Here is a 72,089-nt window from a genome sequence, read left to right as displayed (position 1 = left end):
TCATAGAACACAGGGTTCCATTCATAGGACACAGGGTTCTATTAATAGAACACAAGGTTTTATTCATAGAACACATGGTTATATTTATAGATCACGGGTGGTTTCCATTCAGAGAACACATAATTTCAATCATAAAACACAGGGCTCTATTCATAGAACACAAGGTTTTATTCATAGAAAAGATGGTTATATTTATAGATCACGGGTGGTTTCCATTCAGAGAACACATGGTTTCATTCATAAAACACAGGGTTCTATTCATAGAACACAGGGTTCCATTCATAGGACACAGGGTTCTATGAATAGAACACAAGGTTTTATTCATAGAACACATGGTTATATTTATAGATCACGGGTGGTTTCCATTCAGAGAACACATAATTTCATTAATAAAACACAGGGTTCTATTCATAAAACACAGGGTTCCATTTATAGAACACAGGGTTCTATTCATAGAACACAAGGTTTTATTCATAGAACAGATGGTTATATTTATAGATCACGGGTGGTTTCCATTCAGAGAACACATGGTTTCATTCATAAAACACAGGGTTCTATTCATAGAACACAGGGTTCCATTCATAGAACACAGGGTTCTATAAATAGAACACAAGGTTTTATTCATAGAAAACATGGTTATATTTATAGATCACGGGTGGTTTCCATTCAGATAACACATAATTTCATTCATAAAACACAGAGTTCTATTCATAGAACACAGGGTTCCATTTATAGAACACAGGGTTCTATTCATAGAACACAGGGTTCCATTTATAGAACACAGGGTTCTATTCATAGAACACAAGGTTTTTTCATAGAACAGATGGTTATATTTATAGATCAAGGGTGGTTTCCATTCAGAGAACACATGGTTTCATTCATAAAACACAGGGTTCTATTCATAGAACACAGGGTTCCATTCATAGGACACAGGGTTCTATTAATAGAACACAAGGTTTTATTCAAAGAACACATGGTTATATTTATAGATCACGGGTGGTTTCCATTCAGAGAACACATGGTTTCATTCATACTGTAAAACACAGGGTTCTATTCATAGAACACAGGGTTCCATTCATAGGACACAGGGTTCTATTAATAGAACAAAAGGTTTTATTCATAGAACACATGGTTATATTTATAGATCACGGGTGGTTTCCATTCAGAGAACACATAATTTCAATCATAAAACACAGGGTTCTATTCATAGAACACAGGGTTCCATTTATAGAACATAGTTTTCTATTCATAGAACACAAGGTTTTATTCATAGAAAAAATGGTTATATTAATAGATCACGGGTGGTTTCCATTCAGAGAACACATGGTTTCATTCATAAAACACAGGGTTCTATTCATAGAACACAGGGTTCCATTCATAGAACACAGGGTTCTATAAATAGAACACAAGGTTTTATTCATAGAACACATGGTTATATTTATAGATCACGGGTGGTTTCCATTCAGAGAACACATAATTTCATTCATAAAACACATGGTTCTGTTCATAGAACACAGGGTTCCATTCATAGGACACAGGGTTCTATTAATAGAACACAAGGTTTTATTCATAGAACACATGGTTATATTTATAGATCACGGGTGGTTTCCATTCAGAGAACACATAATTTCAATCATAAAACACAGGGTTCTATTCATAGAACACAAGGTTTTATTCATAGAAAAGATGGTTATATTTATAGATCACGGGTGGTTTCCATTCAGAGAACACATGGTTTCATTCATAAAACACAGGGTTCTATTCATAGAACACAGGGTTCCATTCATAGGACACAGGGTTCTATGAATAGAACACAAGGTTTTATTCATAGAACACATGGTTATATTTATAGATCACGGGTGGTTTCCATTCAGAGAACACATAATTTCATTAATAAAACACATGGTTCTATTCATAAAACACAGGGTTCCATTTATAGAACACAGGGTTCTATTCATAGAACACAAGGTTTTATTCATAGAACAGATGGTTATATTTATAGATCACGGGTGGTTTCCATTCAGAGAACACATGGTTTCATTCATAAAACACAGGGTTCTATTCATAGAACACAGGGTTCCATTCATAGAACACAGGGTTCTATAAATAGAACACAAGGTTTTATTCATAGAAAACATGGTTATATTTATAGATCACGGGTGGTTTCCATTCAGAGAACACATAATTTCATTAATAAAACACAGGGTTCTATTCATAAAACACAGGGTTCCATTTATAGAACACAGGGTTCTATTCATAGAACACAAGGTTTTATTCATAGAACAGATGGTTATATTTATAGATCACGGGTGGTTTCCATTCAGAGAACACATGGTTTCATTCATAAAACACAGGGTTCTATTCATAGAACACAGGGTTCCATTCATAGGACACAGGGTTCTATTAATAGAACACAAGGTTTTATTCATAGAACACATGGTTATATTTATAGATCACGGGTGGTTTCCATTCAGAGAACACATAATTTCATTAATAAAACACAGGGTTCTATTCATAAAACACAGGGTTCCATTTATAGAACACAGGGTTCTATTCATAGAACACAAGGTTTTATTCATAGAACAGATGGTTATATTTATAGATCATGGGTGGTTTCCATTCAGAGAACACATGGTTTCATTCATAAAACACAGGGTTCTATTCATAGAACACAGGGTTCCATTCATAGAACACAGGGTTCTATTAATAGAACACAAGGTTTTATTAATAGAACACATGGTTATATTTATAGATCACGGGTGGTTTTCATTCAGAGAACACATAATTTCATTTATAAAACACAGGGTTCTATTCATAGAACACAGGGTTCCATTCATAGAACACAGGGTTCTATTCATAGAACACAAGGTTTTATTCATAAAACACATGGTTATATTTATAGATCACGGGTGGTTTCCATTCAGAGAACACATAATTTCATTCATAAAACACAGGGTTCTATTCATAGAACACAGGGTTCCATTTATAGAACATAGGGTTCTATTCATAGAACACAAGGTTTTATTCATAGAACAGATGGTTATATTTATAGATCACGGGTGGTTTCCATTCAGAGAACACATGGTTTCATTCATAAAACACAGGGTTCTATTCATAGAACACAGGAATCCATTCATAGGACACAGGGTTCTATTAATAGAACACAAGATTTTATTTATAAAACACATGGTTATATTTATAGATCACGGGTGGTTTCCATTCAGAGAACACATGGTTTCATTCATAAAACACAGGGTTCTATTCATAGAACACAGGGTTCCATTCATAGAACACAGGGTTCTATAAATAGAACACAAGGTTTTATTCTTAGAACACATGGTTATATTTATAGATCACGGGTGGTTTCCATTCAGAAAACACATAATTTCAATCATAAAACACAGGGTTCTATTCATAGAACACAGGGTTCCATTTATAGAACACAGGGTTCTATTCATAGAACACAAGGTTTTATTCATAGAACAGATGGTTATATTTATAGATCAAGGGTGGTTTCCATTCAGAGAACACATGGTTTCATTCATAAAACACAGGGTTCTATTCATAGAACACAGGGTTCCATTCATAGGACACAGGGTTCTATTAATAGAACACAAGGTTTTATTCATAGAACACATGGTTATATTTATAGATCACGGGTGGTTTCCATTCAGAGAACACATAATTTCATTCATAAAACACAGGGTTCTATTCATAGAACACAGGGTTCCATTTATAGAACACAGGGTTCTATTCATAGAACACAAGGTTTTATTCATAGAACAGATGGTAATATTTATAGATCACGGGTGGTTTCCATTCAGAGAACACATGGTTTCATTCATAAAACACAGGGTTCTATTCATAGAACACAGGGTTCCATTCATAGGACACAGGGTTCTATTAATAGAACACAAGGTTTTATTCATAGAACACATGGTTATATTTATAGATCACGGGTGGTTTCCATTCAGAGAACACATAATTTCATTAATAAAACACAGGGTTCTATTCATAAAACACAGGGTTCCATTTATAGAACACAGGGTTCTATTCATAGAACACAAGGTTTTATTTATAGAACAGATGGTTATATTTATAGATCACGGGTGGTTTCCATTCAGAGAACACATGGTTTCATTCATAAAACACAGGGTTCTATTCATAGAACACAGGGTTCCATTCATAGAACACAGGGTTCTATTAATAGAACACAAGGTTTTATTCATAGAACACATGGTTATATTTATAGATCATGGGTGGTTTTCATTCAGAGAACACATAATTTCATTCATAAAACACAGGGTTCTATTCATAGAACACAGGGTTCCATTCATAGAACACATGGTTCTATTCATAGAACACAAGGTTTTATTCATAGAACACATGGTTATATTTATAGATCACGGGTGGATTCCATTCAGAGAACACATAATTTCAATCATAAAACACAGGGTTTTATTCATAGAACACAGGGTTCCATTTATAGAACATAGGGTTCTATTCATAGAACACAAGGTTTTATTCATAGAAAAAATGGTTATATTAATAGATCACGGGTGGTTTCCATTCAGAGAACACATGGTTTCATATATAAAACACAGGGTTCTATTCATAGAACACAGGGTTCCATTCATAGAACACAGGGTTCTATAAATAGAACACAAGGTTTTATTCATAGAACACATGGTTATATTTATAGATCACGGGTGGTTTCCATTCAGAGAACACATAATTTCATTCATAAAACACAGGGTTCTGTTCATAGAACACAGGGTTCCATTCATAGGACACAGGGTTCTATTAATAGAACACAAGGTTTTATTCATAGAACACATGGTTATATTTATAGATCACGGGTGGTTTCCATTCAGAGAACACATAATTTCAATCATAAAACACAGGGCTCTATTCATAGAACACAAGGTTTTATTCATAGAAAAGATGGTTATATTTATAGATCACGGGTGGTTTCCATTCAGAGAACACATGGTTTCATTCATAAAACACAGGGTTCTATTCATAGAACACAGGGTTCCATTCATAGGACACAGGGTTCTATGAATAGAACACAAGGTTTTATTCATAGAACACATGGTTATATTTATAGATCACGGGTGGTTTCCATTCAGAGAACACATAATTTCATTAATAAAACACAGGGTTCTATTCATAAAACACAGGGTTCCATTTATAGAACACAGGGTTCTATTCATAGAACACAAGGTTTTATTCATAGAACAGATGGTTATATTTATAGATCACGGGTGGTTTCCATTCAGAGAACACATGGTTTCATTCATAAAACACAGGGTTCTATTCATAGAACACAGGGTTCCATTCATAGAACACAGGGTTCTATAAATAGAACACAAGGTTTTATTCATAGAAAACATGGTTATATTTATAGATCACGGGTGGTTTCCATTCAGATAACACATAATTTCATTCATAAAACACAGAGTTCTATTCATAGAACACAGGGTTCCATTTATAGAACACAGGGTTCTATTCATAGAACACAGGGTTCCATTTATAGAACACAGGGTTCTATTCATAGAACACAAGGTTTTTTCATAGAACAGATGGTTATATTTATAGATCAAGGGTGGTTTCCATTCAGAGAACACATGGTTTCATTCATAAAACACAGGGTTCTATTCATAGAACACAGGGTTCCATTCATAGGACACAGGGTTCTATTAATAGAACACAAGGTTTTATTCAAAGAACACATGGTTATATTTATAGATCACGGGTGGTTTCCATTCAGAGAACACATGGTTTCATTCATACTGTAAAACACAGGGTTCTATTCATAGAACACAGGGTTCCATTCATAGGACACAGGGTTCTATTAATAGAACAAAAGGTTTTATTCATAGAACACATGGTTATATTTATAGATCACGGGTGGTTTCCATTCAGAGAACACATAATTTCAATCATAAAACACAGGGTTCTATTCATAGAACACAGGGTTCCATTTATAGAACATAGTTTTCTATTCATAGAACACAAGGTTTTATTCATAGAAAAAATGGTTATATTAATAGATCACGGGTGGTTTCCATTCAGAGAACACATGGTTTCATTCATAAAACACAGGGTTCTATTCATAGAACACAGGGTTCCATTCATAGAACACAGGGTTCTATAAATAGAACACAAGGTTTTATTCATAGAACACATGGTTATATTTATAGATCACGGGTGGTTTCCATTCAGAGAACACATAATTTCATTCATAAAACACATGGTTCTGTTCATAGAACACAGGGTTCCATTCATAGGACACAGGGTTCTATTAATAGAACACAAGGTTTTATTCATAGAACACATGGTTATATTTATAGATCACGGGTGGTTTCCATTCAGAGAACACATAATTTCAATCATAAAACACAGGGTTCTATTCATAGAACACAAGGTTTTATTCATAGAAAAGATGGTTATATTTATAGATCACGGGTGGTTTCCATTCAGAGAACACATGGTTTCATTCATAAAACACAGGGTTCTATTCATAGAACACAGGGTTCCATTCATAGGACACAGGGTTCTATGAATAGAACACAAGGTTTTATTCATAGAACACATGGTTATATTTATAGATCACGGGTGGTTTCCATTCAGAGAACACATAATTTCATTAATAAAACACATGGTTCTATTCATAAAACACAGGGTTCCATTTATAGAACACAGGGTTCTATTCATAGAACACAAGGTTTTATTCATAGAACAGATGGTTATATTTATAGATCACGGGTGGTTTCCATTCAGAGAACACATGGTTTCATTCATAAAACACAGGGTTCTATTCATAGAACACAGGGTTCCATTCATAGGACACAGGGTTCTATAAATAGAACACAATGTTTTATTCATAGAACACATGGTTATATTTATAGTACACGGTTGGTTTCCATTCAGAGAACACTTAATTTCATTCATAAAACACAGGGTTCTATTCATAGAACACAGGGTTCCATTTATAGAACACAGGGTTCTATTCATAGAACACAAGGTTTTATTCATAGAAAAGATGGTTATATTTATAGATCACGGGTGGTTTCCATTCAGTGAACACATGGTTTCATTCATAAAACACAGGGTTCTATTCATAGAACACAGGGATCCATTCATAGGACACAGGGTTCTATTAATAGAACACAAGGTTTTATTCATAGAACACATGGTTATATTTATAGATCACGGGTTGTTTCCATTCAGAGAACACATAATTTCAATCATAAAACACAGGGTTCTATTCATAGAACACAGGGTTCCATTTATAGAACATAGGGTTCTATTCATAGAACACAAGGTTTTATTCATAGAAAAAATGGTTATATTTATAGATCACGGGTGGTTTCCATTCAGAGAACACATGGTTTCATTCATAAAACACAGGGTTCTATTCATAGAACACAGGGTTCCATTCATAGAACACAGGGTTCTATAAATAGAACACAAGGTTTTATTCATAGAAAACATGGTTATATTTATAGATCACGGGTGGTTTCCATTCAGAGAACACATAATTTCATTTATAAAACACAGGGTTCTATTCATAGAACACAGGGTTCCATTTATAGAACACAGGGTTCTATTCATAGAACACAAGGTTTTATTCATAGAACAGATGGTTATATTTATAGATCAAGGGTGGTTTCCATTCAGAGAACACATGGTTTCATTCATAAAACACAGGGTTCTATTCATAGAACACAGGGTTCCATTCATAGGACACAGGGTTCTATTAATAGAACACAAGGTTTTATTCATAGAACACATGGTTATATTTATAGATCACGGGTGGTTTCCATTCAGAGAACACATAATTTCATTAATAAAACACAGGGTTCTATTCATAAAACACAGGGTTCCATTTATAGAACACAGGGTTCTATTCATAGAACACAAGGTTTTATTCATAGAACAGATGGTTATATTTATAGACCACGGGTGGTTTCCATTCAGAGAACACATGGTTTCATTCATAAAACACAGGGTTCTATTCATAGAACACAGGGTTCCATTCATAGAACACAGGGTTCTATTAATAGAACACAAGGTTTTATTAATAGAACACATGGTTATATTTATAGATCACGGGTGGTTTTCATTCAGAGAACACATAATTTCATTTATAAAACACAGGGTTCTATTCATAGAACACAGGGTTCCATTCATAGAACACAGGGTTCTATTCATAGAACACAAGGTTTTATTCATAGAACACATGGTTATATTTATAGATCACGGGTGGTTTCCATTCAGAGAACACATAATTTCATTCATAAAACACAGGGTTCTATTCATAGAACACAGGGTTCCATTTATAGAACATAGGGTTCTATTCATAGAACACAAGGTTTTATTCATAGAACAGATGGTTATATTTATAGATCACGGGTGGTTTCCATTCAGAGAACACATGGTTTCATTCATAAAACACAGGGTTCTATTCATAGAACACAGGGTTCCATTCATAGGACACAGGGTTCTATTAATAGAACACAAGATTTTATTTATAAAACACATGGTTATATTTATAGATCACGGGTGGTTTCCATTCAGAGAACACATAATTTCAATCATAAAACACAGGGTTCTATTCATAGAACACAGGGTTCCATTTATATAACATAGGGTTCTATTCATAGAACACAAGGTTTTATTCATAGAACACATGGTTATATTTATAGATCACGGGTGGTTTCCATTCAGAGAACACATAATTTCAATCATAAAACACAGGGTTCTATTCATAGAACACAGGGTTCCATTTATAGAACATAGGGTTCTATTCATAGAACACAAGGTTTTATTCATAGAAAAATGGTTATATTAATAGATCACGGGTGGTTTCCATTCAGAGAACACATGGTTTCATTCATAAAACACAGGGTTCTATTCATAGAACACAGGGTTCCATTCATAGAACACAGGGTTCTATAAATAGAACACAAGGTTTTATTCATAGAACACATGGTTATATTTATAGATCACGGGTGGTTTCCATTCAGAGAACACATAATTTCATTCATAAAACACAGGGTTCTGTTCATAGAACACAGGGTTCCATTCATAGGACACAGGGTTCTATTAATAGAACACAAGGTTTTATTCATAGAACACATGGTTATATTTATAGATCACGGGTGGTTTCCATTCAGAGAACACATAATTTCAATCATAAAACACAGGGTTCTATTCATAGAACACAAGGTTTTATTCATAGAAAAGATGGTTATATTTATAGATCACGGGTGGTTTCCATTCAGAGAACACATGGTTTCATTCATAAAACACAGGGTTCTATTCATAGAACACAGGGTTCCATTCATAGGACACAGGGTTCTATGAATAGAACACAAGGTTTTATTCATAGAACACATGGTTATATTTATAGATCACGGGTGGTTTCCATTCAGAGAACACATAATTTCATTAATAAAACACAGGGTTCTATTCATAAAACACAGGGTTCCATTTATAGAACACAGGGTTCTATTCATAGAACACAAGGTTTTATTCATAGAACAGATGGTTATATTTATAGATCACGGGTGGTTTCCATTCAGAGAACACATGGTTTCATTCATAAAACACAGGGTTCTATTCATAGAACACATGGTTCCATTCATAGGACACAGGGTTCTATTAATAGAACACAAGGTTTTATTCATAGAACACATGGTTATATTTATAGATCACGGGTGGTTTCCATTCAGAGAACACATAATTTCAATCATAAAACACAGGGTTCTATTCATAGAACACAGGGTTCCATTTATAGAACATAGGGTTCTATTCATAGAACACAAGGTTTTATTCATAGAAAAAAAAGGTTATATTTATAGATCACGGGTGGTTTCCATTCAGAGAACACATGGTTTCATTCATAAAACACAGGGTTCTATTCATAGAACACAGGGTTCCATTAATAGAACACAGGGTTCTATAAATAGAACACAAGGTTTTATTCATAGAACACATGGTTATATTTATAGTACACGGTTTGTTTCCATTCAGAGAACTCTTAATTTCATTCATAAAACACAGGGTTCTATTCATAGAACACAGGGTTCCATTTATAGAACACAGGGTTCTATTCATAGAACACAAGGTTTTATTCATAGAAAAGATGGTTATATTTATAGATCACGGGTGGTTTCCATTCAGAGAACTCATGGTTTCATTCATAAAACACAGGGTTCTATTCATAGAACACAGGGTTCCATTCATAGAACACAGGGTTCTATAAATAGAACACAAGGTTTTATTCATAGAAAACATGGTTATATTTATAGATCACGGGTGGTTTCCATTCAGAGAACACATAATTTCATTCATAAAACACAGGGTTCTATTCATAGAACACAGGGTTCCATTTATAGAACACAGGGTTCTATTCATAGAACACAAGGTTTTATTCATAGAACAGATGGTTATATTTATAGATCAAGGGTGGTTTCCATTCAGAGAACACATGGTTTCATTCATAAAACACAGGGTTCTATTCATAGAACACAGGGTTCCATTCATAGGACACAGGGTTCTATTAATAGAACACAAGGTTTTATTCAAAGAACACATGGTTATATTTATAGATCACGGGTGGTTTCCATTCAGAGAACACATGGTTTCATTCATACTGTAAAACACAGGGTTCTATTCATAGAACACAGGGTTCCATTCATAGGACACAGGGTTCTATTAATAGAACAAAAGGTTTTATTCATAGAACACATGGTTATATTTATAGATCACGGGTGGTTTCCATTCAGAGAACACATAATTTCAATCATAAAACACAGGGTTCTATTCATAGAACACAGGGTTCCATTTATAGAACATAGTTTTCTATTCATAGAACACAAGGTTTTATTCATAGAAAAAATGGTTATATTAATAGATCACGGGTGGTTTCCATTCAGAGAACACATGGTTTCATTCATAAAACACAGGGTTCTATTCATAGAACACAGGGTTCCATTCATAGAACACAGGGTTCTATAAATAGAACACAAGGTTTTATTCATAGAAAACATGGTTATATTTATAGATCACGGGTGGTTTCCATTCAGAGAACATATAATTTCATTCATAAAACACAGGGTTCTATTCATAGAACACAGGGTTCCATTTATAGAACACAGGGTTCTATTCATAGAACACAAGGTTTTATTCATAGAACAGATGGTTATATTTATAGATCAAGGGTGGTTTCCATTCAGAGAACACATGGTTTCATTCATAAAACACAGGGTTCTATTCATAGAACACAGGGTTCCATTCATAGGACACAGGGTTCTATTAATAGAACACAAGGTTTTATTCATAGAACACATGGTTATATTTATAGATCACGGGTGGTTTCCATTCAGAGAACACATAATTTCATTAATAAAACACAGGGTTCTATTCATAAAACACAGGGTTCCATTTATAGAACACAGGGTTCTATTCATAGAACACAAGGTTTTATTCATAGAACAGATGGTTATATTTATAGATCACGGGTGGTTTCCATTCAGAGAACACATGGTTTCATTCATAAAACACAGGGTTCTATTCATAGAACACAGGGTTCCGTTCATAGGACACAGGGTTCTATGAATAGAACACAAGGTTTTATTCATAGAACAGATGGTTATATTTATAGATCACGGGTGGTGTCCATTCAGAGAACACATGGTTTCATTCATAAAACACAGGGTTCTATTCATAGAACACAGGGTTCCATTTATAGAACATAGGGTTCTATTCATAGAACACAAGGTTTTATTCATAGAACAGATGGTTATATTTATAGATCACGGGTGGTTTCAATTCAGAGAACACATGGTTTCATTCATACTGTAAAACACAGGGTTCTATTCATAGAACACAGGGTTCCATTCATAGGACACAGGGTTCTATTAATAGAACACAAGGTTTTATTCATAGAACTCATGGTTATATTTATAAATCACGGGTGGTTTCCATTCAGAGAACACATAATTTCAATCATAAAACACAGGGTTCTATTCATAGAACACAGGGTTCCATTTATAGAACATAGGGTTCTATTCATAGAACACAAGGTTTTATTCATAGAAAAAATGGTTATATTAATAGATCACGGGTGGTTTCCACTCAGAGAACACATGGTTTCATTCATAAAACACAGGGTTCTATTCATAGAACACAGGGTTCCATTCATAGAACACAGGGTTCTATAAATAGAACACAAGGTTTTATTCATAGAAAACATGGTTATATTTATAGATCACGGGTGGTTTCCATTCAGAGAACACATAATTTCATTTATAAAACACAGGGTTCTATTCATAGAACACAGGGTTCCATTTATAGAACACAGGGTTCTATTCATAGAACACAAGGTTTTATTCATAGAACAGATGGTTATATTTATAGATCAAGGGTGGTTTCCATTCAGAGAACACATGGTTTCATTCATAAAACACAGGGTTCTATTCATAGAACACAGGGTTCCATTCATAGGACACAGGGTTCTATTAATAGAACACAAGGTTTTATTCATAGAACACATGGTTATATTTATAGATCACGGGTGGTTTCCATTCAGAGAACACATAATTTCATTAATAAAACACAGGGTTCTATTCATAAAACACAGGGTTCCATTTATAGAACACAGGGTTCTATTCATAGAACACAAGGTTTTATTCATAGAACAGATGGTTATATTTATAGATCACAGGTGGTTTCCATTCAGAGAACACATGGTTTCATTCATAAAACACAGGGTTCTATTCATAGAACACAGGGTTCCATTCATAGAACACAGGGTTCTATTAATAGAACACAAGGTTTTATTAATAGAACACATGGTTATATTCATAGATCACGGGTGGTTTTCATTCAGAGAACACATAATTTCATTTATAAAACACAGGGTTCTATTCATAGAACACAGGGTTCCATTCATAGAACACAGGGTTCTATTCATAGAACACAAGGTTTTATTCATAGAACACATGGTAATATTTATAGATCACGGGTGGTTTCCATTCAGAGAACACATAATTTCATTCATAAAACACAGGGTTCTATTCATAGAACACAGGGTTTCATTTATAGAACATAGGGTTCTATTCATAGAACACAAGGTTTTATTCATAGAACAGATGGTTATATTTATAGATCACGGGTGGTTTCCATTCAGAGAACACATGGTTTCATTCATAAAACACAGGGTTCTATTCATAGAACACAGGGTTCCATTCATAGGACACAGGGTTCTATTAATAGAACACAAGATTTTATTTATAAAACACATGGTTATATTTATAGATCACGGGTGGTTTCCATTCAGAGAACACATAATTTCAATCATAAAACACAGGGTTCTATTCATAGAACACAGGGTTCCATTTATATAACATAGGGTTCTATTCATAGAACACAAGGTTTTATTCATAGAAAAGATGGTTATATTTATAGATCACGGGTGGTTTCCATTCAGAGAACACATGGTTTCATTCATAAAACACAGGGTTCTATTCATAGAACACAGGGTTCCATTCATAGAACACAGGGTTCTATAAATAGAACACAAGGTTTTATTCTTAGAACACATGGTTATATTTATAGATCACGGGTGGTTTCCATTCAGAAAACACATAATTTCAATCATAAAACACAGGGTTCTATTCATAGAACACAGGGTTCCATTTATAGAACATAGGGTTCTATTCATAGAACACAAGGTTTTATTCATAGAAAAAATGGTTATATTTATAGATCACGGGTGGTTTCCATTCAGAGAACACATGGTTTCATTTATAAAACACAGGGTTCTATTCATAGAACACAGGGTTCCATTCATAGAACACAGGGTTCTATAAATAGAACACAAGGTTTTATCCATAGAAAACATGGTTATATTTATAGATCACGGGTGGTTTCCATTCAGAGAACACATAATTTCATTCATAAAACACAGGGTTCTATTCATAGAACACAGGGTTCCATTTATAGAACACAGGGTTCTATTCATAGAACACAAGGTTTTATTCATAGAACAGATGGTTATATTTATAGATCAAGGGTGGTTTCCATTCAGAGAACACATGGTTTCATTCATAAAACACAGGGTTCTATTCATAGAACACAGGGTTCCATTCATAGGACACAGGGTTCTATTAATAGAACACAAGGTTTTAATCATAGAACACATGGTTATATTTATAGATCACGGGTGGTTTCCATTCAGAGAACACATAATTTCATTCATAAAACACAGGGTTCTATTCATAGAACACAGGGTTCCATTCATAGAACACAGGGTTCTATTAATAGAACACAAGGTTTTATTAATAGAACACATGGTTATATTTATAGATCACTGGTGGTTTTCATTCAGAGAACACATAATTTCATTTATAAAACACAGGGTTCTATTCATAGAACACAGGGTTCCATTCATAGAACACAGGGTTCTAATAATAGAACACAAGGTTTTATTCATAGAACACATGGTTATATTTTAGATCACGGGTGGTTTCCATTCAGAGAACACATAATTTCATTCATAAAACACAGGGTTCTATTCATAGAACACAGGGTTCCATTTATAGAACATAGGGTTCTATTCATAGAACACAAGGTTTTATTCATAGAACAGATGGTTATATTTATAGATCACGGGTGGTTTCCATTCAGAGAACACATGGTTTCATTCATAAAACACAGGGTTCTATTCATAGAACACAGGGTTCCATTCATAGGACACAGGGTTCTATGAATAGAACACAAGGTTTTATTCATAGAACAGATGGTTATATTTATAGATCACAGGTGGTGTCCATTCAGAGAACACATGGTTTCATTCATAAAACACAGGGTTCTATTCATAGAACACAGGGTTCCATTTATAGAACATAGGGTTCTATTCATAGAACACAAGGTTTTATTCATAGAACAGATGGTTATATTTATAGATCACGGGTGGTTTCAATTCAGAGAACACATGGTTTCATTCATACTGTAAAACACAGGGTTCTATTCATAGAACACAGGGTTCCATTTATAGAACATAGAGTTCTATTCATAGAACACAAGGTTTTATTCATAGAACACATGGTTATATTTATAGATCACGGGTGGTTTCCATTCAGAGAACACATAATTTCAATCATAAAACACAGGGTTCTATTCATAGAACACAGGGTTCCATTTATAGAACATAGGGTTCTATTCATAGAACACAAGGTTTTATTCATAGAAAATATGGTTATATTAATAGATCACGGGTGGTTTCCATTCAGAGAACACATGGTTTCATTCATAAAACACAGGGTTCTATTCATAGAACACAGGGTTCCATTTATAGAACATAGGGTTCTATTCATAGAACACAAGGTTTTATTCATAGAACAGATGGTTATATTTATAGATCACGGGTGGTTTCAATTCAGAGAACACATGGTTTCATTCATACTGTAAAACACAGGGTTCTATTCATAGAACACAGGGTTCCATTTATAGAACATAGGGTTCTATTCATAGAACACAAGGTTTTATTCATAGAACACATGGTTATATTTATAGATCACGGGTGGTTTCCATTCAGAGAACACATAATTTCAATCATAAAACACAGGGTTCTATTCATAGAACACAGGGTTCCATTTATAGAACATAGGGTTCTATTCATAGAACACAAGGTTTTATTCATAGAAAAAATGGTTATATTAATAGATCACGGGTGGTTTCCATTCAGAGAACACATGGTTTCATTCATAAAACACAGGGTTCTATTCATAGAACACAGGGTTCCATTCATAGAACACAGGGTTCTATAAATAGAACACAAGGTTTTATTCATAGAACACATGGTTATATTTATAGATCACGGGTGGTTTCCATTCAGAGAACACATAATTTCATTCATAAAACACAGGGTTCTGTTCATAGAACACAGGGTTCCATTCATAGGACACAGGGTTCTATTAATAGAACACAAGGTTTTATTCATAGAACACATGGTTATATTTTTAGATCACGGGTGGTTTCCATTCAGAGAACACATAATTTCAATCATAAAACACAGGGTTCTATTCATAGAACACAAGGTTTTATTCATAGAAAAGATGGTTATATTTATAGATCACGGGTGGTTTCCATTCAGAGAACACATGGTTTCATTCATAAAACACAGGGTTCTATTCATAGAACACAGGGTTCCATTCATAGGACACAGGGTTCTATGAATAGAACACAAGGTTTTATTCATAGAACACATGGTTATATTTATAGATCACGGGTGGTTTCCATTCAGAGAACACATAATTTCATTAATAAAACACAGGGTTCTATTCATAAAACACAGGGTTCCATTTATAGAACACAGGGTTCTATTCATAGAACACAAGGTTTTATTCATAGAACAGATGGTTATATTTATAGATCACGGGTGGTTTCCATTCAGAGAACACATGGTTTCATTCATAAAACACAGGGTTCTATTCATAGAACACAGGGTTCCATTCATAGGACACAGGGATCTATTAATAGAACACAAGGTTTTATTCATAGAACACATGGTTATATTTATAGATCACGGGTGGTTTCCATTCAGAGAACACATAATTTCAATCATAAAATACAGGGTTCTATTCATAGAACACAGGGTTCCATTTATAGAACATAGGGTTCTATTCATAGAACACAAGGTTTTATTCATAGAAAAAAAATGGTTATATTTATAGATCACGGGTGGTTTCCATTCAGAGAACACATGGTTTCATTCATAAAACACAGGGTTCTATTCATAGAACACAGGGTTCCATTAATAGAACACAGGGTTCTATAAATAGAACACAAGGTTTTATTCATAGAACACATGGTTATATTTATAGTACACGGTTGGTTTCCATTCAGACAACACATAATTTCATTCATAAAACACAGGGTTCTATTCATAGAACACAGGGTTCCATTTATAGAACACAGGGTTCTATTCATAGAACACAAGGTTTTATTCATAGAAAAGATGGTTATATTTATAGATCACGGGTGGTTTCCATTCAGAGAACACATGGTTTCATTCATAAAACACAGGGTTCTATTCATAGAACACAGGGTTCCATTCATAGGACACAGGGTTCTATTAATAGAACACAAGGTTTTATTCATAGAACACATGGTTATATTTATAGATCACGGGTGGTTTCCATTCAGAGAACATATAATTTCAATCATAAAACACAGGGTTCTATTCATAGAACACAGGGTTCCATTTATAGAACATAGGGTTCTATTCATAGAACACAGGGTTTTATTCATAGAAAAAATGGTTATATTTATAGATCACGGGTGGTTTCCATTCAGAGAACACATGGTTTCATTCATAAAACACAGGGTTCTATTCATAGAACACAGGGTTCCATTCATAGAACACAGGGTTCTATAAATAGAACACAAGGTTTTATTCATAGAAAACATGGTTATATTTATAGATCACGGGTGGTTTCCATTCAGAGAACACATAATTTCATTCATAAAACACAGGGTTCTATTCATAGAACACAGGGTTCCATTTATAGAACACAGGGTTCTATTCATAGAACACAAGGTTTTATTCATAGAACAGATGGTTATATTTATAGATCAAGGGTGGTTTCCATTTAGAGAACACATGGTTTCATTCATAAAACACAGGGTTCTATTCATAGAACACAGGGTTCTATTAATAGAACACAAGGTTTTATTCATAGAACACATGGTTATATTTATAGATCACGGGTGGTTTCCATTCAGAGAACACATAATTTCATTAATAAAACACAGGGTTCTATTCATAAAACACAGCGTTCCATTTATAGAACACAGGGTTCTATTCATAGAACACAAGGTTTTATTCATAGAACAGATGGTTATATTTATAGATCACGGGTGGTTTCCATTCAGAGAACACATGGTTTCATTCATAAAACACAGGGTTCTATTCATAGAACACAGGGTTCCATTCATAGTACACAGGGTTCTATTAATAGAACACAAGGTTTTATTAATAGAACACATGGTTATATTTATAGATCACGGGTGGTTTTCATTCAGAGAACACATAATTTCATTTATAAAACACAGGGTTCTATTCATACAACACAGGGTTCCATTCATAGAACACAGGGTTCTATTAATAGAACACAAGGTTTTATTTATAAAACACATGGTTATATTTATAGATCACGGGTGGTTTCCATTCAGAGAACACATAATTTCAATCATAAAACACAGGGTTCTATTCATAGAACACAGGGTTCCATTTATATAACATAGGGTTCTATTCATAGAACACAAGGTTTTATTCATAAAAAAGATGGTTATATTTATAGATCACGGGTGGTTTCCATTCAGAGAACACATGGTTTCATTCATACTGTGAAACACAGGGTTCTATTCATAGAACACAGGGTTCCATTCATAGGACACAGGGTTCTATTAATAGAACACAAGATTTTATTCATAGAACACATGGTTATATTTATAGATCACGGGTGGTTTCCATTCAAAGAACACATAATTTCAATCATAAAACACAGGGTTCTATTCATAGAACACAGGGTTCCATTCATAGAACACAGGGTTCTATAAATAGAACACAAGGTTTTATTCATAGAACACATGGTTATATTTATAGATCACGGGTTGTTTCCATTCAGAGAACACATAATTTCATTCATAAAACACAGGGTTCTGTTCATAGAACACAAGGTTTTATTCATAGAAAAGATGGTTATATTTATAGATCACGGGTGGTTTCCATTCAGAGAACACATGGTTTCATTCATAAAACACAGGGTTCTATTCATAGAACACAGGGTTCCATTTATAGAACACAGGGTTCTATTCATAGAACACAAGGTTTTATTCATAGAACAGATGGTTATATTTATAGATCAAGGGTGGTTTCCATTCAGAGAACACATGGTTTCATTCATAAAACACAGGGTTCTATTCATAGAACACAGGGTTCCATTCATAGGACACAGGGTTCTATTAATAGAACACAAGGTTTTATTCATAGAACACATGGTTATATTTATAGATCACGGGTGGTTTCCATTCAGAGAACACATAATTTCATTAATAAAACACAGGGTTCTATTCATAAAACAAAGGGTTCCATTTATAGAACACAGGGTTCTATTCATAGAACACAAGGTTTTATTCATAGAACAGATGGTTATATTTATAGATCACGGGTGGTTTCCATTCAGAGAACACATGGTTTCATTCATAAAACACAGGGTTCTATTCATAGAACACAGGGTTCCATTTATAGAACACAGGGTTCTATTCATAGAACACAAGGTTTTATTCATAGAACAGATGGTTATATTAATAGATCACGGGTGGTTTCCATTCAGAGAACACATGGTTTCATTCATAAAACACAGGGTTCTATTCATAGAACACAGGGTTCCATTCATAGAACACAGGGTTCTATAAATAGAACACAAGGTTTTATTCATAGAACACATGGTTATATTTATAGATCACGGGTGGTTTCCATTCAGAGAACACATAATTTCATTCATAAAACACAGGGTTCTATTCATAAAACACAGGGTTCCATTTATAGAACATAGGGTTCTATTCATAGAACACAAGGTTTTATTCATAGAACAGATGGTTATATTTATAGATTACGGGTGGTTTCCATTCAGAGAACACATGGTTTCATTCATAAAACACAGGGTTCTATTCATAGAACACAGGGTTCCATTCATAGGACACAGGGTTCTATTAATAGAACACAAGATTTTATTTATAAAACACATGGTTATATTTATAGATCACGGGTGGTTTCCATTCAGAGAACACATAATTTCAATCATAAAACACAGGGTTCTATTCATAGAACACAGGGTTCCATTTATATAACATAGGGTTCTATTCATAGAACACAAGGTTTTATTCATAGAAAAGATGGTTATATTTATAGATCACGGGTGGTTTCCATTCAGAGAACACATGGTTTCATTCATAAAACACAGGGTTCTATTCATAGAACACAGGGTTCCATTCATAGAACACAGGGTTCTATAAATAGAACACAAGGTTTTATTCTTAGAACACATGGTTATATTTATAGATCACGGGTGGTTTCCATTCAGAAAACACATAATTTCAATCATAAAACACAGGGTTCTATTCATAGAACACAGGGTTCCATTTATAGAACATAGGGTTCTATTCATAGAACACAAGGTTTTATTCATAGAAAAAATGGTTATATTTATAGATCACGGGTGGTTTCCATTCAGAGAACACATGGTTTCATTTATAAAACACAGGGTTCTATTCATAGAACACAGGGTTCCATTCATAGAACACAGGGTTCTATAAATAGAACACAAGGTTTTATTCATAGAAAACATGGTTATATTTATAGATCACGGGTGGTTTCCATTCAGAGAACACATAATTTCATTCATAAAACACAGGGTTCTATTCATAGAACACAGGGTTCCATTTATAGAACACAGTGTTCTATTCATAGAACACAAGGTTTTATTCATAGAACAGATGGTTATATTTATAGATCACGGGTGGTTTTCATTCAGAGAACACATAATTTCATTTATAAAACATAGGGTTCTATTCATAGAACACAGGGTTCCATTCATAGAACACAGGGTTCTATTAATAGAACACAAGGTTTTATTCATAGAACACATGGTTATATTTATAGATCACGGGTGGTTTCCATTCAGAGAACACATAATTTCATTCATAAAACACAGGGTTCTATTCATAGAACACAGGGTTCCATTTATAGAACATAGGGTTCTATTCATAGAACACAAGGTTTTATTCATAGAACAGATGGTTATATTTATAGATCACGGGTGGTTTCCATTCAGAGAACACATGGTTTCATTCATAAAACACAGGGTTCTATTCATAGAACACAGGGTTCCATTCATAGGACACAGGGTTCTATGAATAGAACACAAGGTTTTATTCATAGAACAGATGGTTATATTTATAGATCACGGGTGGTGTCCATTCAGAGAACACATGGTTTCATTCATAAAACACAGGGTTCTATTCATAGAACACAGGGTTCCATTTATAGAACATAGGGTTCTATTCATAGAACACAAGGTTTTATTCATAGAACAGATGGTTATATTTATAGATCACGGGTGGTTTCAATTCAGAGAACACATGGTTTCATTCATACTGTAAAACACAGGGTTCTATTCATAGAACACAGGGTTCCATTTATAGAACATACGGTTCTATTCATAGAACACAAGGTTTTATTCATAGAACACATGGTTATATTTATAGATCACGGGTGGTTTCCATTCAGAGAACACATAATTTCAATCATAAAACACAGGGTTCTATTCATAGAACACAGGGTTCCATTTATAGAACATAGGGTTCTATTCATAGAACACAAGGTTTTATTCATAGAAAAAATGGTTATATTAATTGATCACGGGTGGTTTCCATTCAGAGAACACATGGTTTCATTCATAAAACACAGGGTTCTATTCATAGAACACAGGGTTCCATTTATAGAACATAGGGTTTTATTCATAGAACACAAGGTTTTATTCATAGAACAGATGGTTATATTTATAGATCATGGGTGGTTTCAATTCAGAGAACACATGGTTTCATTCATACTGTAAAACACAGGGTTCTATTCATAGAACACAGGGTTCCATTTATAGAACATAGGGTTCTATTCATAGAACACAAGGTTTTATTCATAGAACACATGGTTATATTTATAGATCACGGGTGGTTTCCATTCAGAGAACACATAATTTCAATCATAAAACACAGGGTTCTATTCATAGAACACAGGGTTCCATTTATAGAACATAGGGTTCTATTCATAGAACACAAGGTTTTATTCATAGAAAAAATGGTTATATTAATAGATCACGGGTGGTTTCCATTCAGAGAACACATGGTTTCATTCATAAAAAACAGGGTTCTATTCATAGAACACAGGGTTCCATTCATAGAACACAGGGTTCCATTCATAGAACACAGGGTTCTATAAATAGAACACAAGGTTTTATTTATAGAACACATAGTTATATTTATAGATCACGGGTGGTTTCCATTCAGAGAACACATAATTTCATTCATAAAACACAGGGTTCTGTTCATAGAACACAGGGTTCCATTCATAGGACACAGGGTTCTATTAATAGAACACAAGGTTTTATTCATAGAACACATGGTTATATTTTTAGATCACGGGTGGTTTCCATTCAGAGAACACATAATTTCAATCATAAAACACAGGGTTCTATTCATAGAACACAAGGTTTTATTCATAGAAAAGATGGTTATATTTATAGATCACGGGTGGTTTCCATTCAGAGAACACATGGTTTCATTCATAAAACACAGGGTTCTATTCATAGAACACAGGGTTCCATTCATAGGACACAGGGTTCTATGAATAGAACACAAGGTTTTATTCATAGAACACATGGTTATATTTATAGATCACGGGTGGTTTCCATTCAGAGAACACATAATTTCATTAATAAAACACAGGGTTCTATTCATAAAACACAGGGTTCCATTTATAGAACACAGGGTTCTATTCATAGAACACAAGGTTTTATTCATAGAACAGATGGTTATATTTATAGATCACGGGTGGTTTCCATTCAGAGAACACATGGTTTCATTCATAAAACACAGGGTTCTATTCATAGAACACAGGGTTCCATTCATAGGACACAGGGATCTATTAATAGAACACAAGGTTTTATTCATAGAACACATGGTTATATTTATAGATCACGGGTGGTTTCCATTCAGAGAACACATAATTTAAATCATAAAATACAGGGTTCTATTCATAGAACACAGGGTTCCATTTATAGAACATAGGGTTCTATTCATAGAACACAAGGTTTTATTCATAGAAAAAAATGGTTATATTTATAGATCACGGGTGGTTTCCATTCAGAGAACACATGGTTTCATTCATAAAACACAGGGTTCTATTCATAGAACACAGGGTTCCATTAATAGAACACAGGGTTCTATAAATAGAACACAAGGTTTTATTCATAGAACACATGGTTATATTTATAGTACACGGTTGGTTTCCATTCAGACAACACATAATTTCATTCATAAAACACAGGGTTCTATTCATAGAACACAGGGTTCCATTTATAGAACACAGGGTTCTATTCATAGAACACAAGGTTTTATTCATAGAAAAGATGGTTATATTTATAGATCACGGGTGGTTTCCATTCAGAGAACACATGGTTTTATTCATTAAACACAGGGTTCTATTCATAGAACACAGGGATCCATTCATAGGACACAGGGTTCTATTAATAGAACACAAGGTTTTATTCATAGAACACATGGTTATATTTATAGATCACGGGTGGTTTCCATTCAGAGAACATATAATTTCAATCATAAAACACAGGGTTCTATTCATAGAACACAGGGTTCCATTTATAGAACATAGGGTTCTATTCATAGAACACAAGGTTTTATTCATAGAAAAAATGGTTATATTTATAGATCACGGGTGGTTTCCATTCAGAGAACACATGGTTTCATTCATAAAACACAGGGTTCTATTCATAGAACACAGGGTTCCATTCATAGAACACAGGGTTCTATAAATAGAACACAAGGTTTTATTCATAGAAAACATGGTTATATTTATAGATCACGGGTGGTTTCCATTCAGAGAACACATAATTTCATTCATAAAACACAGGGTTCTATTCATAGAACACAGGGTTCCATTTATAGAACACAGGGTTCTATTCATAGAACACAAGGTTTTATTCATAGAACAGATGGTTATATTTATAGATCAAGGGTGGTTTCCATTTAGAGAACACATGGTTTCATTCATAAAACACAGGGTTCTATTCATAGAACACAGGGTTCTATTAATAGAACACAAGGTTTTATTCATAGAACACATGGTTATATTTATAGATCACGGGTGGTTTCCATTCAGAGAACACATAATTTCATTAATAAAACACAGGGTTCTATTCATAAAACACAGCGTTCCATTTATAGAACACAGGGTTCTATTCATAGAACACAAGGTTTTATTCATAGAACAGATGGTTATATTTATAGATCACGGGTGGTTTCCATTCAGAGAACACATGGTTTCATTCATAAAACACAGGGTTCTATTCATAGAACACAGGGTTCCATTCATAGTACACAGGGTTCTATTAATAGAACACAAGGTTTTATTAATAGAACACATGGTTATATTTATAGATCACGGGTGGTTTTCATTCAGAGAACACATAATTTCATTTATAAAACACAGGGTTCTATTCATAGAACACAGGGTTCCATTCATAGAACACAGGGTTCTATTAATAGAACACAAGGTTTTATTTATAAAACACATGGTTATATTTATAGATCACGGGTGGTTTCCATTCAGAGAACACATAATTTCAATCATAAAACACAGGGTTCTATTCATAGAACACAGGGTTCCATTTATATAACATAGGGTTCTATTCATAGAACACAAGGTTTTATTCATAAAAAAGATGGTTATATTTATAGATCACGGGTGGTTTCCATTCAGAGAAAACATGGTTTCATTCATACTGTGAAACACAGGGTTCTATTCATAGAACACAGGGTTCCATTCATAGGACACAGGGTTCTATTAATAGAACACAAGATTTTATTCATAGAACACATGGTTATATTTATAGATCACGGGTGGTTTCCATTCAGAGAACACATAATTTCAATCATAAAACACAGGGTTCTATTCATAGAACACAGGGTTCCATTTATAGAACATAGGGTTCTATTCATAGAACACAAGGTTTTATTCATAGAAAAAAATGGTTATATTAATAGATCACGGGTGTTTCCATTCAGAGAACACATGGTTTCATTCATAAAACACAGGGTTCTATTCATAGAACACAGGGTTCCATTCATAGAACACAGGGTTCTATAAATAGAACACAAGGTTTTATTCATAGAACACATGGTTATATTTATAGATCACGGGTTGTTTCCATTCAGAGAACACATAATTTCATTCATAAAACACAGGGTTCTGTTCATAGAACACAAGGTTTTATTCATAGAAAAGATGGTTATATTTATAGATCACGGGTGGTTTCCATTCAGAGAACACATGGTTTCATTCATAAAACACAGGGTTCTATTCATAGAACACAGGGTTCCATTCATAGGACACAGGGTTCTATGAATAGAACACAAGGTTTTATTCATAGAACACATGGTTATATTTATAGATCACGGGTGGTTTCCATTCAGAGAACACATAATTTCATTAATAAAACACAGGGTTCTATTCATAAAACACAGGGTTCCATTTAGAGAACACAGGGTTCTATTCATAGAACACAAGGTTTTATTCATAGAACAGATGGTTATATTTATAGATCACGGGTGGTTTCCATTCAGAGAACACATGGTTTCATTCATAAAACACAGGGTTCTATTCATAGAACACAGGGTTCCATTCATAGGACACAGGGTTCTATTAATAGAACACAAGGTTTTATTCATAGAACACATGGTTATATTTATAGATCACGGGTGGTTTCCATTCAGAGAACACATAATTTCAATCATAAAACACAGGGTTCTATTCATAGAACACAGGGTTCTATTCATAGAACACAGGGTTCTATTCATAGAACACAAGGTTTTATTCATAGAACAGATGGTTATATTTATAGATCACGGGTGGTTTCCATTCAGAGAACACATGGTTTCATTCATAAAACACAGGGTTCTATTCATAGAACACAGGGTTCCATTCATAGTACACAGGGTTCTATTAATAGAACACAAGGTTTTATTAATAGAACACATGGTTATATTTATAGATCACGGGTGGTTTTCATTCAGAGAACACATAATTTCATTTATAAAACACAGGGTTCTATTCATAGAACACAGGGTTCCATTCATAGAACACAGGGTTCTATTAATAGAACACAAGGTTTTATTTATAAAACACATGGTTATATTTATAGATCACGGGTGGTTTCCATTCAGAGAACACATAATTTCAATCATAAAACACAGGGTTCTATTCATAGAACACAGGGTTCCATTTATAAAACATAGGGTTCTATTCATAGAACACAAGGTTTTATTCATAAAAAAGATGGTTATATTAATAGATCACGGGTGGTTTCCATTCAGAGAACACATGGTTTCATTCATACTGTGAAACACAGGGTTCTATTCATAGAACACAGGGTTCCATTCATAGGACACAGGGTTCTATTAATAGAACACAAGATTTTATTCATAGAACACATGGTTATATTTATAGATCACGGGTGGTTTCCATTCAGAGAACACATAATTTCAATCATAAAACACAGGGTTCTATTCATAGAACACAGGGTTCCATTTATAGAACATAGGGTTCTATTCATAGAACACAAGGTTTTATTCATAGAAAAAAATGGTTATATTAATAGATCACGGGTGTTTCCATTCAGAGAACACATGGTTTCATTCATAAAACACAGGGTTCTATTCATAGAACACAGGGTTCCATTCATAGAACACAGGGTTCTATAAATAGAACACAAGGTTTTATTCATAGAACACATGGTTATATTTATAGATCACGGGTTGTTTCCATTCAGAGAACACATAATTTCATTCATAAAACACAGGGTTCTGTTCATAGAACACAAGGTTTTATTCATAGAAAAGATGGTTATATTTATAGATCACGGGTGGTTTCCATTCAGAGAACACATGGTTTCATTCATAAAACACAGGGTTCTATTCATAGAACACAGGGTTCCATTCATAGGACACAGGGTTCTATGAATAGAACACAAGGTTTTATTCATAGAACACATGGTTATATTTATAGATCACGGGTGGTTTCCATTCAGAGAACACATAATTTCATTAATAAAACACAGGGTTCTATTCATAAAACACAGGGTTCCATTTAGAGAACACAGGGTTCTATTCATAGAACACAAGGTTTTATTCATAGAACAGATGGTTATATTTATAGATCACGGGTGGTTTCCATTCAGAGAACACATGGTTTCATTCATAAAACACAGGGTTCTATTCATAGAACACAGGGTTCCATTCATAGGACACAGGGTTCTATTAATAGAACACAAGGTTTTATTCATAGAACACATGGTTATATTTATAGATCACGGGTGGTTTCCATTCAGAGAACACATAATTTCAATCATAAAACACAGGGTTCTATTCATAGAACACAGGGTTCCATTTATAGAACACAGGGTTCTATTCATAGAACACAAGGTTTTATTCATAGAACAGATGGTTATATTTATAGATCACGGGTGGTTTTCATTCAGAGAACACATAATTTCATTCATAAAACACAGGGTTCTATTCATAGAACACAGGGTTCCATTCATAGGACACAGGGTTCTATTAATAGAACACAAGGTTTTATTCATAGAACACATGGTTATATTTATAGATCACGGGTGGTTTCCATTCAGAGAACACATAATTTCATTAATAAAACACAGGGTTCTATTCATAAAACACAGGGTTCCATTTATAGAACACAGGGTTCTATTCATAGAACACAAGGTTTTATTCATAGAACAGATGGTTATATTTATAGATCACGGGTGGTTTCCATTCAGAGAACACATGGTTTCATTCATAAAACACAGGGTTCTATTCATAGAACACAGGGTTCCATTCATAGAACACAGGGTTCTATTAATAGAACACAGGGTTCTATTAATAGAACACAAGGTTTTATTTATAGAACACATGGTTATATTTATAGATCACGGGTGGTTTTCATTCAGAGAACACATAATTTCATTCATAAAACACAGGGTTCTATTCATAGAACACAGGGTTCCATTCATAGAACACAGGGTTCCATTCATAGAACACAGGGTTCTATTAATAGAACACAAGGTTTTATTCATAGAACACATGGTTATATTTATAGATCACGGGTGGTTTCCATTCAGAGAACACATGGTTTCATTCATAAAACACAGGGTTCTATTCATAGAACACAGGGTTCCATTCATAGAACACAGGGTTCTATTAATAGAACACAAGGTTTTATTCATAGAACACATGGTTATATTTATAGATCACTGGTGGTTTTCATTCAGAGAACACATAATTTCATTCATAAAACACAGGGTTCTATTCATAGAACACAGGGTTCCATTAATAGAACACAGGGTTCTATTAATAGAACACAAGGTTTTATTCATAGAACACATAATTATATTTATAGATCACGGGTGGTTTCCATTCAGAGAACACATAATTTCATTCATAAAACACAGGGTTCTATTCATAGAACACAGGGTTCCATTTATAGAACATAGGGTTCAATTCATAGAACACAAGGTTTTATTCATAGAACAGATGGTTATATTTATAGATCACTGGTGGTTTCCATTCAGAGAACACATGGTTTCATTCATAAAACACAGGGTTCTATTCATAGAACACAGGGTTCCATTCATAGGACACAGGGTTCTATTAATAGAACACAAGGTTTTATTCATAGAACACATGGTTATATTTATAGATCACGGGTGGTTTCCATTCAGAGAACACATAATTTCAATCATAAAACACAGGGTTCTATTCCTAGAACACAGGGTTCCATTTATAGAACATAGGGTTCTATTCATAGAACACAAGGTTTTATTCATAGAAAAAATGGTTATATTTATAGATCACGGGTGGTTTCCATTCAGAGAACACATGGTTTCATTCATAAAACTCAGGGTTCTATTCATAGAACACAGGGTTCCATTCATAGAACATAGGGTTCTATTCATAGAACACAGGGTTCTATTAATAGAACACAAGATTTTATTCATAGAACACATGGTTATATTTATAGATCACAGGGTTCTATTCATAGAACACAGGGTTCCATTTATAGAACACAGGGTTCTATTCATAGAACGCAAGGTTTTATTCATAGAAAAGATGGTTATATTTATAGATCAAGGGTGGTTTCCATTCAGAGAACACATGGTTTCATTCATAAAACACAGGGTTCTATTCATAGAACACAGAGTTCCATTCATAGGACACAGGGTTCTATTAATAGAACACAAGGTTTTATTCATAGAACACATGGTTATATTTATAGATCACGGGTGGTTTCCATTCAGAGAACACATAATTTCATTAATAAAACACAGGGTTCTATTCATAAAACACAGGGTTCCATTTATAGAACACAGGGTTCTATTCATAGAACACAAGGTTTTATTCATAGAACAGATGGTTATATTTATAGATCACGGGTGGTTTCCATTCAGAGAACACATGGTTTCATTCATAAAACACAGGGTTCTATTCATAGAACACAGGGTTCCATTCATAGAACACAGGGTTCTATTAATAGAACACAAGGTTTTATTCATAGAACACATGGTTATATTTATAGATCCCGGGTGGTTTTCATTCAGAGAACACATAATTTCATTTATAAAACACAGGGTTCTATTCATAGAACACAGGGTTCCATTCATAGAACACAGGGTTATATTAATAGAACACAAGGTTTTATTCATAGAACACATGGTTATATTTATAGATCACGGGTGGTTTCCATTCAGAGAACACATGGTTTCATTCATAAAACACAGGGTTCTATTCATAGAACACAGGGTTCCATTCATAGAACACAGGGTTCTATTAATAGAACACAAGGTTTTATTCATAGAACACATGGTTATATTTATAGATCACGGGTGGTTTTCATTCAGAGAACACATAATTTCATTTATAAAACACAGGGTTCTATTCATAGAACACAGGGTTCCATTCATAGAACACAGGGTTCTATTAATAGAACACAAGGTTTTATTCATAGAACACATGGTTATATTTATAGATCACGGGTTGTTTCCATTCAGAGAACACATAATTTCATTCATAAAACACAGGGTTCTGTTCATAGAACACAGGGTTCCATTCATAGGACACAGGGTTCTATTAATAGAACACAAGGTTTTATTCATAGAACACATGGTTATATTTATAGATCACGGGTGGTTTCCATTCAGAGAACACATAATTTCAATCATAAAACACAGGGTTCTATTCATAGAACACAAGGTTTTATTCATAGAAAAGATGGTTATATTTATAGATCACGGGTGGTTTCCATTCAGAGAACACATGGTTTCATTCATAAAACACAGGGTTCTATTCATAGAACACAGGGTTCCATTCATAGGACACAGGGTTCTATTAATAGAACACAAGGTTTTATTCATAGAACACATGGTTATATTTATAGATCACGGGTGGTTTCCATTCAGAGAACACATAATTTCAATCATAAAACACAGGGTTCTATTCCTAGAACACAGGGTTCCATTTATAGAACATAGGGTTCTATTCATAGAACACAAGGTTTTATTCATAGAAAAAATGGTTATATTTATAGATCACGGGTGGTTTCCATTCAGAGAACACATGGTTTCATTCATAAAACTCAGGGTTCTATTCATAGAACACAGGGTTCCATTCATAGAACATAGGGTTCTATTCATAGAACACAGGGTTCTATTAATAGAACACAAGATTTTATTCATAGAACACATGGTTATATTTATAGATCACAGGGTTCTATTCATAGAACACAGGGTTCCATTTATAGAACACAGGGTTCTATTCATAGAACGCAAGGTTTTATTCATAGAAAAGATGGTTATATTTATAGATCAAGGGTGGTTTCCATTCAGAGAACACATGGTTTCATTCATAAAACACAGGGTTCTATTCATAGAACACAGAGTTCCATTCATAGGACACAGGGTTCTATTAATAGAACACAAGGTTTTATTCATAGAACACATGGTTATATTTATAGATCACGGGTGGTTTCCATTCAGAGAACACATAATTTCATTAATAAAACACAGGGTTCTATTCATAAAACACAGGGTTCCATTTATAGAACACAGGGTTCTATTCATAGAACACAAGGTTTTATTCATAGAACAGATGGTTATATTTATAGATCACGGGTGGTTTCCATTCAGAGAACACATGGTTTCATTCATAAAACACAGGGTTCTATTCATAGAACACAGGGTTCCATTCATAGAACACAGGGTTCTATTAATAGAACACAAGGTTTTATTCATAGAACACATGGTTATATTTATAGATCCCGGGTGGTTTTCATTCAGAGAACACATAATTTCATTTATAAAACACAGGGTTCTATTCATAGAACACAGGGTTCCATTCATAGAACACAGGGTTATAATAATAGAACACAAGGTTTTATTCATAGAACACATGGTTATATTTATAGATCACGGGTGGTTTCCATTCAGAGAACACATGGTTTCATTCATAAAACACAGGGTTCTATTCATAGAACACAGGGTTCCATTCATAGAACACAGGGTTCTATTAATAGAACACAAGGTTTTATTCATAGAACACATGGTTATATTTATAGATCACGGGTGGTTTTCATTCAGAGAACACATAATTTCATTTATAAAACACAGGGTTCTATTCATAGAACACAGGGTTCCATTCATAGAACACAGGGTTCTATTAATAGAACACAAGGTTTTATTCATAGAACACATGGTTATATTTATAGATCACGGGTTGTTTCCATTCAGAGAACACATAATTTCATTCATAAAACACAGGGTTCTGTTCATAGAACACAGGGTTCCATTCATAGGACACAGGGTTCTATTAATAGAACACAAGGTTTTATTCATAGAACACATGGTTATATTTATAGATCACGGGTGGTTTCCATTCAGAGAACACATAATTTCAATCATAAAACACAGGGTTCTATTCATAGAACACAAGGTTTTATTCATAGAAAAGATGGTTATATTTATAGATCACGGGTGGTTTCCATTCAGAGAACACATGGTTTCATTCATAAAACACAGGGTTCTATTCATAGAACACAGGGTTCCATTCATAGGACACAGGGTTCTATGAATAGAACACAAGGTTTTATTCATAGAACACATGGTTATATTTATAGATCACGGGTGGTTTCCATTCAGAGAACACATAATTTCATTAATAAAACACAGGGTTCTATTCATAAAACACAGGGTTCCATTTAGAGAACACAGGGTTCTATTCATAGAACACAAGGTTTTATTCATAGAACAGATGGTTATATTTATAGATCACGGGTGGTTTCCATTCAGAGAACACATGGTTTCATTCATAAAACACAGGGTTCTATTCATAGAACACAGGGTTCCATTCATAGGACACAGGGTTCTATTAATAGAACACAAGGTTTTATTCATAGAACACATGGTTTTATTTATAGATCACGGGTGGTTTCCATTCAGAGAACACATAATTTCAATCATAAAACACAGGGTTCTATTCATAGAACACAGGGTTCCATTTATAGAACACAGGGTTCTATTCATAGAACACAAGGTTTTATTCATAGAACAGATGGTTATATTTATAGATCACGGGTGGTTTTCATTCAGAGAACACATAATTTCATTCATAATACACAGGGTTCTATTCATAGAACACAGGGTTCCATTCATAGGACACAGGGTTCTATTAATAGAACACAAGGTTTTATTCATAGAACACATGGTTATATTTATAGAACACAGGGTTCTATTCATAGAACACAAGGTTTTATTCATAGAACAGATGGTTATATTTATAGATCACGGGTGGTTTCCATTCAGAGAACACATGGTTTCATTCATAAAACACAGGGTTCTATTCATAGAACACAGGGTTCCATTCATAGAACACAGGGTTCTATTAATAGAACACAAGGTTTTATTTATAGAACACATGGTTATATTTATAGATCACGGGTGGTTTTCATTCAGAGAACACATAATTTCATTCATAAAACACAGGGTTCTATTCATAGAACACAGGGTTCCATTCATAGAACACAGGGTTCCATTCATAGAACACAGGGTTCTATTAATAGAACACAAGGTTTTATTCATAGAACACATGGTTATATTTATAGATCACGGGTGGTTTCCATTCAGAGAACACATGGTTTCATTCATAAAACACAGGGTTCTATTCATAGAACACAGGGTTCCATTTATAGAACATAGGGTTCTATTCATAGAACACAAGGTTTTATTCATAGAACAGATGGTTATATTTATAGATCACTGGTGGTTTCCATTCAGAGAACACATGGTTTCATTCATAAAACACAGGGTTCTATTCATAGAACACAGGGTTCCATTCATAGGACACAGGGTTCTATTAATAGAACACAAGGTTTTATTCATAGAACACATGGTTATATTTATAGATCACGGGTGGTTTCCATTCAGAGAACACATAATTTCAATCATAAAACACAGGGTTCTATTCCTAGAACACAGGGTTCCATTTATAGAACATAGGGTTCTATTCATAGAACACAAGGTTTTATTCATAGAAAAAATAGTTATATTTATAGATCACGGGTGGTTTCCATTCAGAGAACACATGGTTTCATTCATAAAACTCAGGGTTCTATTCATAGAACACAGGGTTCCATTCATAGAACATAGGGTTCTATTCATAGAACACAGGGTTCCATTCATAGGACACAGGGTTCTATTAATAGAACACAAGATTTTATTCATAGAACACATGGTTATATTTATAGATCACAGGGTTCTATTCATAGAACACAGGGTTCCATTTATAGAACACAGGGTTCTATTCATAGAACACAAGGTTTTATTCATAGAAAAGATGGTTATATTTATAGATCAAGGGTGGTTTCCATTCAGAGAACACATGGTTTCATTCAAAAAACACAGGGTTCTATTCATAGAACACAAGGTTTTATTCATAGAACATATGGTTATATTTATAGATCACGGGTGGTTTCCATTCAGAGAACACATAATTTCATTAATAAAACACAGGGTTCTATTCATAGAACACAGGGTTCCATTCATAGAACACAGGGTTCTATTCATAGAACACAAGGTTTTATTCATAGAACACATGGTTATATTTATAGATCACGGGTGGTTTCCATTCAGAGAACACATAATTTCATTCATGAAACACAGGGTTCTATTCATAGAACACAGGGTTCCATTTATAGAACATAGGGTTCTATTCATAGAACACAAGGTTTTATTCATAGAACAGATGGTTATATTTATAGATCACGGGTGGTTTCCATTCAGAGAACACATGGTTTCATTCATAAAACACAGGGTTCTATTCATAGAACACAGGGTTCCATTCATAGGACACAGGGTTCTATTAATAGAACACAAGGTTTTATTTATAAAACACATGGTTATATTTATAGATCACGGGTGGTTTCCATTCAGAGAACACATAATTTCAATCATAAAACACAGGGTTCTATTCATAGAACACAGGGTTCCATTTATATAACATAGGGTTCTATTCATAGAACACAAGGTTTTATTCATAGAAAAGATGGTTATATTTATAGATCACGGGTGGTTTCCATTCAGAGAACTCATGGTTTCATTCATAAAACACAGGGTTCTATTCATAGAACACAGGGTTTCCTTCATAGAACACAGGGTTCTATAAATAGAACACAAGGTTTTATTCTTAGAACACATGGTTATATTTATAGATCACGGGTGGTTTCCATTCAGAGAACACATAATTTCATTCATAAAACACAGGGTTCTATTCATAGAACACAGGTTTCCATTTATAGAACACAGGGTTCTATTCATAGAACACAAGGTTTTATTCATAGAACAGATGGTTATATTTATAGATCACGGGTGGTTTTCATTCAGAGAACACATAATTTCATTCATAAAACACAGGGTTCTATTCATAGAACACAGGGTTCCATTCATAGGACACAGGGTTCTATTAATAGAACACAAGGTTTTATTCATAGAACACATGGTTATATTTATAGATCACGGGTGGTTTCCATTCAGAGAACACATAATTTCATTAATAAAACACAGGGTTCTATTCATAAAACAAAGGGTTCCATTTATAGAACACAGGGTTCTATTCATAGAACACAAGGTTTTATTCATAGAACAGATGGTTATATTTATAGATCACGGGTGGTTTCCATTCAGAGAACACATGGTTTCATTCATAAAACACAGGGTTCTATTCATAGAACACAGGGTTCCATTCATAGAACACAGGGTTCTATTAATAGAACACAAGGTTTTATTTATAGAACACATGGTTATATGTATAGATCACGGGTGGTTTTCATTCAGAGAACACATAATTTCATTCATTAAACACAGGGTTCTATTCATAGAACACAGGGTTCCATTCATAGAACACAGGGTTCTATTAATAGAACACAAGGTTTTATTCATAGAACACATGGTTATATTTATAGATCACGGGTGGTTTCCATTCAGAGAACACATGGTTTCATTCATAAAACACAGGGTTCTATTCATAGAACACAGGGTTCCATTCATAGAACACAGGGTTCTATTAATAGAACACAAGGTTTTATTCATAGAACACATGGTTATATTTATAGATCACTGGTGGTTTTCATTCAGAGAACACATAATTTCATTCATAAAACACAGGGTTCTATTCATAGAACACAGGGTTCCATTCATAGAACACAGGGTTCTATTAATAGAACACAAGGTTTTATTCATAGAACACATGGTTATATTTATAGATCGCGGGTGGTTTCCATTCAGAGAACACATAATTTCATTCATAAAACACAGGGTTCTATTCATAGAACACAGGGTTCCATTTATAGAACATAGGGTTCTATTCATAGAACACAAGGTTTTATTCATAGAACAGATGGTTATATTTATAGATAACTGGTGGTTTCCATTCAGAGAACACATGGTTTCATTCATAAAACACAGGGTTCTATTCATAGAACACAGGGTTCCATTCATAGGACACAGGGTTCTATTAATAGAACACAAGGTTTTATTCATAGAACACAAGGTTTTATTCATAGAACACATGGTTATATTTATAGATCACGGGTGGTTTCCATTCAGAGAACACATAATTTCAATCATAAAACACAGGGTTCTATTCCTAGAACACAGGGTTCCATTTATAGAACATAGGGTTCTAATCATAGAACACAAGGTTTTATTCATAGAAAAAATGGTTATATTTATAGATCACGGGTGGTTTCCATTCAGAGAACACATGGTTTCATTCATAAAACTCAGGGTTCTATTCATAGAACACAGGGTTCCATTCATAGAACACAGGGTTCTATAAATAGAACACAAGGTTTTATTCATAGAACACATGGTTATATTTATAGATCACGGATGGTTTCCATTCAGAGAACACATAATTTCATTCATAAAACACAGGGTTCTATTCATAGAACACAGGTTTCCATTTATAGAACACAGGGTTCTATTCATAGAACACAAGGTTTTATTCATAGAACAGATGGTTATATTTATAGATCACGGGTGGTTTTCATTCAGAGAACACATAATTTCATTCATAAAACACAGGGTTCTATTCATAGAACACAGGGTTCCATTCATAGGACACAGGGTTCTATTAATAGAACACAAGGTTTTATTCATAGAACACATGGTTATATTTATAGATCACGGGTGGTTTCCATTCAGAGAACACATAATTTCATTAATAAAACACAGGGTTCTATTCATAAAACACAGGGTTCCATTTATAGAACACAGGGTTCTATTCATAGAACACAAGGTTTTATTCATAGAACAGATGGTTATATTTATAGATCACGGTGGTTTCCATTCAGAGAACACATGGTTTCATTCATAAAACACAGGGTTCTATTCATAGAACACAGGGTTCCATTCATAGAACACAGGGTTCTATTAATAGAACACAAGGTTTTATTTATAGAACACATGGTTATATTTATAGATCACGGGTGGTTTTCATTCAGAGAACACATAATTTCATTCATAAAACACAGGGTTCTATTCATAGAACACAGGGTTCCATTCATAGAACACAGGGTTCTATTAATAGAACACAAGGTTTTATTCATAGAACACATGGTTATATTTATAGATCACGGGTGGTTTCCATTCAGAGAACACATGGTTTCATTCATAAAACACAGGGTTCTATTCATAGAACACAGGGTTCCATTCATAGAACACAGGGTTCTATTAATAGAACACAAGGTTTTATTCATAGAACACATGGTTATATTTATAGATCACGGGTGGTTTTCATTCAGAGAACACATAATTTCATTAATAAAACACAGGGTTCTATTCATAGAACACAGGGTTCCATTCATAGAACACAGGGTTCTATTAATAGAACACAAGGTTTTATACATAGAACACATGGTTATATTTATAGATCACGGGTGGTTTCCATTCAGAGAACACATAATTTCATTCATAAAACACAGGGTTCTATTCATAGAACACAGGGTTCCATTTATAGAACATAGGGTTCTATTCATAGAACACAAGGTTTTATTCATAGAACAGATGGTTATATTTATAGATCACGGGTGGTTTCCATTCAGAGAACACATGGTTTCATTCATAAAACACAAGGTTCTATTCATAGAACACAGGGTTCCATTCATAGAACACAGGGTTCTATTCATAGAACACAAGGTTTTATTCATAGAACAGATGTTTATATTTATAGATCACGGGTGGTTTCCATTCAGAGAACACATGGTTTCATTCATAAAACACAGGGTTCTATTCATAGAACACAGGGTTCCATTCATAGGACACAGGGTTCTATGAATAGAACACAAGGTTTTATTCATAGAACACATGGTTATATTTATAGATCACGGGTGGTTTCCATTCAGAGAACACATAATTTCATTAATAAAACACAGGGTTCTATTCATAAAACACAGGGTTCCATTTATAGAACACAGGGTTCTATTCATAGAACACAAGGTTTTATTCATAGAACAGATGGTTATATTTATAGATCACGGGTGGTTTCCATTCAGAGAACACATGGTTTCATTCATAAAACACAGGGTTCTATTCATAGAACACAGGGCTCCATTCATAGAACACAGGGTTCTATTAATAGAACACAAGGTTTTATTCATAGAACACATGGTTATATGTATAGATCACGGGTGGTTTTCATTCAGAGAACACATAATTTCATTCATAAAACACAGGGTTCTATTCATAGAGCACAGGGTTCCATTCATAAAACACAAGGTTCTATTAATAGAACACAAGGTTTTATTCATAGAACACATGGTTATATTTATAGATCACGGGTGATTTCCATTCAGAGAACACATAATTTCATTAATAAAACACAGGGTTCTATTCATAGAACACAGGGTTCCATTTATAGAACACAGGGTTCTATTCATAGAACACAAGGTTTTATTCATAGAACAGATGGTTATATTTATAGATCACGGGTGGTTTCCATTCAGAGAACACATGGTTTCATTCATAAAACACAGGGTTCTATTCATAGAACACAGGGTTCCATTCATAGAACACAGGGTTCTATTAATAGAACACAAGGTTTTATTCATAGAACACATGGTTATATTTATAGATCACGGGTGGTTTCCATTCAGAGAACACATGGTTTCATTCATAAAACACAGGGTTCTATTCATAGAACACAGGGTTCCATTCATAGAACACAGGGTTCTATAAATAGAACACAAGGTTTTATTCTTAGAACACATGGTTATATTTATAGATCACGGGTGGTTTCCATTCAGAGAACACATAATTTCATTCATAAAACACAGGGTTCTATTCATGGAACACAGGGTTCCATTTATAGAACACAGGGTTCTATTCATAGAACACAAGGTTTTATTCATAGAACAGATGGTTATATTTATAGATCACGAGTGGTTTTCATTCAGAGAACACATAATTTCATTAATAAAACACAGGGTTCTAATCATAGAACACAGGGTTCCATTCATAGAACACAGGGTTCTATAAATAGAACACAAGGTTTTATTCATAGAACACATGGTTATATTTATAGATCACGGGTGGTTTCCATTCAGAGAACACATAATTTCATTCATAAAACACAGGGTTCTATTCATAGAACACAGGGTTCCATTTATAGAACACAGGGTTCTATTCATAGAACACAAGGTTTTATTCATAGAACAGATGGTAATATTTATAGATCACGGGTGGTTTCCATTCAGAGAACACATGGTTTCATTCATAAAACACAGGGTTCTATTCATAGAACACAGGGTTCCATTCATAGGACACAGGCTTCTATTAATAGAACACAAGGTTTTATTCATAGAACACATGGTTATATTTATAGATCACGGGTGGTTTCCATTCAGAGAACACATAATTTCATTAATAAAACACAGGGTTCTATTCATAAAACACAGGGTTCCATTTATAGAACATAGGGTTCTATTCATAGAACACAAGGTTTTATTCATAGAAAAAATGGTTATATTTATAGATCATGGGTGGTTTCCATTCAGAAAACACATGGTTTCATTCATAAAACACAGGGTTCTATTCATAGAACACAGGGTTCCATTCATAGAACACAGGGTTCTATAAATAGAACACAAGGTTTTATTCATAGAAAACATGGTTATATTTATAGATCACGGGTGGTTTCCATTCAGAGAACACATAATTTCATTCATAAAACACAGGGTTCTATTCATAGAACACAGAGTTCCATTTATAGAACACAGGGTTCTATTCATAGAACACAAGGTTTTATTCATAGAACAGATGGTTATATTTATAGATCATGGGTGGTTTCCATTCAGAGAACACATGGTTTCATTCATAAAACACAGGGTTCTATTCATAGAACACAGGGTTCCATTCATAGGACACAGGGTTCTATGAATAGAACACAAGGTTTTATTCATAGAACACATGGTTATATTTATAGATCACGGGTGGTTTCCATTCAGAGAACACATAATTTCATTAATAAAACACAGGGTTCTATTCATAGAACACAGGGTTCCATTCATAGAACACAGGGTTCTATTAATAGAACACAAGGTTTTATTCATAGAACACATGGTTATATGTATAGATCACGGGTGGTTTTCATTCAGAGAACACATAATTTCATTCATAAAACACAGGGTTCTATTCATAGAGCACAGGGTTCCATTCATAAAACACAAGGTTCTATTAATAGAACACAAGGTTTTATTCATAGAACACATGGTTATATTTATAGATCACGGGTGATTTCCATTCAGAGAACACATAATTTCATTCATAAAACACAGGGTTCTATTCATAGAACACAGGATTCCATTTATAGAACACAGGGTTCTATTCATAGAACACAAGGTTTTATTCATAGAACAGATGGTTATATTTATAGATCACGGTGGTTTCCATTCAGAGAACACATGGTTTCATTCATAAAACACAGGGTTCTATTCATAGTACACAGGGTTCCATTCATAGGACACAGGGTTCTATTAATAGAACACAAGGTTTTATTCATAGAACACATGGTTATATTTATAGATCACGGGTGGTTTCCATTCAGAGAACACATAATTTCATTAATAAAACACAGGGTTCTATTCATAGAACACAGAGTTCCATTTATAGAACACAGGGTTCTATTCATAGAACACAAGGTTTTATTCATAGAACAGATGGTTATATTTATAGATCATGGGTGGTTTCCATTCAGAGAACACATGGTTTCATTCATAAAACACAGGGTTCCATTCATAGAACACAGGGTTCCATTCATAGGACACAGGGTTCTATGAATAGAACACAAGGTTTTATTCATAGAACACATGGTTATATTTATAGATCACGGGTGGTTTCCATTCAGAGAACACATAATTTCATTAATAAAACACAGGGTTCTATTCATAGAACACAGGGTTCCATTCATAGAACACAGGGTTCTATTAATAGAACACAAGGTTTTATTCATAGAACACATGGTTATATGTATAGATCACGGGTGGTTTTCATTCAGAGAACACATAATTTCATTCATAAAACACAGGGTTCTATTCATAGAGCACAGGGTTCCATTCATAAAACACAAGGTTCTATTAATAGAACACAAGGTTTTATTCATAGAACACATGGTTATATTTATAGATCACGGGTGATTTCCATTCAGAGAACACATAATTTCATTCATAAAACACAGGGTTCTATTCATAAAACACAGGATTCCATTTATAGAACACAGGGTTCTATTCATAGAACACAAGGTTTTATTCATAGAACAGATGGTTATATTTATAGATCACGGTGGTTTCCATTCAGAGAACACATGGTTTCATTCATAAAACACAGGGTTCTATTCATAAAACACAGGGTTCCATTTATAGAACACAGGGTTCTATTCATAGAACACAAGGTTTTATTCATAGAACAGATGGTTATATTTATAGATCACGGGTGGTTTCCATTCAGAGAACACATGGTTTCATTCATAAAACACAGGGTTCTATTCATAGAACACAGGGTTCCATTCATAGAACACAGGGTTCTATTAATAGAACACAAGGTTTTATTCATAGAACACATGGTTATATGTATAGATCACGGGTGGTTTTCATTCAGAGAACACATAATTTCATTCATAAAACACAGGGTTCTATTCATAGAGCACAGGGTTCCATTCATAAAACACAAGGTTCTATTAATAGAACACAAGGTTTTATTCATAGAACACATGGTTATATTTATAGATCACGGGTGATTTCCATTCAGAGAACACATAATTTCATTAATAAAACACAGGGTTCTATTCATAGAACACAGGGTTCCATTTATAGAACACAGGGTTCTATTCATAGAACACAAGGTTTTATTCATAGAACAGATGGTTATATTTATAGATCACGGGTGGTTTCCATTCAGAGAACACATGGTTTCATTCATAAAACACAGGGTTCTATTCATAGAACACAGGGTTCCATTCATAGAACACAGGGTTCTATTAATAGAACACAAGGTTTTATTCATAGAACACATGGTTATATTTATAGATCACGGGTGGTTTCCATTCAGAGAACACATGGTTTCATTCATAAAACACAGGGTTCTATTCATAGAACACAGGGTTCCATTCATAGAACACAGGGTTCTATAAATAGAACACAAGGTTTTATTCTTAGAACACATGGTTATATTTATAGATCACGGGTGGTTTCCATTCAGAGAACACATAATTTCATTCATAAAACACAGGGTTCTATTCATAGAACACAGGGTTCCATTTATAGAACACAGGGTTCTATTCATAGAACACAAGGTTGTATTCATAGAACAGATGGTTATATTTATAGATCACGAGTGGTTTTCATTCAGAGAACACATAATTTCATTCATAAAACACAGGGTTCTAATCATAGAACACAGGGTTCCATTCATAGAACACAGGGTTCTATAAATAGAACACAAGGTTTTATTCATAGAACACATGGTTATATTTATAGATCACGGGTGGTTTCCATTCAGAGAACACATAATTTCATTCATAAAACACAGGGTTCTATTCATAGAACACAGGGTTCCATTTATAGAACACAGGGTTCAATTCATAGAACACAAGGTTTTATTCATAGATCAGATGGTAATATTTATAGATCACGGGTGGTTTCCATTCAGAGAACACATGGTTTCATTCATAAAACACAGGGTTCTATTCATAGAACACAGGGTTCCATTCATAGGACACAGGCTTCTATTAATAGAACACAAGGTTTTATTCATAGAACACATGGTTATATTTATAGATCACGGGTGGTTTCCATTCAGAGAACACATAATTTCATTAATAAAACACAGGGTTCTATTCATAAAACACAGGGTTCCATTTATAGAACATAGGGTTCTATTCATAGAACACAAGGTTTTATTCATAGAAAAAATTGTTATATTTATAGATCATGGGTGGTTTCCATTCAGAGAACACATGGTTTCATTCATAAAACACAGGGTTCTATTCATAGAACACAGGGTTCCATTCATAGAACACAGGGTTCTATAAATAGAACACAAGGTTTTATTCATAGAAAACATGGTTATATTTATAGATCACGGGTGGTTTCCATTCAGAGAACACATAATTTCATTCATAAAACACAGGGTTCTATTCATAGAACACAGAGTTCCATTTATAGAACACAGGGTTCTATTCATAGAACACAAGGTTTTATTCATAGAACAGATGGTTATATTTATAGATCATGGGTGGTTTCCATTCAGAGAACACATGGTTTCATTCATAAAACACAGGGTTCTATTCATAGAACACAGGGTTCCATTCATAGGACACAGGGTTCTATTAATAGAACACAAGGTTTTATTCATAGAACACATGGTTATATTTATAGATCACGGGTGGTTTCCATTCAGAGAACACATAATTTCATTAATAAAACACAGGGTTCTATTCATAAAACACAGGGTTCCATTTATAGAACACAGGGTTCTATTCATAGAACACAAGGTTTTATTCATAGAACAGATGGTTATATTTATAGATCACGGGTGGTTTCCATTCAGAGAACACATAATTTCATTCATAAAACACAGGGTTCTATTCATAGAACACAGGGTTCCATTTATAGAACACAGGGTTCTATTCATAGAACACAAGGTTGTATTCATAGAACAGATGGTTATATTTATAGATCACGAGTGGTTTTCATTCAGAGAACACATAATTTCATTCATAAAACACAGGGTTCTATTCATAGAACACAGGGTTCCATTCATAGGACACAGGGTTCTATTAATAGAATACAAGGTTTTATTCATAGAACACAAGGTTTTATTCATAGAACACATGGTTATATTTATAGATCACGGGTGGTTTCCATTCAGAGAACACATAATTTCAATCATAAAACACAGGGTTCTATTCCTAGAACACAGGGTTCCATTTATAGAACATAGGGTTCTAATCATAGAACACAAGGTTTTATTCATAGAAAAAATGGTTATATTTATAGATCACGGGTGGTTTCCATTCAGAGAACACATGGTTTCATTCATAAAACTCAGGGTTCTATTCATAGAACACAGGGTTCCATTCATAGAACACAGGGTTCTATAAATAGAACACAAGGTTTTATTCATAGAACACATGGTTATATTTATAGATCACGGGTGGTTTCCATTCAGAGAACACATAATTTCATTCATAAAACACAGGGTTCTATTCATAGAACACAGGTTTCCATTTATAGAACACAGGGTTCTATTCATAGAACACAAGGTTTTATTCATAGAACAGATGGTTATATTTATAGATCACGGGTGGTTTTCATTCAGAGAACACATAATTTCATTCATAAAACACAGGGTTCTATTCATAGAACACAGGGTTCCATTCATAGGACACAGGGTTCTATTAATAGAACACAAGGTTTTATTCATAGAACACATGGTTATATTTATAGATCACGGGTGGTTTCCATTCAGAGAACACATAATTTCATTAATAAAACACAGGGTTCTATTCATAAAACACAGGGTTCCATTTATAGAACACAGGGTTCTATTCATAGAACACAAGGTTTTATTCATAGAACAGATGGTTATATTTATAGATCACGGTGGTTTCCATTCAGAGAACACATGGTTTCATTCATAAAACACAGGGTTCTATTCATAGAACACAGGGTTCCATTCATAGAACACAGGGTTCTATTAATAGAACACAAGGTTTTATTTATAGAACACATGGTTATATTTATAGATCACGGGTGGTTTTCATTCAGAGAACACATAATTTCATTCATAAAACACAGGGTTCTATTCATAGAACACAGGGTTCCATTCATAGAACACAGGGTTCTATTAATAGAACACAAGGTTTTATTCATAGAACACATGGTTATATTTATAGATCACGGGTGGTTTCCATTCAGAGAACACATGGTTTCATTCATAAAACACAGGGTTCTATTCATAGAACACAGGGTTCCATTCATAGAACACAGGGTTCTATTAATAGAACACAAGGTTTTATTCATAGAACACATGGTTATATTTATAGATCACGGGTGGTTTTCATTCAGAGAACACATAATTTCATTAATAAAACACAGGGTTCTATTCATAGAACACAGGGTTCCATTCATAGAACACAGGGTTCTATTAATAGAACACAAGGTTTTATACATAGAACACATGGTTATATTTATAGATCACGGGTGGTTTCCATTCAGAGAACACATAATTTCATTCATAAAACACAGGGTTCTATTCATAGAACACAGGGTTCCATTTATAGAACATAGGGTTCTATTCATAGAACACAAGGTTTTATTCATAGAACAGATGGTTATATTTATAGATCACGGGTGGTTTCCATTCAGAGAACACATGGTTTCATTCATAAAACACAGGGTTCTATTCATAGAACACAGGGTTCCATTCATAGAACACAGGGTTCTATTCATAGAACACAAGGTTTTATTCATAGAACAGATGTTTATATTTATAGATCACGGGTGGTTTCCATTCAGAGAACACATGGTTTCATTCATAAAACACAGGGTTCTATTCATAGAACACAGGGTTCCATTCATAGGACACAGGGTTCTATGAATAGAACACAAGGTTTTATTCATAGAACACATGGTTATATTTATAGATCACGGGTGGTTTCCATTCAGAGAACACATAATTTCATTAATAAAACACAGGGTTCTATTCATAAAACACAGGGTTCCATTTATAGAACACAGGGTTCTATTCATAGAACACAAGGTTTTATTCATAGAACAGATGGTTATATTTATAGATCACGGGTGGTTTCCATTCAGAGAACACATGGTTTCATTCATAAAACACAGGGTTCTATTCATAGAACACAGGGTTCCATTCATAGAACACAGGGTTCTATTAATAGAACACAAGGTTTTATTCATAGAACACATGGTTATATGTATAGATCACGGGTGGTTTTCATTCAGAGAACACATAATTTCATTCATAAAACACAGGGTTCTATTCATAGAGCACAGGGTTCCATTCATAAAACACAAGGTTCTATTAATAGAACACAAGGTTTTATTCATAGAACACATGGTTATATTTATAGATCACGGGTGATTTCCATTCAGAGAACACATAATTTCATTAATAAAACACAGGGTTCTATTCATAGAACACAGGGTTCCATTTATAGAACACAGGGTTCTATTCATAGAACACAAGGTTTTATTCATAGAACAGATGGTTATATTTATAGATCACGGGTGGTTTCCATTCAGAGAACACATGGTTTCATTCATAAAACACAGGGTTCTATTCATAGAACACAGGGTTCCATTCATAGAACACAGGGTTCTATTAATAGAACACAAGGTTTTATTCATAGAACACATGGTTATATTTATAGATCACGGGTGGTTTCCATTCAGAGAACACATGGTTTCATTCATAAAACACAGGGTTCTATTCATAGAACACAGGGTTCCATTCATAGAACACAGGGTTCTATAAATAGAACACAAGGTTTTATTCTTAGAACACATGGTTATATTTATAGATCACGGGTGGTTTCCATTCAGAGAACACATAATTTCATTCATAAAACACAGGGTTCTATTCATGGAACACAGGGTTCCATTTATAGAACACAGGGTTCTATTCATAGAACACAAGGTTTTATTCATAGAACAGATGGTTATATTTATAGATCACGAGTGGTTTTCATTCAGAGAACACATAATTTCATTAATAAAACACAGGGTTCTAATCATAGAACACAGGGTTCCATTCATAGAACACAGGGTTCTATAAATAGAACACAAGGTTTTATTCATAGAACACATGGTTATATTTATAGATCATGGGTGGTTTCCATTCAGAGAACACATAATTTCATTCATAAAACACAGGGTTCTATTCATAGAACACAGGGTTCCATTTATAGAACACAGGGTTCTATTCATAGAACACAAGGTTTTATTCATAGAACAGATGGTAATATTTATAGATCACGGGTGGTTTCCATTCAGAGAACACATGGTTTCATTCATAAAACACAGGGTTCTATTCATAGAACACAGGGTTCCATTCATAGAACACAGGGTTCTATTAATAGAACACAAGGTTTTATTCATAGAACACATGGTTATATTTATAGATCACGGGTGGTTTTCATTCAGAGAACACATAATTTCATTAATAAAACACAGGGTTCTATTCATAGAACACAGGGTTCCATTCATAGAACACAGGGTTCTATTAATAGAACACAAGGTTTTATACATAGAACACATGGTTATATTTATAGATCACGGGTGGTTTCCATTCAGAGAACACATAATTTCATTCATAAAACACAGGGTTCTATTCATAGAACACAGGGTTCCATTTATAGAACATAGGGTTCTATTCATAGAACACAAGGTTTTATTCATAGAACAGATGGTTATATTTATAGATCACGGGTGGTTTCCATTCAGAGAACACATGGTTTCATTCATAAAACACAGGGTTCTATTCATAGAACACAGGGTTCCATTCATAGAACACAGGGTTCTATTCATAGAACACAAGGTTTTATTCATAGAACAGATGTTTATATTTATAGATCACGGGTGGTTTCCATTCAGAGAACACATGGTTTCATTCATAAAACACAGGGTTCTATTCATAGAACACAGGGTTCCATTCATAGGACACAGGGTTCTATGAATAGAACACAAGGTTTTATTCATAGAACACATGGTTATATTTATAGATCACGGGTGGTTTCCATTCAGAGAACACATAATTTCATTAATAAAACACAGGGTTCTATTCATAAAACACAGGGTTCCATTTATAGAACACAGGGTTCTATTCATAGAACACAAGGTTTTATTCATAGAACAGATGGTTATATTTATAGATCACGGGTGGTTTCCATTCAGAGAACACATGGTTTCATTCATAAAACACAGGGTTCTATTCATAGAACACAGGGTTCCATTCATAGAACACAGGGTTCTATTAATAGAACACAAGGTTTTATTCATAGAACACATGGTTATATGTATAGATCACGGGTGGTTTTCATTCAGAGAACACATAATTTCATTCATAAAACACAGGGTTCTATTCATAGAGCACAGGGTTCCATTCATAAAACACAAGGTTCTATTAATAGAACACAAGGTTTTATTCATAGAACACATGGTTATATTTATAGATCACGGGTGATTTCCATTCAGAGAACACATAATTTCATTAATAAAACACAGGGTTCTATTCATAGAACACAGGGTTCCATTTATAGAACACAGGGTTCTATTCATAGAACACAAGGTTTTATTCATAGAACAGATGGTTATATTTATAGATCACGGGTGGTTTCCATTCAGAGAACACATGGTTTCATTCATAAAACACAGGGTTCTATTCATAGAACACAGGGTTCCATTCATAGAACACAGGGTTCTATTAATAGAACACAAGGTTTTATTCATAGAACACATGGTTATATTTATAGATCACGGGTGGTTTCCATTCAGAGAACACATGGTTTCATTCATAAAACACAGGGTTCTATTCATAGAACACAGGGTTCCATTCATAGAACACAGGGTTCTATAAATAGAACACAAGGTTTTATTCTTAGAACACATGGTTATATTTATAGATCACGGGTGGTTTCCATTCAGAGAACACATAATTTCATTCATAAAACACAGGGTTCTATTCATGGAACACAGGGTTCCATTTATAGAACACAGGGTTCTATTCATAGAACACAAGGTTTTATTCATAGAACAGATGGTTATATTTATAGATCACGAGTGGTTTTCATTCAGAGAACACATAATTTCATTAATAAAACACAGGGTTCTAATCATAGAACACAGGGTTCCATTCATAGAACACAGGGTTCTATAAATAGAACACAAGGTTTTATTCATAGAACACATGGTTATATTTATAGATCATGGGTGGTTTCCATTCAGAGAACACATAATTTCATTCATAAAACACAGGGTTCTATTCATAGAACACAGGGTTCCATTTATAGAACACAGGGTTCTATTCATAGAACACAAGGTTTTATTCATAGAACAGATGGTAATATTTATAGATCACGGGTGGTTTCCATTCAGAGAACACATGGTTTCATTCATAAAACACAGGGTTCTATTCATAGAACACAGGGTTCCATTCATAGGACACAGGCTTCTATTAATAGAACACAAGGTTTTATTCATAGAACACATGGTTATATTTATAGATCACGGGTGGTTTCCATTCAGAGAACACATAATTTCATTAATAAAACACAGGGTTCTATTCATAAAACACAGGGTTCCATTCATAGAACATAGGGTTCTATTCATAGAACACAAGGTTTTATTCATAGAAAAAATGGTTATATTTATAGATCATGGGTGGTTTCCATTCAGAAAACACATGGTTTCATTCATAAAACACAGGGTTCTATTCATAGAACACAGGGTTCCATTCATAGAACACAGGGTTCTATAAATAGAACACAAGGTTTTATTCATAGAAAACATGGTTATATTTATAGATCACGGGTGGTTTCCATTCAGAGAACACATAATTTCATTCATAAAACACAGGGTTCTATTCATAGAACACAGAGTTCCATTTATAGAACACAGGGTTCTATTCATAGAACACAAGGTTTTATTCATAGAACAGATGGTTATATTTATAGATCATGGGTGGTTTCCATTCAGAGAACACATGGTTTCATTCATAAAACACAGGGTTCTATTCATAGAACACAGGGTTCCATTCATAGGACACAGGGTTCTATGAATAGAACACAAGGTTTTATTCATAGAACACATGGTTATATTTATAGATCACGGGTGGTTTCCATTCAGAGAACACATAATTTCATTAATAAAACACAGGGTTCTATTCATAGAACACAGGGTTCCATTCATAGAACACAGGGTTCTATTAATAGAACACAAGGTTTTATTCATAGAACACATGGTTATATGTATAGATCACGGGTGGTTTTCATTCAGAGAACACATAATTTCATTCATAAAAAACAGGGTTCTATTCATAGAGCACAGGGTTCCATTCATAAAACACAAGGTTCTATTAATAGAACACAAGGTTTTATTCATAGAACACATGGTTATATTTATAGATCACGGGTGATTTCCATTCAGAGAACACATAATTTCATTCATAAAACACAGGGTTCTATTCATAGAACACAGGATTCCATTTATAGAACACAGGGTTCTATTCATAGAACACAAGGTTTTATTCATAGAACAGATGGTTATATTTATAGATCACGGTGGTTTCCATTCAGAGAACACATGGTTTCATTCATAAAACACAGGGTTCTATTCATAGTACACAGGGTTCCATTCATAGGACACAGGGTTCTATTAATAGAACACAAGGTTTTATTCATAGAACACATGGTTATATTTATAGATCACGGGTGGTTTCCATTCAGAGAACACATAATTTCATTAATAAAACACAGGGTTCTATTCATAGAACACAGAGTTCCATTTATAGAACACAGGGTTCTATTCATAGAACACAAGGTTTTATTCATAGAACAGATGGTTATATTTATAGATCACGGGTGGTTTCCATTCAGAGAACACATGGTTTCATTCATAAAACACAGGGTTCTATTCATAGAACACAGGGTTCCATTCATAGGACACAGGGTTCTATGAATAGAACACAAGGTTTTATTCATAGAACACATGGTTATATTTATAGATCACGGGTGGTTTCCATTCAGAGAACACATATTTTCATTAATAAAACACAGGGTTCTATTCATAAAACACAGGGTTCCATTTATAGAACACAGGGTTCTATTCATAGAACACAAGGTTTTATTCATAGAACAGATGGTTATATTTATAGATCACGGGTGGTTTCCATTCAGAGAACACATGGTTTCATTCATAAAACACAGGGTTCTATTCATAGAACACAGGGTTCCATTCATAGAACACAGGGTTCTATTAATAGAACACAAGGTTTTATTCATAGAACACATGGTTATATGTATAGATCACGGGTGGTTTTCATTCAGAGAACACATAATTTCATTCATAAAACACAGGGTTCTATTCATAGAGCACAGGGTTCCATTCATAAAACACAAGGTTCTATTAATAGAACACAAGGTTTTATTCATAGAACACATGGTTATATTTATAGATCACGGGTGATTTCCATTCAGAGAACACATAATTTCATTAATAAAACACAGGGTTCTATTCATAGAACACAGGGTTCCATTTATAGAACACAGGGTTCTATTCATAGAACACAAGGTTTTATTCATAGAACAGATGGTTATATTTATAGATCACGGGTGGTTTCCATTCAGAGAACACATGGTTTCATTCATAAAACACAGGGTTCTATTCATAGAACACAGGGTTCCATTCATAGAACACAGGGTTCTATTAATAGAACACAAGGTTTTATTCATAGAACACATGGTTATATTTATAGATCACGGGTGGTTTCCATTCAGAGAACACATGGTTTCATTCATAAAACACAGGGTTCTATTCATAGAACACAGGGTTCCATTCATAGAACACAGGGTTCTATAAATAGAACACAAGGTTTTATTCTTAGAACACATGGTTATATTTATAGATCACGGGTGGTTTTCATTCAGAGAACACATAATTTCATTCATAAAACACAGGGTTCTATTCATAGAACACAGGGTTCCATTTATAGAACACAGGGTTCTATTCATAGAACACAAGGTTGTATTCATAGAACAGATGGTTATATTTATAGATCACGAGTGGTTTTCATTCAGAGAACACATAATTTCATTCATAAAACACAGGGTTCTAATCATAGAACACAGGGTTCCATTCATAGAACACAGGGTTCTATAAATAGAACACAAGGTTTTATTCATAGAACACATGGTTATATTTATAGATCACGGGTGGTTTCCATTCAGAGAACACATAATTTCATTCATAAAACACAGGGTTCTATTCATAGAACACAGGGTTCCATTTATAGAACACAGGGTTCAATTCATAGAACACAAGGTTTTATTCATAGATCAGATGGTAATATTTATAGATCACGGGTGGTTTCCATTCAGAGAACACATGGTTTCATTCATAAAACACAGGGTTCTATTCATAGAACACAGGGTTCCATTCATAGGACACAGGCTTCTATTAATAGAACACAAGGTTTTATTCATAGAACACATGGTTATATTTATAGATCACGGGTGGTTTCCATTCAGAGAACACATAATTTCATTAATAAAACACAGGGTTCTATTCATAAAACACAGGGTTCCATTTATAGAACATAGGGTTCTATTCATAGAACACAAGGTTTTATTCATAGAAAAAATTGTTATATTTATAGATCATGGGTGGTTTCCATTCAGAGAACACATGGTTTCATTCATAAAACACAGGGTTCTATTCATAGAACACAGGGTTCCATTCATAGAACACAGGGTTCTATAAATAGAACACAAGGTTTTATTCATAGAAAACATGGTTATATTTATAGATCACGGGTGGTTTCCATTCAGAGAACACATAATTTCATTCATAAAACACAGGGTTCTATTCATAGAACACAGAGTTCCATTTATAGAACACAGGGTTCTATTCATAGAACACAAGGTTTTATTCATAGAACAGATGGTTATATTTATAGATCATGGGTGGTTTCCATTCAGAGAACACATGGTTTCATTCATAAAACACAGGGTTCTATTCATAGAACACAGGGTTCCATTCATAGGACACAGGGTTCTATAAATAGAACACAAGGTTTTATTCATAGAACACATGGTTATATTTATAGATCACGGGTGGTTTCCATTCAGAGAACACATAATTTCATTAATAAAACACAGGGTTCTATTCATAGAACACAGGGTTCCATTCATAGAACACAGGGTTCTATTAATAGAACACAAGGTTTTATTCATAGAACACATGGTTATATGTATAGATCACGGGTGGTTTTCATTCAGAGAACACATAATTTCATTCATAAAACACAGGGTTCTATTCATAGAGCACAGGGTTCCATTCATAAAACACAAGGTTCTATTAATAGAACACAAGGTTTTATTCATAGAACACATGGTTATATTTATAGATCACGGGTGATTTCCATTCAGAGAACACATAATTTCATTCATAAAACACAGGGTTCTATTCATAGAACACAGGATTCCATTTATAGAACACAGGGTTCTATTCATAGAACACAAGGTTTTATTCATAGAACAGATGGTTATATTTATAGATCACGGTGGTTTCCATTCAGAGAACACATGGTTTCATTCATAAAACACAGGGTTCTATTCATAGTACACAGGGTTCCATTCATAGGACACAGGGTTCTATTAATAGAACACAAGGTTTTATTCATAGAACACATGGTTATATTTATAGATCACGGGTGGTTTCCATTCAGAGAACACATAATTTCATTAATAAAACACAGGGTTCTATGCATAAAACACAGGGTTCCATTTATAGAACAAAGGGTTCTATTCATAGAACACAAGGTTTTATTCATAGAACAGATGGTTATATTTATAGATCACGGGTGGTTTCCATTCAGAGAACACATGGTTTCATTAATAAAACACAGGGTTCTATTCATAGAACACAGGGTTCCATTCATAGAACACAGGGTTCTATTAATAGAACACAAGGTTTTATTCATAGAACACATGGTTATATTTATAGATCACGGGTGGTTTCCATTCAGAGAACACATAATTTCAATCATAAAACACAGGGTTCTATTCATAGAACACAGGGTTCCATTTATAGAACATAGGGTTCTATTCATAGAACACAAGGTTTTATTCATAGAAAAGATGGTTATATTTATAGATCACGGGTGGTTTCCATTCAGAGAACACATGGTTTCATTCATAAAACACAGGGTTCTATTCATAGAACACAGGGTTCCATTCATAGAACACAGGGTTCTATTAATAGAACACAAGGTTTTATTCATAGAACACATGGTTATATTTATAGATCACGGGTGGTTTCCATTCAGAGAACACATGGTTTCATTCATAAAACACAGGGTTCTATTCATAGAACACAGGGTTCCATTCATAGAACACAGGGTTCTATAAATAGAACACAAGGTTTTATTCTTAGAACACATGGTTATATTTATAGATCACGGGTGGTTTCCATTCAGAGAACACATAATTTCATTCATAAAACACAGGGTTCTATTCATAGAACACAGGGTTCCATTTATAGAACACAGGGTTCTATTCATAGAACACAAGGTTGTATTCATAGAACAGATGGTTATATTTATAGATCACGAGTGGTTTTCATTCAGAGAACACATAATTTCATTCATAAAACACAGGGTTCTAATCATAGAACACAGGGTTCCATTCATAGAACACAGGGTTCTATAAATAGAACACAAGGTTTTATTCATAGAACACATGGTTATATTTATAGATCACGGGTGGTTTCCATTCAGAGAACACATAATTTCATTCATAAAACACAGGGTTCTATTCATAGAACACAGGGTTCCATTTATAGAACACAGGGTTCAATTCATAGAACACAAGGTTTTATTCATAGATCAGATGGTAATATTTATAGATCACGGGTGGTTTCCATTCAGAGAACACATGGTTTCATTCATAAAACACAGGGTTCTATTCATAGAACACAGGGTTCCATTCATAGGACACAGGCTTCTATTAATAGAACACAAGGTTTTATTCATAGAACACATGGTTATATTTATAGATCACGGGTGGTTTCCATTCAGAGAACACATAATTTCATTAATAAAACACAGGGTTCTATTCATAAAACACAGGGTTCCATTTATAGAACATAGGGTTCTATTCATAGAACACAAGGTTTTATTCATAGAAAAAATTGTTATATTTATAGATCATGGGTGGTTTCCATTCAGAGAACACATGGTTTCATTCATAAAACACAGGGTTCTATTCATAGAACACAGGGTTCCATTCATAGAACACAGGGTTCTATAAATAGAACACAAGGTTTTATTCATAGAAAACATGGTTATATTTATAGATCACGGGTGGTTTCCATTCAGAGAACACATAATTTCATTCATAAAACACAGGGTTCTATTCATAGAACACAGAGTTCCATTTATAGAACACAGGGTTCTATTCATAGAACACAAGGTTTTATTCATAGAACAGATGGTTATATTTATAGATCATGGGTGGTTTCCATTCAGAGAACACATGGTTTCATTCATAAAACACAGGGTTCTATTCATAGAACACAGGGTTCCATTCATAGGACACAGGGTTCTATTAATAGAACACAAGGTTTTATTCATAGAACACATGGTTATATTTATAGATCACGGGTGGTTTCCATTCAGAGAACACATAATTTCATTAATAAAACACAGGGTTCTATTCATAAAACACAGGGTTCCATTTATAGAACACAGGGTTCTATTCATAGAACACAAGGTTTTATTCATAGAACAGATGGTTATATTTATAGATCACGGGTGGTTTCCATTCAGAGAACACATAATTTCATTCATAAAACACAGGGTTCTATTCATAGAACACAGGGTTCCATTTATAGAACACAGGGTTCTATTCATAGAACACAAGGTTGTATTCATAGAACAGATGGTTATATTTATAGATCACGAGTGGTTTTCATTCAGAGAACACATAATTTCATTCATAAAACACAGGGTTCTATTCATAGAACACAGGGTTCCATTCATAGGACACAGGGTTCTATTAATAGAATACAAGGTTTTATTCATAGAACACAAGGTTTTATTCATAGAACACATGGTTATATTTATAGATCACGGGTGGTTTCCATTCAGAGAACACATAATTTCAATCATAAAACACAGGGTTCTATTCCTAGAACACAGGGTTCCATTTATAGAACATAGGGTTCTAATCATAGAACACAAGGTTTTATTCATAGAAAAAATGGTTATATTTATAGATCACGGGTGGTTTCCATTCAGAGAACACATGGTTTCATTCATAAAACTCAGGGTTCTATTCATAGAACACAGGGTTCCATTCATAGAACACAGGGTTCTATAAATAGAACACAAGGTTTTATTCATAGAACACATGGTTATATTTATAGATCACGGGTGGTTTCCATTCAGAGAACACATAATTTCATTCATAAAACACAGGGTTCTATTCATAGAACACAGGTTTCCATTTATAGAACACAGGGTTCTATTCATAGAACACAAGGTTTTATTCATAGAACAGATGGTTATATTTATAGATCACGGGTGGTTTTCATTCAGAGAACACATAATTTCATTCATAAAACACAGGGTTCTATTCATAGAACACAGGGTTCCATTCATAGGACACAGGGTTCTATTAATAGAACACAAGGTTTTATTCATAGAACACATGGTTATATTTATAGATCACGGGTGGTTTCCATTCAGAGAACACATAATTTCATTAATAAAACACAGGGTTCTATTCATAAAACACAGGGTTCCATTTATAGAACACAGGGTTCTATTCATAGAACACAAGGTTTTATTCATAGAACAGATGGTTATATTTATAGATCACGGTGGTTTCCATTCAGAGAACACATGGTTTCATTCATAAAACACAGGGTTCTATTCATAGAACACAGGGTTCCATTCATAGAACACAGGGTTCTATTAATAGAACACAAGGTTTTATTTATAGAACACATGGTTATATTTATAGATCACGGGTGGTTTTCATTCAGAGAACACATAATTTCATTCATAAAACACAGGGTTCTATTCATAGAACACAGGGTTCCATTCATAGAACACAGGGTTCTATTAATAGAACACAAGGTTTTATTCATAGAACACATGGTTATATTTATAGATCACGGGTGGTTTCCATTCAGAGAACACATGGTTTCATTCATAAAACACAGGGTTCTATTCATAGAACACAGGGTTCCATTCATAGAACACAGGGTTCTATTAATAGAACACAAGGTTTTATTCATAGAACACATGGTTATATTTATAGATCACGGGTGGTTTTCATTCAGAGAACACATAATTTCATTAATAAAACACAGGGTTCTATTCATAGAACACAGGGTTCCATTCATAGAACACAGGGTTCTATTAATAGAACACAAGGTTTTATACATAGAACACATGGTTATATTTATAGATCACGGGTGGTTTCCATTCAGAGAACACATAATTTCATTCATAAAACACAGGGTTCTATTCATAGAACACAGGGTTCCATTTATAGAACATAGGGTTCTATTCATAGAACACAAGGTTTTATTCATAGAACAGATGGTTATATTTATAGATCACGGGTGGTTTCCATTCAGAGAACACATGGTTTCATTCATAAAACACAGGGTTCTATTCATAGAACACAGGGTTCCATTCATAGAACACAGGGTTCTATTCATAGAACACAAGGTTTTATTCATAGAACAGATGTTTATATTTATAGATCACGGGTGGTTTCCATTCAGAGAACACATGGTTTCATTCATAAAACACAGGGTTCTATTCATAGAACACAGGGTTCCATTCATAGGACACAGGGTTCTATGAATAGAACACAAGGTTTTATTCATAGAACACATGGTTATATTTATAGATCACGGGTGGTTTCCATTCAGAGAACACATAATTTCATTAATAAAACACAGGGTTCTATTCATAAAACACAGGGTTCCATTTATAGAACACAGGGTTCTATTCATAGAACACAAGGTTTTATTCATAGAACAGATGGTTATATTTATAGATCACGGGTGGTTTCCATTCAGAGAACACATGGTTTCATTCATAAAACACAGGGTTCTATTCATAGAACACAGGGTTCCATTCATAGAACACAGGGTTCTATTAATAGAACACAAGGTTTTATTCATAGAACACATGGTTATATGTATAGATCACGGGTGGTTTTCATTCAGAGAACACATAATTTCATTCATAAAACACAGGGTTCTATTCATAGAGCACAGGGTTCCATTCATAAAACACAAGGTTCTATTAATAGAACACAAGGTTTTATTCATAGAACACATGGTTATATTTATAGATCACGGGTGATTTCCATTCAGAGAACACATAATTTCATTAATAAAACACAGGGTTCTATTCATAGAACACAGGGTTCCATTTATAGAACACAGGGTTCTATTCATAGAACACAAGGTTTTATTCATAGAACAGATGGTTATATTTATAGATCACGGGTGGTTTCCATTCAGAGAACACATGGTTTCATTCATAAAACACAGGGTTCTATTCATAGAACACAGGGTTCCATTCATAGAACACAGGGTTCTATTAATAGAACACAAGGTTTTATTCATAGAACACATGGTTATATTTATAGATCACGGGTGGTTTCCATTCAGAGAACACATGGTTTCATTCATAAAACACAGGGTTCTATTCATAGAACACAGGGTTCCATTCATAGAACACAGGGTTCTATAAATAGAACACAAGGTTTTATTCTTAGAACACATGGTTATATTTATAGATCACGGGTGGTTTCCATTCAGAGAACACATAATTTCATTCATAAAACACAGGGTTCTATTCATGGAACACAGGGTTCCATTTATAGAACACAGGGTTCTATTCATAGAACACAAGGTTTTATTCATAGAACAGATGGTTATATTTATAGATCACGAGTGGTTTTTATTCAGAGAACACATAATTTCATTAATAAAACACAGGGTTCTAATCATAGAACACAGGGTTCCATTCATAGAACACAGGGTTCTATAAATAGAACACAAGGTTTTATTCATAGAACACATGGTTATATTTATAGATCATGGGTGGTTTCCATTCAGAGAACACATAATTTCATTCATAAAACACAGGGTTCTATTCATAGAACACAGGGTTCCATTTATAGAACACAGGGTTCTATTCATAGAACACAAGGTTTTATTCATAGAACAGATGGTAATATTTATAGATCACGGGTGGTTTCCATTCAGAGAACACATGGTTTCATTCATAAAACACAGGGTTCTATTCATAGAACACAGGGTTCCATTCATAGGACACAGGCTTCTATTAATAGAACACAAGGTTTTATTCATAGAACACATGGTTATATTTATAGATCACGGGTGGTTTCCATTCAGAGAACACATAATTTCATTAATAAAACACAGGGTTCTATTCATAAAACACAGGGTTCCATTCATAGAACATAGGGTTCTATTCATAGAACACAAGGTTTTATTCATAGAAAAAATGGTTATATTTATAGATCATGGGTGGTTTCCATTCAGAAAACACATGGTTTCATTCATAAAACACAGGGTTCTATTCATAGAACACAGGGTTCCATTCATAGAACACAGGGTTCTATAAATAGAACACAAGGTTTTATTCATAGAAAACATGGTTATATTTATAGATCACGGGTGGTTTCCATTCAGAGAACACATAATTTCATTCATAAAACACAGGGTTCTATTCATAGAACACAGAGTTCCATTTATAGAACACAGGGTTCTATTCATAGAACACAAGGTTTTATTCATAGAACAGATGGTTATATTTATAGATCATGGGTGGTTTTCATTCAGAGAACACATAATTTCATTCATAAAAAACAGGGTTCTATTCATAGAGCACAGGGTTCCATTCATAAAACACAAGGTTCTATTAATAGAACACAAGGTTTTATTCATAGAACACATGGTTATATTTATAGATCACGGGTGATTTCCATTCAGAGAACACATAATTTCATTCATAAAACACAGGGTTCTATTCATAGAACACAGGATTCCATTTATAGAACACAGGGTTCTATTCATAGAACACAAGGTTTTATTCATAGAACAGATGGTTATATTTATAGATCACGGTGGTTTCCATTCAAAGAACACATGGTTTCATTCATAAAACACAGGGTTCTATTCATAGTACACAGGGTTCCATTCATAGGACACAGGGTTCTATTAATAGAACACAAGGTTTTATTCATAGAACACATGGTTATATTTATAGATCACGGGTGGTTTCCATTCAGAGAACACATAATTTCATTAATAAAACACAGGGTTCTATTCATAGAACACAGAGTTCCATTTATAGAACACAGGGTTCTATTCATAGAACACAAGGTTTTATTCATAGAACAGATGGTTATATTTATAGATCATGGGTGGTTTCCATTCAGAGAACACATGGTTTCATTCATAAAACACAGGGTTCCATTCATAGAACACAGGGTTCCATTCATAGGACACAGGGTTCTATGAATAGAACACAAGGTTTTATTCATAGAACACATGGTTATATTTATAGATCACGGGTGGTTTCCATTCAGAGAACACATAATTTCATTAATAAAACACAGGGTTCTATTCATAGAACACAGGGTTCCATTCATAGAACACAGGGTTCTATTAATAGAACACAAGGTTTTATTCATAGAACACATGGTTATATGTATAGATCACGGGTGGTTTTCATTCAGAGAACACATAATTTCATTCATAAAACACAGGGTTCTATTCATAGAGCACAGGGTTCCATTCATAAAACACAAGGTTCTATTAATAGAACACAAGGTTTTATTCATAGAACACATGGTTATATTTATAGATCACGGGTGATTTCCATTCAGAGAACACATAATTTCATTCATAAAACACAGGGTTCTATTCATAGAACACAGGATTCCATTTATAGAACACAGGGTTCTATTCATAGAACACAAGGTTTTATTCATAGAACAGATGGTTATATTTATAGATCACGGTGGTTTCCATTCAGAGAACACATGGTTTCATTCATAAAACACAGGGTTCTATTCATAGTACACAGGGTTCCATTCATAGGACACAGGGTTCTATTAATAGAACACAAGGTTTTATTCATAGAACACATGGTTATATTTATAGATCACGGGTGGTTTCCATTCAGAGAACACATAATTTCATTAATAAAACACAGGGTTCTATGCATAAAACACAGGGTTCCATTTATAGAACAAAGGGTTCTATTCATAGAACACAAGGTTTTATTCATAGAACAGATGGTTATATTTATAGATCACGGGTGGTTTCCATTCAGAGAACACATGGTTTCATTCATAAAACACAGGGTTCTATTCATAGAACACAGGGTTCCATTCATAGGACACAGGGTTCTATGAATAGAACACAAGGTTTTATTCATAGAACACATGGTTATATTTATAGATCACGGGTGGTTTCCATTCAGAGAACACATATTTTCATTAATAAAACACAGGGTTCTATTCATAAAACACAGGGTTCCATTTATAGAACACAGGGTTCTATTCATAGAACACAAGGTTTTATTCATAGAACAGATGGTTATATTTATAGATCACGGGTGGTTTCCATTCAGAGAACACATGGTTTCATTCATAAAACACAGGGTTCTATTCATAGAACACAGGGTTCCATTCATAGAACACAGGGTTCTATTAATAGAACACAAGGTTTTATTCATAGAACACATGGTTATATGTATAGATCACGGGTGGTTTTCATTCAGAGAACACATAATTTCATTCATAAAACACAGGGTTCTATTCATAGAGCACAGGGTTCCATTCATAAAACACAAGGTTCTATTAATAGAACACAAGGTTTTATTCATAGAACACATGGTTATATTTATAGATCACGGGTGATTTCCATTCAGAGAACACATAATTTCATTAATAAAACACAGGGTTCTATTCATAGAACACAGGGTTCCATTTATAGAACACAGGGTTCTATTCATAGAACACAAGGTTTTATTCATAGAACAGATGGTTATATTTATAGATCACGGGTGGTTTCCATTCAGAGAACACATGGTTTCATTCATAAAACACAGGGTTCTATTCATAGAACACAGGGTTCCATTCATAGAACACAGGGTTCTATTAATAGAACACAAGGTTTTATTCATAGAACACATGGTTATATTTATAGATCACGGGTGGTTTCCATTCAGAGAACACATGGTTTCATTCATAAAACACAGGGTTCTATTCATAGAACACAGGGTTCCATTCATAGAACACAGGGTTCTATAAATAGAACACAAGGTTTTATTCTTAGAACACATGGTTATATTTATAGATCACGGGTGGTTTCCATTCAGAGAACACATAATTTCATTCATAAAACACAGGGTTCTATTCATAGAACACAGGGTTCCATTTATAGAACACAGGGTTCTATTCATAGAACACAAGGTTGTATTCATAGAACAGATGGTTATATTTATAGATCACGAGTGGTTTTCATTCAGAGAACACATAATTTCATTCATAAAACACAGGGTTCTAATCATAGAACACAGGGTTCCATTCATAGAACACAGGGTTCTATAAATAGAACACAAGGTTTTATTCATAGAACACATGGTTATATTTATAGATCACGGGTGGTTTCCATTCAGAGAACACATAATTTCATTCATAAAACACAGGGTTCTATTCATAGAACACAGGGTTCCATTTATAGAACACAGGGTTCAATTCATAGAACACAAGGTTTTATTCATAGATCAGATGGTAATATTTATAGATCACGGGTGGTTTCCATTCAGAGAACACATGGTTTCATTCATAAAACACAGGGTTCTATTCATAGAACACAGGGTTCCATTCATAGGACACAGGCTTCTATTAATAGAACACAAGGTTTTATTCATAGAACACATGGTTATATTTATAGATCACGGGTGGTTTCCATTCAGAGAACACATAATTTCATTAATAAAACACAGGGTTCTATTCATAAAACACAGGGTTCCATTTATAGAACATAGGGTTCTATTCATAGAACACAAGGTTTTATTCATAGAAAAAATTGTTATATTTATAGATCATGGGTGGTTTCCATTCAGAGAACACATGGTTTCATTCATAAAACACAGGGTTCTATTCATAGAACACAGGGTTCCATTCATAGAACACAGGGTTCTATAAATAGAACACAAGGTTTTATTCATAGAAAACATGGTTATATTTATAGATCACGGGTGGTTTCCATTCAGAGAACACATAATTTCATTCATAAAACACAGGGTTCTATTCATAGAACACAGAGTTCCATTTATAGAACACAGGGTTCTATTCATAGAACACAAGGTTTTATTCATAGAACAGATGGTTATATTTATAGATCATGGGTGGTTTCCATTCAGAGAACACATGGTTTCATTCATAAAACACAGGGTTCTATTCATAGAACACAGGGTTCCATTCATAGGACACAGGGTTCTATAAATAGAACACAAGGTTTTATTCATAGAACACATGGTTATATTTATAGATCACGGGTGGTTTCCATTCAGAGAACACATAATTTCATTAATAAAACACAGGGTTCTATTCATAGAACACAGGGTTCCATTCATAGAACACAGGGTTCTATTAATAGAACACAAGGTTTTATTCATAGAACACATGGTTATATGTATAGATCACGGGTGGTTTTCATTCAGAGAACACATAATTTCATTCATAAAACACAGGGTTCTATTCATAGAGCACAGGGTTCCATTCATAAAACACAAGGTTCTATTAATAGAACACAAGGTTTTATTCATAGAACACATGGTTATATTTATAGATCACGGGTGATTTCCATTCAGAGAACACATAATTTCATTCATAAAACACAGGGTTCTATTCATAGAACACAGGATTCCATTTATAGAACACAGGGTTCTATTCATAGAACACAAGGTTTTATTCATAGAACAGATGGTTATATTTATAGATCACGGTGGTTTCCATTCAGAGAACACATGGTTTCATTCATAAAACACAGGGTTCTATTCATAGTACACAGGGTTCCATTCATAGGACACAGGGTTCTATTAATAGAACACAAGGTTTTATTCATAGAACACATGGTTATATTTATAGATCACGGGTGGTTTCCATTCAGAGAACACATAATTTCATTAATAAAACACAGGGTTCTATGCATAAAACACAGGGTTCCATTTATAGAACAAAGGGTTCTATTCATAGAACACAAGGTTTTATTCATAGAACAGATGGTTATATTTATAGATCACGGGTGGTTTCCATTCAGAGAACACATGGTTTCATTAATAAAACACAGGGTTCTATTCATAGAACACAGGGTTCCATTCATAGAACACAGGGTTCTATTAATAGAACACAAGGTTTTATTCATAGAACACATGGTTATATTTATAGATCACGGGTGGTTTCCATTCAGAGAACACATAATTTCAATCATAAAACACAGGGTTCTATTCATAGAACACAGGGTTCCATTTATAGAACATAGGGTTCTATTCATAGAACACAAGGTTTTATTCATAGAAAAGATGGTTATATTTATAGATCACGGGTGGTTTCCATTCAGAGAACACGTGGTTTCATTCATAAAACACAGGGTTCTATTCATAGAACACAGGGTTCCATTCATAGGACACAGGGTTCTATTAATAGAACACAAGGTTTTATTCATAGAACACATGGTTATATTTATAGATCACGGGTGGTTTCCATTCAGAGAACACATAATTTCAATAATAAAACACAGGGTTCTATTCATAAAACACAGGGTTCCATTTATAGAACACAGGGTTCTATTCATAGAACACAAGGTTTTATTCATAGAACAGATGGTTATATTTATAGATCACGGGTGGTTTCCATTCAGAGAACACATGGTTTCATATATAAAACACAGGGTTCTATTCATAGAACACAGGGTTCCATTCATAGAACACAGGGTTCTATTAATAGAACACAAGGTTTTATTCATAGAACACATGGTTATATTTATAGATCATGGGTGGTTTTCATTCAGAGAACACATAATTTCATTCATAAAACACAGGGTTCTATTCATAGAACACAGGGTTCCATTCATAGAACACAGGGTTCTATTAATAGAACACAAGGTTTTATTCATAGAACACATGGTTATATTTATAGATCACAGGTGGTTTCCATTCAGAGAACACATGGTTTCATTCATAAAACACAGGGTTCTATTCATAGAACACAGGGTTCCATTCATAGGACACAGGGTTCTATTAATAGAACACAAGGTTTTATTCATAGAACACATGGTTATATTTATAGATCACGGGTGGTTTCCATTCAGAGAACACATAATTTCAATCATAAAACACAGGGTTCTATTCATAGAACACAGGGTTCCATTTATAGAACATAGGGTTCTATTCATAGAACACAAGGTTTTATTCATAGAAAAAATGGTTATATTAATAGATCACGGGTTGTTTCCATTCAGAGAACACAGGGTTTCATTCATAAAACACAGGGTTCCATTCATAGAACACAGGGTTCCATTCATAGAACACAGGGTTCCATTCATAGAACACAGGGTTCTATAAATAGAACACAAGGTTTTATTCATAGAACACATGGTTATATTTATAGATCACGGGTGGTTTCCATTCAGAGAACACATCATTTCATTCATAAAACACAGGGTTCCATTCATAGGACACAGGGTTCCATTCATAGGACACAGGGTTCTATTAATAGAACACAAGGTTTTATTCATAGAACACATGGTTATATTTATAGATCACGGGTGGTTTCCATTCAGAGAACACATAATTTCAATCATAAAACACAAGGTTCTATTCATAGAACACAAGGTTTTATTCATAGAAAAGATGGTTATATTTATAGATCACGGGTGGTTTCCATTCAGAGAACACATGGTTTCATTCATAAAACACAGGGTTCTATTCATAGAACACAGGGTTCCATTCATAGGACACAGGGTTCTATGAATAGAACACAAGGTTTTTTTCATAGAACACATGGTTATATTTATAGATCACGGGTGGTTTCCATTCAGAGAACACATCATTTCATTAATAAAACACAGGGTTCTATTCATAAAACACAGGGTTCCATTTATAGAACACAGGGTTCTATTCATAGAACACAAGGTTTTATTCATAGAACAGATGGTTATATTTATAGATCACGGGTGGTTTCAATTCAGAGAACACATAATTTCATTCATAAAACACAGGGTTCTATTCATAGAACACAGGGTTCCATTTATAGAACATAGGGTTCTATTCATAGAACACAAGGTTTTATTCATACAACAGATGGTTATATTTATAGATCACGTGTGGTTTCCATTCAGAGAACACATGACTCCATTCATAAAACACAGGGTTCTATTCATAGAACACAGGGTTCCATTCATAGGACACAGGGTTCTATTAATAGAACACAAGGTTTTATTCATAGAACACATGGTTATATTTATAGATCACGGGTGGTTTCCATTCAGAGAACACATAATTTCAATCATAAAACACAGGGTTCTATTCATAGAACACAGGGTTCCATTCATAGAACACAGAGTTCTATAAATAGAACACAAGGTTTTATTCATAGAACACATGGTTATATTTATAGATCACGGGTGGTTTCCATTCAGAGAACACATAATTTCATTCATAAAACACAGGGTTCTATTCATAGAACACAGGGTTCCATTTATAGAACACAGGGTTCTATTCATAGAACACAAGGTTTTATTCATAGAACAGATGGTTATATTTATAGATCACGGGTGGTTTCCATTTAGAGAACACATGGTTTCATTTATAAAACAAAGGGTTCTATTCATAGAACACAGGGTTCCATTCATAGGACACAGGGTTCTATGAATAGAACACAAGGTTTTATTCATAGAACACATGGTTATATTTATAGATCACGGGTGGTTTCCATTCAGAGAACACATAATTTCATTAATAAAACACAGGGTTCTATTCATAAAACACAGGGTTCCATTTATAGAACACAGGGTTCTATTCATAGAACACAAGGTTTTATTCATAGAACACATGGTTATATTTATAGATCACGGGTGGTTTTCATTCAGAGAACACATAATTTCATTCATAAAACACAGAGTTCTATTCATAGAACACAGGGTTCCATTCATAGAACACAGGGTTCTATTAATAGAACACAAGGTTTTATTCATAGAACACATGGTTATATTTATAGATCATGGGTGGTTTCCATTCAGAGAACACATAATTTAATTCATAAAACACAGGGTTCTATTCATAGAACACAGGATTCCATTTATAGAACACAGGGTTCTATTCATAGAACACAAGGTTTTATTCATAGAACAGATGGTTATATTTATAGATCACGGGTGGTTTCCATTCAGAGAACACATGGTTTCATTCATAAAACACAGGGTTCTATTCATAGTACACAGGGTTCCATTCATAGGACACAGGGTTCTATGAATAGAACACAAGGTTTTATTCATAGAACACATGGTTATATTTATAGATCACGGGTGGTTTCCATTCAGAGAACACATAATTTCATTAATAAAACACAGGGTTCTATTCATAAAACACAGGGTTCCATTCATAGAACACAGGGTTCTATTAATAGAACACAAGGTTTTATTCATAGAACACAAGGTTTTATTCATAGAACACATGGTTATATTTATAGATCACGGGTGGTTTTCATTCAGAGAACACATAATTTCATTCATAAAACACAGGGTTCTATTCATAGAACACAGGGTTCCATTCATAGAACACAGGGTTCTATTAATAGAACACAAGGTTTTATTCATAGAACACATGGTTATATTTATAGATCACGGGTGGTTTCCATTCAGAGAACACATGTTTTCATATATAAAACACAGGGTTCTATTCATAGAACACAGGGTTCCATTCATAGAACACAGGGTTCTATTAATAGAACACAAGGTTTTATTCATAGAACACATGGTTATATTTATAGATCATGGGTGGTTTTCATTCAGAGAACACATAATTTCATTCATAAAACACAGGGTTCTATTCATAGAACACAGGGTTCCATTCATAGAACACAGGGTTCTATTGATAGAACACAAGGTTTTATTCATAGAACACATGGTTATATTTATAGATCACGGGTGGTTTCCATTCAGAGAACACATGGTTTCATTCATAAAACACAGGGTTCTATTCATAGAACACAGGGTTCCATTCATAGGACACAGGGTTCTATTAATAGAACACAAGGTTTTATTCATAGAACACATGGTTATATTTATAGATCACGGGTGGTTTCCATTCAGAGAACACATAATTTCAATCATAAAACACAGGGTTCTATTCATAGAACACAGGGTTCCATTTATAGAACATAGGGTTCTATTCATAGAACACAAGGTTTTATTCATAGAAAAAATGGTTATATTAATAGATCACGGGTTGTTTCCATTCAGAGAACACAGGGTTTCATTCATAAAACACAGGGTTCCATTCATAGAACACAGGGTTCCATTCATAGAACACAGGGTTCTATAAATAGAACACAAGGTTTTATTCATAGAACACATGGTTATATTTATAGATCACGGGTGGTTTCCATTCAGAGAACACATAATTTCATTCATAAAACACAGGGTTCCATTCATAGGACACAGGGTTCCATTCATAGGACACAGGGTTCTATTAATAGAACACAAGGTTTTATTCATAGAACACATGGTTATATTTATAGATCACGGGTGGTTTCCATTCAGAGAACACATAATTTCAATCATAAAACACAAGGTTCTATTCATAGAACACAAGGTTTTATTCATAGAAAAGATGGTTATATTTATAGATCACGGGTGGTTTCCATTCAGAGAACACATGGTTTCATTCATAAAACACAGGGTTCTATTCATAGAACACAGGGTTCCATTCATAGGACACAGGGTTCTATTAATAGAACACAAGGTTTTATTCATAGAACACATGGTTATATTTATAGATCACGGGTGGTTTCCATTCAGAGAACACATAATTTCATTAATAAAACACAGGGTTCTATTCATAAAACACAGGGTTCCATTTATAGAACACAGGGTTCTATTCATAGAACACAAGGTTTTATTCATAGAACAGATGGTTATATTTATAGATCACGGGTGGTTTCAATTCAGAGAACACATAATTTCATTCATAAAACACAGGGTTCTATTCATAGAACACAGGGTTCCATTTATAGAACATAGGGTTCTATTCATAGAACACAAGGTTTTATTCATACAACAGATGGTTATATTTATAGATCACGTGTGGTTTCCATTCAGAGAACACATGACTCCATTCATAAAACACAGGGTTCTATTCATAGAACACAGGGTTCCATTCATAGGACACAGGGTTCTATTAATAGAACACAAGGTTTTATTCATAGAACACATGGTTATATTTATAGATCACGGGTGGTTTCCATTCAGAGAACACATAATTTCAATCATAAAACACAGGGTTCTATTCATAGAACACAGGGTTCCATTCATAGAACACAGAGTTCTATAAATAGAACACAAGGTTTTATTCATAGAACACATGGTTATATTTATAGATCACGGGTGGTTTCCATTCAGAGAACACATAATTTCATTCATAAAACACAGGGTTCTATTCATAGAACACAGGGTTCCATTTATAGAACACAGGGTTCTATTCATAGAACACAAGGTTTTATTCATAGAACAGATGGTTATATTTATAGATCACGGGTGGTTTCCATTTAGAGAACACATGGTTTCATTTATAAAACAAAGGGTTCTATTCATAGAACACAGGGTTCCATTCATAGGACACAGGGTTCTATGAATAGAACACAAGGTTTTATTCATAGAACACATGGTTATATTTATAGATCACGGGTGGTTTCCATTCAGAGAACACATAATTTCATTAATAAAACACAGGGTTCTATTCATAAAACACAGGGTTCCATTTATAGAACACAGGGTTCTATTCATAGAACACAAGGTTTTATTCATAGAACAGATGGTTATATTTATAGATCACGGGTGGTTTCCATTCAGAGAACACATGGTTTCATTCATAAAACACAGGGTTCTATTCATAGAACACAGGGTTCCATTCATAGAACACAGGGTTCTATTAATAGAACACAAGGTTTTATTCATAGAACACATGGTTATATTTATAGATCACGGGTGGTTTTCATTCAGAGAACACATAATTTCATTCATAAAACACAGGGTTCTATTCATAGAACACAGGGTTCCATTCATAGAACACAGGGTTCTATTAATAGAACACAAGGTTTTATTCATAGAACACATGGTTATATTTATAGATCATGGGTGGTTTCCATTCAGAGAACACATAATTTAATTCATAAAACACAGGGTTCTATTCATAGAACACAGGGTTCCATTTATAGAACACAGGGTTCTATTCATAGAACACAAGGTTTTATTCATAGAACACATGGTTATATTTATAGATCACGGGTGGTTTTTATTCAGAGAACACATAATTTCATTCATAAAACACAGGGTTCTAATCATAGAACACAGGGTTCCATTCATAGAACACAGGGTTCTATAAATAGAACACAAGGTTTTATTCATAAAACACATGGTTATATTTATAGATCACGGGTGGTTTCCATTCAGAGAACACATAATTTCATTCATAAAACACAGGGTTCTATTCATAGAACACAGGGTTCCATTTATAGAACACAGGGTTCAATTCATAGAACACAAGGTTTTATTCATAGAACAGATGGTTATATTTATAGATCACGGGTGGTTTCCATTCAGAGAACACATGGTTTCATTCATAAAACACAGGGTTCTATTCATAGAACACAGGGTTCCATTCATAGGACACAGGCTTCTATGAATAGAACACAAGGTTTTATTCATAGAACACATGGTTATATTTATAGATCACGGGTGGTTTCCATTCAGAGAACACATAATTTCATTAATAAAACACAGGGTTCTATTCATAGAACACAGGGTTCCATTCATAGAACACAGGGTTCTATTAATAGAACACAAGGTTTTATTCATAGAACACATGGTTATATGTATAGATCACGGGTGGTTTTCATTCAGAGAACACATAATTTCATTCATAAAACACAGGGTTCTATTCATAGAGCACAGGGTTCCATTCATAAAACACAAGGTTCTATTAATAGAACACAAGGTTTTATTCATAGAACACATGGTTATATTTATAGATCACGGGTGGTTTCCATTCAGAGAACACATAATTTCATTAATAAAACACAGGGTTCTATTCATAAAACACAGGGTTCCATTCATAGAACACAGTGTTCTATTAATAGAACACAAGGTTTTATTCATAGAACACATGGTTATATTTATAGATCACGGGTGGTTTCCATTCAGAGAACACATAATTTCATTCATAAAACACAGGGTTCTATTCATAGAACACAGGGTTCCATTCATAGAACACAGGGTTCTATTAATAGAACACAAGGTTTTATTCATAGAACACATGGTTATATTTATAGATCACGGGTGGTTTCCATTCAGAGAACACATAATTTAATTCATAAAACACAGGGTTCTATTCATAGAACACAGGGTTCCATTTATAGAACACAGGGTTCTATTCATAGAACACAAGGTTTTATTCATAGAACACATGGTTATATTTATAGATCACGGGTGGTTTCCATTCAGAGAACACATAATTTCATTCATAAAACACAGGGTTCTAATCATAGAACACAGGGTTCCATTCATAGAACACAGGGTTCTATAAATAGAACACAAGGTTTTATTCATAGAACACATGGTTATATTTATAGATCACGGGTGGTTTCCATTCAGAGAACACATAATTTCATTCATAAAACACAGAATTCTATTCATAGAACACAGGGTTCCATTTATAGAACACAGGGTTCAATTCATAGAACACAAGGTTTTATTCATAGAACAGATGGTTATATTTATAGATCACGGGTGGTTTCCATTCAGAGAACACATGGTTTCATTCATAAAACACAGGGTTCTATTCATAGAACACAGGGTTCCATTCATAGGACACAGGCTTCTATGAATAGAACACAAGGTTTTATTCATAGAACACATGGTTATATTTATAGATCACGGGTGGTTTCCATTCAGAGAACACATAATTTCATTA

Source organism: Crinia signifera, chromosome 19 (genome assembly GCF_055691185.1).
Source record: "Crinia signifera chromosome 19, ASM5569118v1, whole genome shotgun sequence".
Taxonomy (NCBI): domain Eukaryota; kingdom Metazoa; phylum Chordata; class Amphibia; order Anura; family Myobatrachidae; genus Crinia; species Crinia signifera.
Note: the sequence above shows the minus strand (reverse complement) of the source record.